Source organism: Hyalella azteca, unplaced genomic scaffold (assembly GCF_000764305.2).
Source record: "Hyalella azteca isolate HAZT.00-mixed unplaced genomic scaffold, Hazt_2.0.2 contig13343, whole genome shotgun sequence".
Lineage (NCBI taxonomy): Eukaryota > Metazoa > Arthropoda > Malacostraca > Amphipoda > Hyalellidae > Hyalella > Hyalella azteca.
This window is the reverse complement of record NW_025943268.1, coordinates 8,827-77,238: the sequence shown is the minus strand read 5'-3', so window position 1 is coordinate 77,238 and position 68,412 is coordinate 8,827. Positions and strand designations below refer to the sequence as shown.

Here is a 68,412-nt window from a genome sequence, read left to right as displayed (position 1 = left end):
TGACAGCAATAATTGTTTGATGTAAAGGCGCTGACAGCAATAATTGTTTGATGTAAAGGCGCTGACAGCAATAATTGTTTGATGTAAAGGCGCTGACTGCAATAATTGTTTGATGTAAAGGCGCTGACAGCAATAATTGTTTGATGTAAAGGCGCGGGATGCTTGAATGGCAAACCATTTTAAGTATTAATTATGAAAATAATTTGATTTATTAAATTTCAATGTAAACAGGAATCTAAAAAACTTAAATTGCCAAAAAATTATTTTATTTTTTCATAAATTTCATTTCAATCGAAATATACACTCAAATAAATAAAAAAAAACTTTGTCCAAATATTGATGCACTTATTACTCGTGTGTGGGTTCATTATATGTACAAAATAACAATAAATTATTATACGTACAAAATATTATAAATTATAAACAATTATATGTACAAAATGAACAATAAATTTATTTTTATTGAGTGCGCTATTTTATAAATTTTAAAGAGATAGATAAACATAAACATAAGGATAGAGATAAAGAGATAGATAAACATAAAGATAAAGATCAGCTATTATGCTGGTAAAGCGTGCCACTCGAGTTGTTGCAGGATGTGTACACACTCAGAGAAATGAGCGAGTCATATAGTTATGTACTTTTGTGCAAATTAAACTAATAGCAATTTGGCCAAATATCAACGCACTTTTTGCGCTTGTTGGTCATTCTGACTCGGTTTCGCACGGTCAAAAGGCGTATCAGTGCTACGTCCGCTGTGTGAGCTAAAAAGTGAGTAACTATGCAGACAATCTGAGCCATTAATTTTTCTGAGTGTAAGAGGATACCTGGGCCTATACTTTAAAAAAAGTTAAGAGATCGTAAGTTCATCAGCCAATCATTGACTGCCTTTCAAGCAAAATCCACCAATCATAGACAAGAAAATAGAGCGTAAATACTTACTTTCAATTAGCGAGTTTTGAAAGTATGGTCTAAGGAAGGAAGATTTGGCTTCCAGTGGGGGAGAGGGGGGGCGGTACCCCCCTCCCACCCCTCCCCAGATGTTTGTCTTCGGCCTCCTGGGGGGAAAACTGCCTCACACTCTGCCTCATGTAGCGTGTTGGTGTTTACATGCACACTCAAAAAATTAATTGGGTTATATTTTACGAAGTGAAACACATATCTCGCTGCACAAGTCTAGAGAAGAAGTATCACTGATACACGTAGGGCCAAACTGAGTCAGGATGACCCATACATGAGCAAAAATTTGCCTCATTATTTGGACAAAGTCAATTTTTTCCTGACCAAGATGGGTCAGGATATGACTCGTACGGGAGCATAACTGCGTCGTTAATAAGACAAAACCTCACTCATTACTCGTAGTGTTCACGGAAGCAGCACCTAAGAACTCTCGTTATAGGGACAAAGTTCCACTTATTTCTCTAAGTGTTTGCGGAAGCGGCCGCTGTCCCGCTGATGTTATCAGTGGCTCAGTGGCGGCAACCTGAAGCGGCCACTGACGCGACAAATGATGATTGTACAGTGAAGTGGGCCAGGGGGAAGTGTAAGTAACTTTATTAACAGTTTAAATTACGTAGATAAATGAAATTATTTGATCAAAATAAAATGTTGAAGTCGATCAATTGAGGCGACCAATTTCATAGCAAGCATGTTAATGAGATCGATTTCGTGTCTCGAGACCAAATAGCGGCAAGCGAATTCTATCCCAAAATGTTTACGTCTTGTGAGCTACATGAATGAAATCAAATAAAAAATATACGTAAAGATTTAACTTCCTGAAATTATCATGATTTTTAATTCTAGTTTTACGATATCGCTGCTATAACGACAGCGAGAAAATGTTGTAAAAAATTTAAACTTTCAGTTGTATTTTTTCACCCTTGTGACTTTTTTCGCGTGTCAAAATCTTTGGCATTTTCTGCATTAAATTTCATTATAAATTGTGTTAATATTATAAAATATGATATATAGTAAATATTCCTGAACAAAATATTAACAATTATTTCAACTAGCGACAAATCGTGCAAACGCAACAATGTAATAAATGTACAATTATGTAATTCTAGGACTAACCTAATAAAATAACACGCAAAAATTTTATTATAACCAACGGTTGGGTCTCCGTCATCTCCATCAAACTTACTATAGTATAAAACTCAATATTTTATTTGTTGATTAAAATAAAAAATTTTTATAAAACGAAAATTTTTTAATAAAAAATGATAACCAAAAGCACACAAAAATGCCACCGGTGCCAATCTTGAACAAAATAAAAAATCTGATTTCCTAATTGCGGAAATTTTTTTCCATAAATTAACATGTTTTTGTGGCATAAAAATCTAAATAAAGCAAAGAAAAATGAACAGTGAATAGATAAAAGTTTTTTCTACGAATTGAACAAGTATTTAAAAGAATTAAACTGAAAATACAATAAAAAGAAAAAAATTGAAGGGAAGCTTCCAAGTATCGATAACAGAAAGAATGTGTGGCCTGGACACTCCTGTGTGGGTCATGTGTCGGCTTGTGTTACAGCGAAAGTGAGTCAATACAAGCCACACGAGATAAACCACTCAACACTCAAAGAAATGAGTGAAACTTTATTCAAATATAGCAACCACCCGGCGCCGACCAACCGACTTCGTCTCACCGCGTCGGCACCCGACGTCTCTGTCCCGCTGTGCCACCGAGGGCTGGATATATATAAGAGTTCTATATATAAGGGTTCTTATAACAGATATTGTCCTTCAACAAGTTCCTTAACAAGCTTCCTTAACAAGATCCTTGTTAAAAAGTAATTTCCTATAGGTGCAATTGGTCCTTCAGCAATTGCCGAAAATTTCCGAAATGGTCCTTCAGCAATTTGTTACCGAAAAATAATATTGTAAACCGTGTATGCAATAAATTGTTTTAAATTTGTCGTGAATAAGTTGTCTTTAAATAAATTGTATCTAAATAAGTTGACTAACTAGTCTCTAAATAAGTTGTCTTTAAATAAATTGTATCTAAATAAGTTGACTAACTAGTCTCTAAATAAGTTATCTTTAAATAAGTAAGATGCTTCACTAAACTTATCATTCTTGAAGTGTTTATTCAGCAAACTGCTATCGACAAATTTTCCGCGACTGTTTTTCTAGCAAGTTATTTTATAAATAATTTTCTTCAGCAAATTATTTCTTGATAAATTTTTATAAGAGCTATGTATAATCTTTATAGAAGTTTTTATTTATCCATCAAGTTGTCTTCCAACTCAGCTCACGTTCAAGTTGGCCGTGTGTTTCGGATCACCGAGACTAGAGCAGCGAGTTGGGGGCTCGACACCCGCAACTGGTTGTAAAATTTCAGTCAAAATCGGAGTTAAGAGCCAATGAATGTCAAGGATGACATTGAAAAGGGAAATGGACATTCATGAATGAGTCCAAATTCGGTTAACGAACTAAGGTTACAAACGCTCCGATGGCAGCATTCAAAATATATGTAATTTAATACAGTATTCAGTTCCGGAAAATAATTTTTTAATCAACTTGAACGTTATAGTATAAGATGAGACTATATTGACGCGCATAGAAAAATCTGCGGTATTCAGAACCAGCATTTAGATTACTGGATTCAGCGGAATCGTGAATATGATTAGTGTTATGTTACTTATCAAACTATGTCTCGTACTTAAATAACTTAATTTCGAAATGATTTAATACGTTGAGAAACTTTTTATTCAGATGAGATGCACAATACGACAGACACTCCTGTTAGCTCCCCGGAAAATAGAAAACTATAAGAAATAGGAGAGTCAAATTTTGTTATAAGAAAATTAGTTTTCATGCATTATGCTAAGTGCTCCGGTATGCAATAAATATATATTCATCATTAGAGAATAGTATATTACATGAATTTCCACATTGTTTGGTCTGCAATTTGTTGGAATTCGAATCGTTATCAGCGCTTATCATTTCACCGTCCATTTCAACCTATTATTTTATTATCCATAATTTTCAGACACATTCTGTTTAGGTAAAGTGTATATTGATCCATATAATTTAATAGCGTCACACAGGGCCTACTCGGAGACTACACAGCGCACAATTAGTCTACACACAGCCTACACACATCCTACATACATACAGCCTAGACGCAACCTAAAAAAAGTCTACAAACAGCCTACACACAGTGTACACACAGCCACAAAGTCCACACAACCCCACAGCCACACAGCCCCACAGCCACACAGCCCCACAGCCACACAGCCACACAGCCACACAGCCACACAGCCCCACAGCCACACAACCACACAGCCACACAGCCCCACAGCCACACAGCCACACAGCCACACAGCCACACAGCCACACAGCCACACACGTCACTCAGCACGGCGCTGTTTACGAGCCTCCCCTGTCGAGCCTGAAGCGCTCCCTACACCCAGAAAAATACATGGATCATTTTATACAAATAGTGACATACTTTCTTACTCACAGCACGAGCACAGAGCGTACGCAGCACTGAGATGCTCTCTCGCCTGCCCAAACCGGGTCAGAATGACCCAAAATGGGACCATATATGCATCCCTATCTTTACAAAATCACACTGATTTTCGTGAGTGTATCCATCACTCAGCGAGCGGCTCTCCAGCGAGCTTGTTTGCAGCCTCGGTACACTCAAGAAACTAATTGCAACATTCCCACATAAATGAGACACTGTGTTTGTTGACTCAGGTCGTTTTCTGTGTGTTGTTTGTTGATCTTTTGATATCTGATGCAGTCGAGTCATCGTGATGCATGATGCCCACCAGCCTGCATGATGCCCTCCAGCCTGCATGATGCCCACCAGCCTGCATGATGCCCTCCAGCCTGCATGATGCCCACCAGCCTGCATGATGCCCGCCAGCCTGCATGATGCCCACCAGCCTGCATGATGCCCACCAGCCTGCATGATGGCCATCAGCCTGCATGATGTGAAGTTCACTTCTTATTACATATTTATATGCTTCACCGGTTGATCAGGTGATTACACCCGTTGATTAGGTAATCACACCCGTTGAACAGGCGATTACACCCGTTATTGATCTGGTGATTACACCTGACAATCGCTTAAGTGCAGAAGTGTCTGCCGAGTTTGACAGCGACCATTTAGTCGAATAAATTTCCCGTCAGTCTCCACTATTCCATTTACATGGGAAATATCTTAAAAAAAATAAAAAAAAACAACCTCTTCTGTCATTTAGACGCGAGCCATCAAGCTCATTATTCCCCTGCACGGGGGAAAAGTTTAGGAAGGACCGAACATGGGGAAATATTTATTGTACCTAGTATTTGGAAATATTTATTGTACCGAGCAAGTTTCGAGTAGATTTGTTCAATAGGTGGATTTGAAAGTATCGATATTAGTTCAGTGCTCAGTCCTGCCTCAAATTGGGCGGGCAGTTGCCAGATGTCGCCAGCCATTCCAATTATAGTTGCCATATGTCGCCAGATCGCCCAGTATAGTTGCCAGATGTCGCCAGACTGCCCTGTGATTGGCCAATAGGAAAGCGGTTGCCCTCGGCAGCGTAATGACGCAGCCCTCGGCAGTTTAAAAGCCATTCGTCAATGTAATGACTTTGCATCTGTTTTGATGGCAGCAAAAAATACCGAACGTGTGAGGCTCATCTCTCAGGAACCAGAACAAAATTTGACGCTTATTTAACTTCGGCTCGCAAACTTCCTCTCAGAAATATGATTGTAACTTTGTCCAAAAAGCTATACACTTTACTGCTTTGTGTACGTCATCCTGATCCTGTTTGGCCCAGCAAAAAGGTATATCAGAGCTTCGTCCACACTCTGCCGCTCTGATGAGTAATAAAGTGTGTTACTATTTGTACAAAATGACGTATACATTTTTATGTGTGTCGTATCGCAGGCGGGTAGGCGTCTTGTGTTGACTTTGGTTTGGTGGTCACCGCGGGACACCCGAGCGCAGGTTCCGGCTGGAGGAATGGACATGATATATTTCTATGTATTAGGCCTATACCTATCGAAATATATATTCCTACATTGATGAAACGTAGGCTGTGCATCTGGTAAATAATTGTAGATTTTTATGGTTTTTGTTTTGGTATTGTTTGGCTGTATCGGGACAAAGCCGTATAAATTAATTAGTTATATTGATGAATTTTGGATTTATAAATTTAGTTTTCTTATAAAAGACAGGCTATAATTGAACATTTTATCAATAGCGAAGGTGCCTAATATACTCGAAATAAAATACACGGGACTCTCAGCTTTCAAAGTTTCTGTGTGTATTAAGGAAATTATTGAAGCGCTTACTTAATTAACAAGTTTGGTTAAGATTCAAAATAAACTATCTTTTCACACTGACGGCAGCAAGGCACATGATTCTCAATATCTTCCAGTTATTACTAGGCACTTAAACTTTAAGAAGCTGGAAACATGTTTTCATTATATTAATATTTTATTGTGTAATACGCCATTATAGAATCCTGTTATCTTGAATTCCGTCGTTCGATCCTCTCGTTCATAATCCTGTTAATAATAATCATGCCCATGTATGCTAATTATATATGAAAGACTCATTCAGGTTTTGAGCCAAGTTTTTATATATGAAAAAAATTAGTGTATTTCAAATTAATTACATAATTGAAAAATGTCAAATCAATTTCAGTTTTTAGAGCAAGTCTTTCCGCCAATCCTTTACTGCTCTCTCACTAAGAACTAATTTTCAGGGGCAGGTTATATCCCGACACTATGAATAATATATTTACAGCACCAATATTTTTTGCCGGACTTCAAATACACGAGCTAACACACATACAAATACATAACCACAATCACACAAATTAGACAATTATGTATAAGATCGATGAACTTATACCGCATTCTGGTCTTTTAACATCGAGTATTGATAGCAGTAAATATTGATATTAATATAATAATATAAAAATAGTGTGAAATATTTTAACATTAAAAGGATGTTGGGAATAATAAATCCTGAAATGTCATTTCAAACTACGCGGAGTCGAAGCTTCTTTGGGAAACATTATTTAGATTTCTTGATGTACATCTGATTTACATTCGGCATCTATGAGAAGAATTGTGCATAAAACAGGAATTAGCATAAGTCACACCGCTTAGCGAAATGAATGGTTCAAGTTGTCCAAATAGTGACACGCTTTCAAAAGCGTTTAAGTAATACGCTCTTTTTCTGGGAAAAAATAGGTCAGAATGACCCACACAAGGGCGAAATGAGCTTCTTCGTTTAGACAAACTTCCACTCATTTCTCTGGGTGAAGGCATTAGGATGAATTAGTCGCGGATAATTACTCGTTATTATATCGTCTCTCTACCTTAAAATTGTTTTTATTTTACTACGAAACAAATTTTAAAATGTTATCTTTTATTTGAAAATGAAATGAAACTTACTTAAAACATACATATTGGACAGGGAAATGATATCTATGCCTCGGTAAAGTGCAGCGCATTTCAAGCCATAAAAAGCAGTTGATGATCTTGTTCATTTCTCGAAGGCAGCTTATTAAGAAACGCCTCGGTCATTCCTACTGATCGCTTCCTTAGGAAATGTTGTGAAAATCTCGTGTTTTTGCGCCTTCAGAAGCTGATAGGTGGGCGGGCTGAGGGGCGGGCCGGTCTGTCAATGTAAGGGCAGGTCCGACACTCCCCTCTGAGGGTAGCCCGCTGTCACACCAGCAGTTGCAGTTGCCCTCACTCGCCGAAAGCTCAAGCGCTCCCGGGAGATTTGCGCGCTAAAGTTATCGTGGATTTCCTTCCGACTTGGGCTTCAGGCTTTTGTGTTATTTCAGTAAAACTTTAATGTTTTTTGCCATGCAATGATGCGTCAGTTTTTTTTTATATTTTAGTGTATATTGTAAGAACAGAATGTGAAGGGAAAAGTTTTCTTAATGTTGCATCCTAAACTGGTGAGGCAACAGAAAAATTAATTTCATATTCGTTGTAGGTGATCGTCTTTAACTCGTGAAAATCTAAAGAAATAATAGAAGAGATTTTCCTTAATAATTCACGTGCGGGTTTCGAGGCGTTAAAAGAACAGTGAACAAATTTTTAAATATTGTGAGTGGTGAAAAAAAGTGATTAAAGTGAGGAGATACTCTTGAGTACGACGCTTTCTGTCTCTCAAAAGTTTCCAAAAGGTATAAATATTTCACACTCATAACGACTAACGACTTTTGTTTAACGCGAATATATATCATGTATAGTGAGATATATTTTTTTACCGAACGCAAACGCCATCACTGAAATTGCAAGCAGTGGTGAAGCCCTCGGTCTCAAGCTCGTAGATTTTCGGGTCATCAGTTTTCGAAGTATTTTTTAAAGAGCGTCTTACCTCAAGAATCAATTAATGGAGGCTCAATGTTTCACTTCATCTTTCCCCTCGTCTTCCTCTCCAGCGATACCAGATTCCTCTGGGTCTCTTCCCTTGCAAGACCTCTGTCCCCGAGGGTCTCAGCCTCAGCAAGACCTCTGTCCCCGAGGGTCTCTGCCTCAGCAAGACCTCTGTCCCCGAGTGTCTCTGCCTCAGCAAGACATCTGTCCCCGAGGGTCTCTGCCTCAGCAAGACCTCTGTCCCCGAGTGTCTCTGCCTCAGCAAGACCTCTGTCCCCGAGGGTCTCTGCCTCAGCAAGACCTCTGTCCCCGAGGGTCTCTGCCTCAGCAAGACCTCTGTCCCCGAGGGTCTCTGCCTCAGCAAGACCACTATCTTCAAGACCCTATGCCTCAGCAAGATCCCTGTAACCAAGGGTCTCTACCTCAGCAAGACAACTGTTTCCTACAGCCTCTGCCTCAGCCAGGCCTCTACCACCAAAGTCCTCAGCATCAGCCAGGCCATTGCTCTTTGGGGTCTTTGTCTAAGCAAGACTATTGCCCCCGAGGACAGTTTATTTCCGAAGACCGCAACACTCAAGGACCTCTGCCTTCTGAAGACCTCAGCATCACGGCAGACTGGGCTAACCGTTCAACTGTTAAACGAAGTGAGCCATGCATGCTTTATGTATGCTATTGTGAGTGCTATAATTTATGCTATTGTGAATGCTATTATGTATATTATATATTATGTTTATGTATGCTATTGTGAATGCTTTATGTATGCTTTTATGTATGCTCCATGTATGATTTTATATATGCTTTATGTATGATTTTTTTAATTTGATGTTTGTGTGCAAAATAAAATATGGTTTCTGTATAAGAACGGATTCGTTACAATCGAATGACTTCTAAGAAAGAAGAGCGCGTTATCAAGAAACGAAATAACTTGGATATAGTAAGAAATTTTTTAACAAGAATTTGACAAAAAAATATTGAATATAAAAGCAAATGTGGGAATTAATTACGCATCTAATTGAAGCTTAAAGGTGCAAGCTAATTAACCTCAGGTGTACGGCGTCTATTGATGCGCCTCTCTTGATTTTCCCACTTGAGTTCGCTCTATTGTCCCCCTAATTGAGGAGTAATAGATTATATATTGCACAATACAACAATAGATTATACTGCACATTACAACAATAAATTATATTGCACAATCCAATAATGCTTATCATTTAGCTCGGATTATCTGAATCTTAGTCAGGTCAGGGTCATTTTACTTTTAGATGACCTAAAAGGCCAGCAAAAAAATCTAGCTAACCGTCTTTTCAACTTTTGATGTTCGGTCAAACAATTTTTATCATCCGCCGGTGATTGCATGATTAGTAGGGCAACGTGGGGCAGCGCGCCCCCCACTTTTTCTAAACTAAATTTTTGATGAAGTTTTAATTGATACGAGGTGGTTCTTTGTTTTGTTTAAAGGTGCAAATAATGAGGAATGTATGATGTGAATTAGACGCCTATAGAGTTATTAAATTTTTAATGAAACACTATTTGTAAAAAGTGTCAAAATGGGCCCATTGCCCCACCCCTGGGGCAATGGGCCCATGGGCTTGGGGCAAGGCGCCCACCCTTGGTCCCTTTACCACAATTGCATATTTTTCGTTTAAAAATGATAAAACAACACTTTACTGTTAAAAATAAGAAAAATTTAATAAAAAAATGACATTCATTCATTTATTAACAACTCAAAAATCACATCCATAGCTTGACAAAAATATACTCTTGGCTTAAAAAATCTATCACTGACGTGAAGAAAAATATTTCATTGACATAACATTATATATCCTTGACTTGAAAAAGATATCTTTGCGATAAAAAATTCGTCCTTGACATGAAAAAATGAGAACACGGACCAATATCTGCCATACTTAGCGAGAAACCCGCTATGGGCCCGTGACCCGCAGTGGGCTCGCTGCCCCATGTTACCCTATATTTTCATCGATGAACCGTTGTTAGCGTCCACATGAAGAAAGGCTTAATGCAATGAAACAAAGTAATGCTTTGAGTTGAAAACATGTCCTACCAGTTGAGTATTTTGACACAAATTGTTGATTTAGAGACAGTTGCGTTGAAAATTCCAAAGAGATATGAGGAAATTAGAGGATACTTTTTTATGTATGCAAATAAATGAAGCAATTGCGCCTTGCGTTGCAATATACAGGGGCTATATATTGTGTGTTGTATGCCTGTCGCCGCAATATACAGGGGCTATTGTGTGTTGTATGCCTGTCGCCGCAATATACAGGGGCTATTGTGTGTTGTATGCCTGTCGCTGCAATATACAGGAGCTATTGTGTGTTGTATGCCTGTCGCCGCAGTATACAGGAGCTATTGTGTGTTGTATGCCTGTCGCCGCAATATACAGGAGCTGGACACAATATACAGGGGACACAATATACAGGGGACGCAATATACTGGGGGACACAATATACAGGGAACACAATATACAGGGGACACAATATGCAGGGGACTCAATACGCTGCCACGTATCGGGATGGGAATGCGGCCTAAATTTTAATTTGTAGCGGTGGAGTCATTAGGCAATGGGCATTGCATAAAAAATTAAAAAAATGAATTAAATTTAAGGAATGAAATCAATATAATATCTGAATTTCATAAGCTTGAAAACCAGCAGGTTAATTCGGCGCTGCTCATGATCGATAATGTCTGCAATTTTAGGATACCGTTAACCCGAATTAAATTCATAATAATGAAACTCACGTATGCTAATTAAATAAATAAAAGTTAAAAAAACAGGCTGTACATTGAACATTGAACAACCAGATGACTCCTTTTTCAAAATATTCAAAGCAATTGTACACCTTTAATTCAAAATGCATTAATACAAATTCAAAATTGAATTTCGATTTTGCTCCAATCTTTCCCTACCAGTTTTACAATCCTTTCCTATTCTTTCACTATGAATAAATTTCCAGGTCCTCGTAATATACCAACACTATAAGTATCCTGAATAATTAAAGGAAGAAGAACAAGGTTAACCTACTAGGTCATTATAATAATACTGTAATTTCATGAAACCATCCATGTTGCGTGAAAATCATTGTACTGTCACGTCACCATTAACCATGACACCGCTACATAAATATGGCAGTTCATTTGTATTCTTACGGAAGATTTTCTATAAAATACTGTGACTGTCATGAATAAGACTCAGGTTGAACTTGAATTAATTAAGTTTGTATCAACCAAGTATCCGAAAACCGTCAAAACCGCTACCTTGAATTCTTGTACAGTGAATCGGTGGCGGTCATGTCTAGCGATGATGTCTGGTCAGACATAAGCCATCATGTCTTATCTGACACGATCGTCCATGACATGCCAGACATAGGCGGTCATATGCAGACATGCTCTATATATGTACGTATATATAGAGCATGTAAAACTATCTCCAGCTTGATAATGAAAATTGTATTTTCGAAACGTTGCAAACTACTATAATGTCATTTGGAAACCTACTTTTCAATCTCCCGACGCCAGCAAGAAATTTGGTTCGACTCATTGAAAAAACGAACAAGAAGATTGTTAATAAAAAGCATGCTCTGGTCTTCAATCAAACTTGCATATGTACGTATGTAGACCGACAAATTTTCTATGAGATGACGCCCCGCCAGACATAATTAAGCGTCATATCTAGCCGACATAGGTGGTCATACGCTGACATATATTTAGACCGACTAATTTTCTATATGTGATCATGCCCCGCCAGACATAAGCGATCATGTCTAGCAGGCATAGAATATCATAGGCAGACATAGACGTAGTCTAATAAGTTTTCTATGAGAAACTCTGCCTCTGTTATGCTTCATTAATCTACTGAGGCTCTCACCGCTGATGAGCGGCTCTCGTTAGGCTGTCACGGCTCTGTCCTATACAATATATTAAACTACTCAATTATTAATGGTACAACTTGAAAATTAGTTGATGAATTTTCAAGGCTGTACTCTCTAAAACATATATTGCTATACATATGAATTTTTAAGGTTAAAATTTGAAAATTAATACGTTTTCACGGCTCTGTCCTTTAGAATATATTATACTCTGAATATTATTTATTAATGAACAACTTGAAAATTATTATATTTTTTGAGTTTATCCGTGGTACCCAATTTTTGCACTTAAATCATTAAAAAATGTCAAAAAGTCGTATATATATTAACATTTCAATCGAAAAGCTGAGTTTAAGCGCATTTTTTCATTTATGGAAAAAAGGCGCTATTGTGCTCGCCATGTCCGTCCGTCCGTCCGTCTGTCTGTCCGTGACTGCGTTTTCGTCGACGAGAAAATGCGCTCTCTGTCACTCACTGCAGTGAGTACTGAGTTATATTTTTTATCTACTGACCCCAGCTAAGAATATCGTTCCACTCACGGGAACAAAACAATAAAGAAAAAGTTTAATACAAAAAATACTATTTGGTCTTCAAGTGAACATTTTTAAAGGAACAACTTTTATCAAATTATACTGGCCCCGTTGCTATGTATATTTTACATCAGTGAATTAGTGAAAACTGAAGTGAGTGAGTGATTCATAAGTTCAGCAAAGGGATTGCTGAATTAAAAAACATATTTTTTCATGTACAAAGAAAGCACTTACCGCTTTGCCATCTTTACTTCAAATACTAACCATGAATATATTGATGACCTGAACGTTGATGGGAAATTTGTAAGTGAGTTTTAATATGTAATTTTAGTTAATAAAAAATTGTTGTAAAGACTACCTAAGACGGTAACTTCGAACTTGGTAGAGAATAAATCTGCCCTAACATAGTGTTGAGCGATAACAAAACAAAGAAATATGGCAAGATAATTTACCATAACTTCCATGCAGATATATTAACTTATCGTATTAAGTTATTATCCACCAAATCTCCTTCATAAGGTTTAGGCTGCAATTAATCATTTATTCCTTCAGAAAACATCAGACAGCAACGATAAAGTGGCCATTTCCCCCAAACATTTATTAATATTTATTAATATGTGTTTAATTAATTTTTAATAATAATATTATTAACAATGTTAATAGTATGTCCATAGTATGTCCATACTATTAACATTGTTACTAGTATGGACACTGTAATTATAGATCGCTGCAAGTGGGCAGTAATATAAGATTGTAATACTACCGCCGGTAGGTCTGTTAGCGATTAAAAAAACTTTTTATTCACTTCTAGTTAAGTTAAACTTTGCCTGATGAAGTTCCTTATCTCTTCAGCGTATACAAGGTACGGAGGGGCCCGCACCTCAGATCGCCCTCCTTCGGGATACAACTCCTGCGACCTCACATCTGACGACCTCCAGGACCTCGAGAGGGGTACGGAACCTATTTCAGCTGGCATGGAGAAGAGCTCAGAAACCAGCATAACATCTTCAGTGTTGGTATCTCCTACTGGACGGACATGTCATAGTTCCGATGGGGGAGTCGACAGTCCGGTTATGACGGCGTTTCAGAATTGCATGTCACCCCAAACCCGCATCACCTCCTCCACTGACCGTGATGCAGGTGATAGAGGTGACAGTGAATTAACGGATGCCCCGAGATATCGAAACGACGCTATGAATATCCAGCCAGCTTCCAATCACTACCCAGCTCATGAATTCGGTGCTGAACGATCAGATTGTGCTATTAAAAAAGCCCGGACTTCAAGGCATTTCCAAGTGGATGGTGCAACACATTTAGATTCATTAAAAGCAGGTATTGCTGGAAAGGTCGACTCGAACATAGACTCCACCACCAGCGTCACCAGCTCATCTTTCATGCGCCGTTCACCAGCAACCACGGTAGATTATTTCAACGGCAACTACGACCACCTACAGACTGACAACCCACACGCTCCTCCATGCCGCAATGTCCCATGCCACGATTCCCCACGTCACACCTCATGCCATGATGCCCCATGCCACGATACCCCATGTAACGAGCCCCATCCTGGATACTCAGTCCCCCAACCGCGCTCCAACGAACCAAAAAACTTTTCTTTGATGTCCATGTCTGAAACTCGTCATCCTACCTCAGACACATCGGACAGAGACACGACTTTGGGACCAAACACTTGCGGAGACCGCATGGACACAAGTCATCCTTCTGCTGGCGGACAACCTGGCGTGCCATCCAAGCCTCTTCATCCAATGCTGGTGAATGCATCCGCGTCTCTGGAACTCAAGTCGCTGTGGGACGACTTCAACGAACTCGGCACCGAGATGATTGTCACCAAGGCTGGCAGGTAAGGACGTTTGTTCTCGAATATTTTCATGATATTTAATATCATCAATTTCAATTTTTCATGGTAATGAATATCCTCAATTTCACTTGTTCGTGATATTTAATATCTTAAATTTTAATTTTTCGTGATATTTAATATCTTTAATTAAAAATTTTCATGATATTTAATAACTTCTTCAATTACCATTTGTCGCCAGAAATACTAAGAAACATGTATAGATGACGTAATTAGTAATAATTTTATGCAGATGCATTCTCCGAAAACGGGAGAACATTTTTCCCGAAATTCCCTGAGCGACATGAATAATATAATTAAATTCAGAGCATCATAAACAGTATCATGTTCATATATGAACAAGAAACTGCTTATTAGTAAGCTTCCAATTACTTCACATAATTGTGAAACAAACAAAACATTATGCGAAGTCATTTCATCCAACACTTCGATTAAATTCGAATTTGTTTGTGCTTGTAATCGCTCTAGAGACTTAGACCGTACAAGCCAATCAACTAACTGCTATTAGTGCAAACTCAAGAGTTCTCGACGAATTTTAACATATGTGATAAATGGATATAATGATCGTTAATTTGATCACCTAGAATTAGCCCTGGAATGTTCAATTTGCTCACTGCACCATCAGCCCTCACACTGTCATTGCACTGTCACCCAAGTCAAAATAATGCAATGCTGAGAACATTTACGTTTGTATATAAATTTATTACCTTATAATAATTTTATTATAAGGTTGTGGCGTCCTTATTCCTTCTTGACGCGACTCAAAGAGCTCGCTCTCAGTTCACTAAGAATCCTTTAGCGCGAAGAAGCAACGAATTTGCTTTCAATCGAAATCTCAATTACTATTTTATAAAATTTACAATAAATACATATCAATATCACTTCAAAATCATTTAAATACACATCATGGAGCACATCACCATTGTAGCGGTCCAGTTTATTATTTAAGATTTTGTACGTAATAAAAATATTTAGATATATAGAATTAGATTTAATTGTATTATTAAGATTTGTTTATATCTGAAAGTAACCACAGCTGAATACGACAATAGCCAACTTCATTCCAGCTTTTAGTATTTTTGATACATTGCACTAGAACCTCTTATTAGAGTAAGTACTTAAGTGTTGCAACAGTCATCCTGTACTAATTACTTTGTTCAATAGCTAATTTGATTATTACTGTTTATGACCGTTTTCTATGTATTTGTATCGATGTAACTTGTAACAATCTGTTATTTATACAGGGTTTTATACTGAGACCAGAAAAAGCGTATTTTATTTACTCAGTCCTTATCGTGAGATGCTTACCATCACATCACGTTTTAATCACGGGAACTTGAAAAGATTAACTGATACTGTGTAGCACATGTAGTAAAATGTGAGGCTCCATGCATGAATATTGAAGTGAATGTGAATGTTGGTCGTGGGAAGAGACGATGTGTGGTCGCGGGGGAGTTTCATTCCCGGGACCGATGGCCTACACGGGACCGAAGGCTTGCACGGGACCGAAGGCTTAGCGGGCCCAAAGACTTGCTTGACACCGAAAGCCTGCATGGGACCGAGGGCTTTCACGGGACCGAAGATTTGCACGGGACCGAAGACTTGCACGGGACCGAAGATTTGCACGGGACCGAAGACTTGCACGGGACCGAAGATTTGCACGGGACCGAAGACTTGCACGGAACCGAAGGCTTGCAAGGGACCGAAGGCTTGCACGGGACCGAAGGCTTGCACGGGACCGAAGGCTTGCAAGGCAAAGTATCGCACAGAAGTGAAGGCTATGGACCTGTTTTGCGAGGCGGGGGCGAAGGGCGGGCGTCATTAGAGCGGCCACTGTAAACAGTTTTGCGAGGCGGGGGCGAAGGGCGGGCGTCATTAGAGCGGCCACTGTAAACACCACAAAACCGCTGTGTATGGTGGTGTGGTGGTGATGACCCGCTCCCTCTCATTACCATATATGCAACTAAATATTTTTATTCGGGACCAAATATATAAATAGGACTAAATTACGATACTTACCTCTACATTACCTCCCCAAAATTTTCTTCTCAGTTTAGAATCCATAGTGGCAATCACACCCCATATTAAGGTTATTTCCCCCACTTTTTGGGTAATTTGTCCCAATTTAGAATCACGGGACCAATTACCTTCACGAAGGTAATTAACCCCCAGGCTTTATTTTACCCGATTTGATTCGATTTTTTTCGCTTTTTTAACTATTTGTGAGCCTGTGCCAATAAGAAAAATGAGTGTATAATTTTGTCCAAATAGTGACTCACTATCAGCATCTAGATCAAATACGCCCTTTTGAAGTGAATGTCTTGTTGACCCAAACTGCGATAAAAAGTGCATCGCAATTCGTTTTTTTGTGGGCCACGTTGACACACAATTCATAAGGCGGTATCAGTGCTACATGCAAGAAATAAGTGTGTCAGTATTAAGACAACTTGACCCACTCATTGCCCCTGCCGTGCCCCCTGCAGGAGGATGTTCCCGACGTTCCAGGTGCGTCTGTACGGCCTGGACGTCGCCAGCGACTACATCTTAATGTTGAACTTCGCGCCCGTGGATGATAAGAGATACAGATATGCCTTCCACAGGTGATGTTGTAGGTAGATGAGGGTAGATGTTGTGAGTAGATGTTGTGAGTACCTAGATGTTGTGAGTAGATGTTGTGAGTAGATGTTGTGAGTAGATGTTGTGAGTAGATGTTGTGCGTAGATGTTGTGCGTAGATGTTGCGTGCAATTGCATATTTTGGACTTTTGCATGAATTTCGAATGAATTACAAAATGAATTATTATTATATATTAATAATAGTTGCCTTTGCCTTATTAAAATATTGTTTACAAAGTCCATTATAATTTTATATCAGACGTAAATAACCTCCATTATATTCATCACTATATGAACATATTAACTGTTTACTATTGTTCCCAAATGTTTAAATAGTTATCCACGACTGAAGATCAATGTTAATAAAATATCAATAATTTCACTCTTCCTTCATCCACGCAGACCTCGTGGATTTTCTTTGCAATAAAAACGGTAATAATTATAAATAAATCCCCTATAAATAACCACGCAGACCGCGTGGATTATCTTTGAAATAAAAATGTTAATAATTATAAATAAATCCCCTATAAATAAATCCCTAAATCCCCCCTAGCTCGTCATGGATCGTGGCTGGCAAGGCTGACCCCAACTCGCCCCCCCGCATCCACATCCACCCAGACTCTCCCGCCAAGGGGGCCCAGTGGATGAAACAACTTACGTCCTTTGATAAACTCAAACTTACTAATAATCAACTTGATGATAACGGACACGTGAGTTCAACTTACCTATCTCTGATAAAATCAAACTTACCAATAATCAACTTGATGATAACGGACACGTGAGTTCAACTTATCTCTTATCGTCTCAAACTTACTAATAATCAACTTGATGATAACGGACATGTGAGTTCAACTTATCTCTTATCGCCTCAAACTTACCAATAATCAACTTGATGATCATCACCGAGCTTTCAAACTTTTTCATCAACTCGAGCTTACCATGCACGAATCACCCTGGCATCTGATGTTGAAATAATGTCAATTAAACGTTGTTTCTACTAAATCAACTCGTTCTCAAAATTGGTTCAACGTCATTTGCCAAAAAGTAAATAATTTGCTGAATTTCAAGAGACAATCAACAAGTTCTGCAGGAAAATCTATTGAAATTTTAATTTACATATATGTACATTTAATTTGCAATACATTTAATGTATATATGCATGTATATATCCACATGCAATGTAATTATGCATTTAATGTATACGTTCAAATGTATCTATTGCATTTGCATTACATTTAATTTGTATTTATATACGTGTAATTTTAATTTGAATATTTACACATTTAATTTGCGTATATATCACATGTCTTAATGTATGTGAACGTGCCTTGATTCATTGTATATAGTGAACATCACACAACAGTTGTGTGAATGTGTCTTGCACGGTGAAAGGATACACAAAAATGTATCTTGCGAGTTCAAGTTATTAAAGTAATACAACTTTAGACTTTTGTATTTGACATTACAATAATATTCTACAAGGACGCCACCATTAGCGAGTGATGGTTAGGGGATGGTTAAATAAAACAAAATTAAGCTTGTTATGGACATGTACAAATATGTATGCCATAAAAGGTGTACACTGCCTATCATTACAGATCATTCTGAACCATTTCCTGTCATCAAAGATCATTCAGAATCATAACCTATCATTACAGATCATCCAGTACAGTTACCTATCATTATAGCTCATTTGAACCATTACCTATCATTACAGATCATCCTGAATTATTACCTATCATTACAGAACATCCTGTAAAGTTATCTATCATTATAGCTCATTCTGAAGCACTACCTATCATTACAGATCATCCTGAACCATAACCTATCATTACAGATCATCCTTAACCATTACCTATCATTACACATCATCCCGAACCATTACACATAATTCTGAACCATTACCTATCATTGCAGATCATCCTGAACCATTACCTATCATTACAGATCATCCTGAACCATTACCTATCATTACAGATCATCCTGAACCATTGCCTATCATTACAGATCATCCTGAACCATTACCTATCATCACAGATCATCCTGAACCATTACCTATCATTACAGATCATTCTAAACTCGATGCACCGCTACCAGCCTCGCTTCCACATCGTCTACGTGAACCCAAAGCAAGAAGACGTCACAAGAACTGAGAACTTCAAGACGTTCGTCTTCCCTGAGACGAAATTCACGGCAGTCACGGCATATCAGAACCATCGGGTGAGTTCACGGCAGTCACGGCACATCAGAACCATCGGGTGAGTTCACAGCAGTCACGGCATATCAGAACCATCGGGTGAGTTCACGGCAGTCACGGCATATCAGAACCATCGGGTGAGTTCACGGCAGTCACGGCATATCAGAACCATCGGGTGAGTTCACGGCAGTCACGGCATGTCAGAACCATCGGGTGAGTTCTCGGCAGTATCATTAAATATCATCTAGAGCATCTAGGTTATAATCATCCAGAAACTATCAAGTATCATCTAGAGCTTCTAGGATATAATCACCTAGAAACTATTATATATTATCTAGAGGTTCTAGGTTATAATCATCTAGAAACCATTAAATATCATCTAGAGCTTCTAGGTCCTAATCATCTAGAAACTATCAAGTATCATCTAGAGCTTCTAGCACCTACAAGCTGCTCTACTTCACCAGCTCTAGCACTCTAGAGCAGCGGCAGCAGCACAGCCATTATATTGCCCATTTGTACGCGCAGTAAAGACGATATATCATTATATATCACTATTAATTAATACCCAACGAGGACGATATATCATAATTAGGGACGCGCGGCACTAGCTCTGAACGCTGGGAGTCTCCATATGTGGCATTCAGAGGACCATAAGGTATTTTAAGTATTCATGTTGTATTATAAATATTCATGAGGTATTTTAAATATTCTTACGGTATTTTAAGCGTTCTTGTAGTATTTTAAGTACTCATGTGGTAATCTAAGTACCTATTTAGCCCTCTAAGTACAGAGCTCTAAGTTAAGATATGGCCCTCCGAGTACCCCTGTAGCACCCTAAGCATCTCTTACTCGCTCTGAGTACTCGCCTGACAGTATACATGTGTAACAAGTATACATGTATCCCTGTGGCACCCCAAGCACCCACGGGGCACCCTAAGCACCCACGGGGCACCTTAAGTATCCACGTGGCACTCTAAGCACTCATCTTGCACTCTAAGTATCCCTGTATTCCTCTGGCACCCTAAGCACTCCCCCCGAGTACTTAATAGGCACTCCAAGTACCCCTGTGGCACCCAAGGTGCCACGTCGCGCGCCACAAGACAAAGCGCCAATTAAGCGCCGCTGTGGACCACACGCGCGCCCATGAGGACGCTCCACTCACAGCAATGAGTGGAACTTTGTCCTAATATTGACCCACTTTAGACCCGTATGTGGGTCATTCTGACCCAGTTTAGCTCTGTTAAAGCACGTATCAGTGCTACGTCCACTGTCACTGCTGCGTGCAGTGGGTAAGAAAGTGTGTCAATATTTAGACAATATAACACATTAATTTATCTGGGTGCGCGTAGGCAACCCTCACCTAATTACCGAATTTCCCCTCATTATTCTGGTCACGGACTAAACATATCCTTTTATTGTATAAAAATAAATAATTTTTTATTATACATTTTTTATAAAATTATTAGTTTTTATTATATTTTAATTATCTTTAATTTTTATTATACTATATTATTTTTATTATATTATATTATTTTTATTATGTTATGTTATTTAGAAGTTGTACTCTGTATTATAGTTCACTCTCGTGGTCTTGAGGTCTTACACTCAGAGAAATGTAATGGATACATTGTCCAAATTGTGGCAAACTTTTTGCACGTAGCACTGATACGGCCTTTTGCGGGCCAAACTGAGTCAGGATTACCCACATATGGGCAAAAAGTACATCGTTATTTGGACAAAGTTCCACTCATTTCTCTAAGAATATAATGTAAATGAACACGAGTAATTGTCGTATATGTAAATTCTTTATTAATGTCTACAAAGACATTAATTAATTAATAATGGAATTTAAAATTAATTAATAATGTGAGTAAATAACCAGGAAAATCTCACAGTAAAAGTTACAAATTTATGTTAGTGGAGCTTCGCACTTATAAAACTAATTTAATATTTATTATTAACTGTTAAGTTTTCTTAAACAGATAACCGATGCAAAAGTGTCTAAGAACAAATATTTGATCAAAAGAACAATGGAAGATGAACGAAAATTTAAAGCGTTCTCATCAGTAGTTGAAAAATAGTTTATTATACAAAAACTTATAAGAAGAACGGGACCAAATTTTATATTTATTAATGTGTCCCGCCATCTTTGAATGAAGCGACATCTTCATTCTTATACCTTCTAAATCAATATAATTTTGGTTCTAGAATTACATTGGCATGTTGCACTTCATGGGAAAAAACAAAAATCTCGGTTCTTATTAAATCTTAAATTATGTTAGTCTAACACATGACCTAACTGATTAATTAATTTTAGCCTCACACATTACCATTAACTGAATAATTAATATAAGCCTCACACATTACCATTAACTGAATAATTAATATAAGCCTCACACATTACCATTAACTGAATAATTAATATAAGCCTCACACATTACCATTAACTGAATAATTAATTTTAGCCTCACACATAACCTAACTGAATGCTTAATTTTAGTCACACATCACCATTTACTGAATAATGATTTTAGTCACACATTGCCTAACTGAATAATTAATTTCTTATTGACTTGCCCTGGCAGATCACGCAACTGAAAATCGCAAGCAATCCCTTCGCTAAAGGCTTCAGAGACTGCGACCCTGAGGAGTGGTGAGTTTCATGATAATAATAATAATAATAATAATAATAATAATAATAATAATAATAATAATAATAATATATTAATAATAATAATAATGATGATAATAATAATAAAAATAATAATAATGCTAACAATAATAATAATAATAAAATAATAACAATAATTAATTGGTTAGCAATTAATGTAGAAATGATGCACTCATCATGAAACATGATCACGTGATCAGTCGGTATCGTAATTATTCGGTTTCACGTTTCGTGTTTCGGCCAGTTTCAGGCTTTAAAATTTATAAACCAGTCAATAATATTCAACTTGACAATGATAATCAAATACGCAGCGTGAACTTATCGATGTTTTGTGCAGCATTAGATTGCACTTAATATCATATAGACCTTTCCTACATTACAGTAAACAATGGAATTAATAATAAAAAAATAATAACCCTAACACTAACTACTCCATATTTGTTTATAATGTTTTCTTAAATCAAGCAATTGAATTGCGATATAAAGGTTATTTTATTAATAAGAAGTAATAATAATAATTTTTCAATGATATATAATAGATACAACTTGTTTTAACTAAAATGAAAGTTTATTTTACATGCATCTGTTGCAGCTCAACAGAAGTCATGAGTCAACTACAGTCTTCAAATCAACACAACAACAGCACAAATAAAAACAACTGCAGCCAACAACAACAACAGCAACAACAGCAGAGGGCGTATACAGCGTCTTACCACACCGCCGTGCTGCCCAAAGAAGGTGTGTGGGTAAAAAGTGGGTCAGAGTGTAAAAAGTGGGTCAGCGTGTAAAAAGTGGGTCAGAGTGTAAAAGTCAGAGTGGGTCAGAGTGTAGAAGTGGGCCAGAGTGGGTCAGAGTGTAGAAGTGGGTCAGAGTGTAGAAAAAGAGAATATTGTGAATATTTTAGAGATTTTCTTACTTGAAATAAAAATTAGCCAAAAAAAGACAATGAAGTGGATTTAGAATATGAATTTAGAATGAATGAATCTTTTTATGTAATGTACTGTTATTGTAATGTTATATTTTCTTATCATATCCCAAAATAAATCTGTAACTGTTCTTAAACGAACGCTAGAAGGTAAGTAGATTATAATGGTTCAAACGCAAGTTATTTAGATAACTTATTTAGACAATTTTTTTTTAATTTGCATAATAATCTAGAGTTGTGTCCGTGCCAATAATTGTGGCTGTCTGAGTGAAGTAATTTTATTGCTAGCCCTTCACTTCAACAATTACTATAAAATTGTCATATCTACATTAATAACTTGTTAATTTACAGGGATTTGACATTTTTTTACATTCAATTTACCATTTTTCACATGGAATTATTTTCCATATTTTACATGGAATATAAATTTTTCCACATGAAATTACTTTAGCATTTTTACATGGAATTTACCTTTTTTATTTATATGGAGTTTACCTTTTAATAATACCTCGATAGTGTATACATTAATGGAATTTAAATGGACCTCAGAAATCACGCAAGCGCGCACGTTTGTTGTAGGCCTGAGTCGCCCACCTCCCATTTCTTCAAATTCAATTTAGTAAATAAATATACAATTTAAAATTTCTTTAAAATTAATCCGAAAACATTCATGAATTTCTCACATCTTTCCCGAACTCCACGGGAATATTCATGCCGAGAACGGCATCACTTATATCACTAAATATATATCACACTCTATATTATATATCACTCCATATATATCACATTATATTATGTATCACTCTATATACATATATACCAGCAACATATCTTGACATACCAGCTATAATTTTAGGTTAGACCGGAACCTATTTTACTTAACTGCAATAAATAGAATATCGTGTTATTAAATTATTTATAATATAACTTGAGGCTTCGCGACGTCTTTCTCGGCGTCTCGGCGATGTCTTTCTCGGCGTCTCGGCGACGTCTTTCTTGACGTCTCGGCGACGTCTTTCTTGGCGTCTCGGCGACGTCTTTCTTGACGTCTCGGCGACGTCTTTCTTGACGTCTCGGCGACGTCTTTCTTGACGTCTCGGCGACGTCTTTCTTGACGTCTCGGCGACGTCTCCCTCGCGAGGGCAACACCTGGCGACCGTTCGCCTCATTGACGCCTAACGAGCGAGTCGTTACGTGGGGGAGGGGGGGGAATACGGAAGGGGGGAGGGGAGAGGGGAGAGGAGTTAAGTCTATGTGTGTTTGGGAAAGAAATGTGTGAGAGTATGAGGGATATACACATTATACAGGCCTGAATGTTTATTTGTGTTTTGAGCTCCTACTTGTGGGTGTTTGCGGTGTGTGTGTTTTGCTAAGATGTTGCCTAGAAATTGTGTTTCGTGTGTATGTTTGTGTGTTAGTGGCAGTGATGCATGAATGTGTTGATGTGCTGTATGTGTATCAGCATACATGCATATGTATGATGAATGAAGAAGTAGCTCCGTTGTTATTCATCATACATGGCGTGTGTGAGTGTGGAACTTTATGAGCATGAGTATGTGTGAGTAATAATAACAAACACAATTCATAATCATTTTAAATTGGAGGCTGTACAGAATTTTTTTCCGAGACAAATGTATGCTACAAAAAGGTCCGGTAGTTGTTCACTTAATAAATATTAAGATTATCTTTTTTGATGACATATATCAGACTTAGAACTATCAACTATCTACAGACTATCAGAATAACATCAGTTTCATTTAAAATGGAAGTTAACATTACATTGAACATTGATTTATTAGAGAAAATTGATCAGATTAATAATTAGAAACAGTAAATAAAATAAGAAACAAACACTATAATAAGAAACAAAATATATAATGACAACCAAACAATATAACAAGAAGCAAACATAATAATAAGAAACGAACAAACACTATAATAACAAACAAGCACTATAATAAGAAACAAACAATATAATAACAAACAAACAATTTAATAACAAACAAATAATATAATAACGAACAAACAGTATAATAACAAATAAACAATATAATAACAAACCAACAATATAATAACAAACAAATAATATAATAACAAACAAAGAATATAATAACAAACCAACAATATAACAACAAACAAATAATATAATAACAAACAGAGAATATAATAACAAACAAACAATATGATAACAACCAACAATATAATAACAAACAAACAATATAATAACAAACAAAGAATATAATAACAAACCAACAATGTAATAACAAACAAACAATATAATAACAAACCAACAATATAATAACAAACAAACAATATAATAACAAACCAACAATATAATAACAAACAAACAAATATAATAATAAACAAACAATATAATAACAAACAAACAATTTAATAACAAACAAACAATATAATAACTAACCAACTATTTAATAACAAACCAACAATATAATAACAAACAAACAATATAATAACCAAACCAACAATATAATAACTAACCAACAATATAATAACAAACCAACAATATAATAACAAACAAACAATATAATAATAAACATACAATATAATAACAAACAAACAATATTATATAAAAAATCTGTAAAGTAACACGTAAAGTTGCCAGCAGCACAACGACGCTGCCGTCTGTCACGTGCAGCTAATACAGTGTGTGAAATGTGTCTGTGTATTCTGTGTCTCCTTGTTTGCTGTGTGTATCTGTGTGATGTAATTAACCACCAAGGGTTCTGTGTGGCTGTGTGTTGCATAGTGTGTGTTTTAGAAGACGTCCGCACACAGTGTTTGCCACAGCGTGCAGTGGTCTGCCGCAGCATGCGGTGGTCTGCCACAGCGTGCTGTGGTCTGCCACATCGTGCTGTGGTCTGCCACATCGTGCGGTGGTCTGCCACATCGTGCTGTGGTCTGCCACAGCGTGCGGTGGTCTGCCGCAGCATGCGGTGGTCTGCCGCAGCATGCGGTGGTCTGCCACAGCGTGCTGTGGTCTGCCACAGCATGCGGTGGTCTGCCACAGCGTGCGGTGGTCTGCCACAGCGTGCGGTGGTCTGCCACAGCGTGCGGTGGTCTGCCACAGCGTGCGATGGTCTGCCACAGCGTGCGGTGGTCTGCCACAGCGTGCGGTGGTCTGCCACAGCGTGCGGTGGTCTGCCACAGCGTGCTGTGGTCTGCCACAGCGTGCGGTGGTCTGCCATATATCTCGCTTGACATGTTTACTGCGCGACGCTTCCTGTAGCGCCGCTGCTGCTACGCGGACAAGATACACCCAGAAAAATAATTGAGACTTTGAGCATATATAGAGGCACTTTTTGCCCCTTTTTTAAGTCATCTTGACCTATTATAGACTACAAGAAGGTGGAATGTAGCTACGTCTGCTCTTTAATTGAGCTGCAGGTAACAATGTACGTCACTATTATGACCATTTTACCCATCAATTTTCTAGAGCGCAGGTGCGCATGAGAATTATGGTCACCGTAGAGGCGGCCATGCAAATACCGTTGTGTGGCCACCCGAAAACCGCCCAATATTCTCAATATATTCTGCATTGGCAAAGACCCTGGTAGAAGGATATTTATTTCTTGATTTAATCCTAGTTATATATAATGAAAATACATAATTATATTTAATTACAAAGTTGTTTAAATTCTGTAAAATTTCATGGAAAATAGAGGGAACTCGCTGATGAGATTCGCATGCAGTTCCCAGTTTTTTGGATGATTATTGAAAATATTTTATGTGTGAGTTTGTTCTAATTACAAAATCCATTTGATGCGAACGAAGAGTTACGGATATCGGAAAATAACGATGTTTATCTGTACAATAACATAATATAATAATTTTGGAAAATAACGGACAATTTATTTACATAAAATATTTGTGTTAATCTCTTGGTTGCAATTCGAATTTTGGAAAAATGAATTAACGTCATATTTTACTCGAGTATTATGTCCACGAGGTTTCAGACACACAAGCGAGATACAGTTCTGATATGTTATATGATCTAATTATCGCCATGACATGACTTTGGTCGTGAGTCATATTTTACAACACTTCTCTTTAAGTTCACTTCTTGTTGTCTGTCTGTCTGCTACAAATCTTGTAATCGATATTTAACACACTTCTACCTGTCTAATCTATCTGAAATTTAGCACACTTGCATAAAGTTGGAAACAGTGCATGAATCAATTGACAGAATAAATAATTTTAAAAATAATTTTTTTTTTCAAAATTAAAAAAAATTGAAATAATAATTTTGTCTGCAACAAATCTTACAATCGATATTCAACACACTTCTACCTGTCTAATCTATCTGAAATTTTGCATACTTGCGCAAAGTTGGAGACAATGCATGAATCAAGTGACAGAATAAATAATGTTGAAAATTTAATGTTGAAAATTTAAATGATTAAAAAATTAATTTTTTATATTCAAATTAAAATTAGAAATTAATTGTACATGTTTGCATTGGAGACACTGGATTTTTTAGAAATGTTGTCTTTAAAAAGTAATTTTTAAAGAATCATCATCTGTGCTTGTAATGTAATATTCAATTTGAAAATTGTAAGTTTTCATAATAATAGAAATAGCAGCAAAGTCTGGAAAATATCACGGCTCAGGAGCTCATCCCTCCATTAAATGACGTTGAAAGAACGTTTAATCGACGTTACTCAACGTTAGAATCATGGGGCCATATACATACAAAACTCGCTAAGTGAACGTAAGTACTTACGCTCTATTTTCTTGTCTATGATTGGTGGATTTTGCTTGAAAGGCCGTCAATGATTGGCTGATGAACTTACGATCTCTTAACTTTTTTGAAAGTATAGGCCCTGGTTGTTGAGTGCGCTCAGAAAAATGAGGATATTTTCTCGAAATTACGATATAGTTTTTTTCCCCATTTTGTGAGTCACTTTCACCAAGTTTAGCCTGGAAAAATATTAGTGCTATGAGCAGAAAGTGTCTCACTTCGGGGACAATATGACATTTATTTTTTTAAGTGCATGCTACGTATATCCCCAACAGAGGATTGTGACTCGGAAGCGTCCTTGTTCTCGCGTATGGCCGTGGGTAGCGCGCCCCTGGAAGGGTTCTTCCCTCCTGTAGGAGGGGTTCCTTACCTACAGACCCCCAGCTCCCCCGCGACCCTGGGGCACAACTACTCTTCAGACCCCTGCCAGTATGGGCCGGTCTATGGGTCTTACGGTGGACCTGCAGCCCCTCTAAAATCCAGACCTTTTTCACCGTATCATCGGTCTTCTCCGTGCTACAGGTGAGCTCAAATATTTTACTTCTAACCAAAGAACAAGTCAACATTCTGGTGCAATATTCAACTATTCAACTGCAACAGACTACACTTAAAAATCACTATGTCATATTGTCCAAATGGTGACGCACTTTCTACGCGTAACTTTTATGATACGTCAAGAATACCCAAATAAAAGCAAAATAATTTTCGCTATAGAGTATAATTATTTCCAAATATATTTTAAATATAAAGTTTTTTCCAAATATGTTTGAAAAAAAAAAATTCTTATGAGCGGATCTTCCTGCATCACCAACAACCCTCCAGATTTAACAGGTTCTGCTCGTCAATTCCAGCTTCTACATGTAGGAAATATTCTATATAATGTTGCAACAGGTTCAGAAGGCTATATCTTTTGTATAGCATGTTTTACATTTCACTATCATGAGTTCTGCAGTTACAACAGGTTCAGAACTTAACATGTGAGTCTCCAGGTCCTACAGGTGCAATATGAAAGCAAGGTGTGTCAATTTGGCGCATGCGAATGTTTCTTTCCCACAGTGGAAACAAATGAAAAAATATTTAATTTCTACATCATCGGCCGTTCTACGAAAAGTAGTTTAGACTCGCATGGTGGCATAAGTACGTCGGTAAATATTCGTTCTTTGTGATATCTAATTTGCCAGTTATAGTTTAAATTTCTTTTAAATTGCCAGTAGTATTGGCCTTGATTCCACACCTAAAAATGCTTCAAAAAGTAGCCAATTGTTAATAAATCGATGTTTCAGAGCACATATGTTTTTGTCATGTATGTCGCACCAGAAAATTATTTAAAACATTCATTTGCAATGTCAGCTCGAGTGTTGGAGCGCTGCACGGCAACGTCAGTTCCGAAACGCTATTAATATTTTAGAGTACGAATATTTTAATTTATAAATTATGCTTCCTAAAAAAACTAGCATTTTTCCATTTATTTATAATTTCAGCTCAAGTATCGAAGCGCTGACGGCGGCAACGACAGTACCATGACGCCTTTAATATTTTAGAGCACGAATATTATAATTTTAAAATGTGTATTTCCTAAAAAACAAGCAAGATATTATAATTTATAGATTATACTTCATAAAACGCAAGCAATTTATTATATATTTATAATTTCAGCTCGAGCATCGGAGCGCTGCACGGCAGTTCGGTGGCACCAGCGCCCTACCTCTGCACGAGCACGGCGCCCCCCAACACCGTACCGCCGCTCTATGCACGACAACAACAGCATCAACAACAACAAATTTATCAATCTTATCCCAATAGATGAAGATAGTATCATCGTGACTCTTCTATTCTTAATAAGTTGAATTGATGTAGTTGTGACACTTCCTTTTCAAATCGATGAAAATGGTGTCATTGTGGAATTTATTTCATAACACGTATCAGTTTCGTACGTTTGTTCTAGCTTTCTCTTACAAAATCGCAGTTTGAAAAGCCTTCTGCAGTGTGTTTTGTAAAAAAGTCTCTTTTGTATGGAAAGATGCATTGTATGAAAAATTTAAATACATCTTTTGTATTTTAAAGAAAACTTTTGTAGAAAAATCTACGAGTTTTCCTCATAATATTTCAGTGGTGAGCACAACGCTGTGAGTTTTGGGGCGAGGAAAACCTTATTGCATCGTCATAGTCATGCCATCGATCTAACTTGTGCTTGAATTGTTAACTGTTTTCGTTGATTAAAGTTTAGCTCTTTGACCCATTCATCGGAGCAGGACGACATCTTTTTTGTTAATGTATTATCAATTTATTGAGAAAAATGCCAAGACTGTTTGGCGAATTATCTTAGAATTATATTTTTTGTATTGCGTTGGCCATTGTTTGGGCGAACCTGAAATTTATAAATGAGCATTAACAGCGGAGGCCGAGGACCGACTATGGTACGGTTACTTGTGATATGTTGTAGTTTGTTATACAAATTATTACAGCTTATAAGAGAGTCTAAATATGAACCACAGAACTTCTAATTGTTTTCATTTTATTCCTTCACAAATTCTAGGAAATTAATGATCCAGTTCCAGAAATAAACGGTGGAGAGTGAAACAGGTTTAAAGCATATTTAAAATAATCTTAATCCACGTGAAAGCTATAAACATTCGGAAACGACGCAAAACTCCTAAGGACCTCATATAACTTTAAAAGTAGATATAAGAATATATTATAGACAGCTAATATAGTATTATATTTTAAAAAATTTAACCATCAAAATTAGTGCTTCTATAACTTGTTAATTCGATCAGGTTTTATTTTTTCTGCTACACAAAAGTATCAGAGTTGAAAATTAAATTAAATAATTTAGATCTATTGATTTCATTAGAAACCTTCTGACGTTGGTGGCTCATGTCTTCCCTTGTGTAAACTTATATATTATTGTACAAATAAAGTTAAATGTAAGAGGCACAGACTTCATCTACAAGGTATTAATATTTCCAGTGGTTTGTGCATCGAAAGAATCTTATGCAAATTAAGGAAAATAAAAAGGATGACCTTGAAATTCAGGTCATCGTCTATACGGCAAGTGAGGGCAGCCAAGTGAGGGCAGCCAAGTGAGGGCAGCCAAGTGAGGGCAGCCAAGTGAGGGCAGCCAAGTGAGGGCAGCCAAGTGAGGGNCTACCCTCAGTCCTCTCCCTACCCTCAGTCCTCTCCCTACCCTCAATCCTCTCCCTACCCTCAGTCCTCTCCCTACCCTCAGTCCTCTCCCTACCCTCAATCCTTTCCCTACCGTCAGTCCTCTCCCTACCCTCAGTCCTCTCCCTACCCTCAGTCCTCTCCCTACCCTCAATCCTCTCCCTACCCTCAGTCCTCTCCCTACCCTCAGTCCTCTCCCTACCCTCAATCCTTTCCCTACCGTCAGTCCTCTCCCTACCCTCAGTCCTCTCCCTACCCTCAGTCCTCTCCCTACCCTCAATCCTCTCCCTACCCTCAGTCCTCTCCCTACCCTCAGTCCTCTCCCTACCCTCAATCCTTTCCCTACCGTCAGTCCTCTCCCTACCCTCAGTCCTCTCCCTACCCTCAGTCCTCTCCCTACCCTCAATCCTCTCCCTACCCTCAGTCCTCTCCCTACCCTTAGTCCTCTCCCTACCCTCAGTCCTCTCCCTACCCTCAGTCCTCTCCCTACCCTCAGTCCTCTTCCTACCCTCAGTCCTCACCCTACCCTCAATCCTCTCCCTACCCTCAGTCCTCTCCCTACCCCACTCCCCTCCCTACCCTCAGTCCTCTCCTACCCTCAATCCTCTCCCTACCCTCAGTCCTCTCCCTACCTTCAGTCCTCTCCCTACCCCACTCCCCTCCCTACCCCCACTCTCCCCAATGTTTGGACAGCACAAAGGTCTGTTTTTCGTCACAAGGACACGATAGAAACACCACACGAACAACATGCATCCAGCCGCGACAATTGGTGCCGTTACCGAGCTCACTTCAAAGGATGCTGTGACATTCACGTGCTTTTTAACACTCACATTGCTTTATAAGTCGTTCAATTGCACTGCCTTTGATCCTTTGCGGCTGAAATGACCTTCCCGGCAATGTTGAATCAAGCCACAAAGTGAGCATCATAACCTGCATTGTTTCCCAGCACTTCTGTTGATAGAAGATCCCTTCGTTTTTAATCTTGTGTACAGAGACGAGTATCGGGACATGAGGTATGAGAATAAAGGTGCTGAAGTGGACGATCCAAATAGGCAAAGGTATGGCCATGGCTTTATTATAGACAAATTTTAAAACAAAGTGAACTAAGGCCTGCTAACTTAAACGAATCTTTCATCAACCAGAAAAAGCCGCAAATGGCTGTACATCGCAAGGGTAATAATTACGTTCTTTTCTGCAAACATATTTATTTTCGGACAACCTTTAAAAATATTAAGTTTAATGGAGATTATAATATCATACCTTCGTATAACGAGATAAGCCAGACGAGCCCACATAATTCAACAAATAGGTAGCGTTTCTATACGAAGTCTCGTAAACTGAAAGTATTGATTAGATTTCTTATCCCAATCACCAAAACCGTTTAAGTTTTGATGTCGTGAAGTTATTCATGCCGTTAATGCCACGGTTCACACATATGCTAGATCTTTTTCCAGCATAATTTTGTACTTAGAGTACCAAGACTTTAGTGCTGACTTCGAGGGACAAAAGAAGATGTAGGCTGGAACTGCATCAACCCCACTTTGCAAGCGGTATTTGTCTTTCTTGTTGATGTGATTAGCTGCGAAGCTGTTGGCAGTGCTTACGAGTCTGATGAGCACTGCATTCAATAAGATAACAATTTAAGGAATTAATCCTGTATAAATAAAATGCTTCAGAATTACTTGTAAGATGAGGTTGTATGATGAGTCTCTGCAGTTCACGGTATTGACGAGTAAATGGAAGTCGGGATCCTCATCTTGGAGAAGACGTTGTTCCTGTAGGTGGCTGTTGCGGCATGGATAGTTCAAGGCTTGACGACAGCACGAGAATGGTACGGAATCTTGATACTTGATCATATATTAATATTCCAAAGCCACCCAATTATTTGACTGCCATTCGGTAAGGTCTTTAAATCCACAACATTGCAAGGAAACTTAAGTAGCGTGAATAAACTGGGCAGCTGAGCTATCATTCGGCATTGCTTTCATAGCTGCTCGGAAATCAACGCAGAATGTAGAATAGAATAAATGGATGGTCCATGCGCTAAGTGCGAGGTTCGCTGCAATAAGGATGAACGACGTTGCAACCAACACAATGGCGAAAATTTTCCCGATTCGTTGCTACTGCAGCCATGCTTTTTAAGTCGAAGTTCCTAAATATCGCGAAAATGCGATCGAGCAGAAGTGAAGAAAAACAGATAGCCCGGAAAACGCCACAAACATGCTAAAAGTGATGTTTTTCTCGATTAGCCGCAATTGGATCATCCAATTCCGTGTATTTTATTAGTAGAAAACCATTTTAAATAGATCAATAAATCTTATGATCCATACGTTGCTGCAAATAATGATAGCAATGCTAAGCATAGCCAGTAAAGAGCATATCGTCCGTAGTAGAGTTCTAGCTGTCAGATTTAGCGTTAACATTTTTTCCAATTATTTCAATCAATTTCAAGTGGAACGAATTCAATATTTGGGCGTTTTAATACGTAAATGTTAAGACTGATGTGCTTATGAAGTAATTTCGTGTGTGTAACTATTCTACCAAAAAAATTATTGCGACCTATTATCTGCCTGGAAGGCTGCAAGTGATGTAGGTAATAAAAATTAAAATATAAGTTGGGCTGTCAAGGCTATCAGTGCTTAGATACGAATGCACACTCTTCATTTCATCCTGAAATTTTTAATCTACCTCTAAGTATAAACACAGGTAATCTTATGATCGTAGTATTTTTCTGCTAAACAAATGAAGTTCAAATCTTCGTTTCAACTTTGTTTTCTGTTGCGATATTTTATCTTCCGTAGATAAGGCGGCAGAGGTTTGGCGAAAGTAGATCTTTATAAGCCCTTCGGCTTCGGTTGCGTCTGTGATGTGGTGAAATGCCGGTCACGTGAGTCGTGACTAGCCACTGAGTACACTGTCGCTTGGGCTGAGTATGACTATATGAGTATCGTCTTGTACTGATGTGGGACTGGGAGAATATTATGGATTTATGGTTGCAACTTCAACGCATCAATTCGAAAAAAAATCTTAATCGACAATTAGAATGCGTGCCACCATGCAGTAGTGATATAACGGAGTCTGATATTGTTGATGTGGACTTGATGCCTTTACAGTTTACAAATAACACTTTACAGTAGCCTAGTGAGTAGTCAGTAGTACCTAGTGAATGTGTAATACTAGGTAGCCACCGTAGCCTGTAGGCTGCTAAGCGGTTGCTTAATACGCATAACATCATATGTTGCTGACTGCTGAGGCAGCCGAGCTGCTTATTTTATTATATATTTTTTTCTTCCTCCTAATTGTTGACATAAGGAATAATTTTTGCTTGACATTTTTCAAGTTTTCCAGAGCAACAGAGTTATTTAATATCAATGATTCGAAATTTTCTAAAAATTGTTATTTTGCCAGCCTAGCCTAGGACCTAGGTAGTAGGAACAATTCAATCAAAATTATACCTATTTTCTACATTACCTAAATCTGATAAAACATGAAATTCTTAGCTATTTATTTCTAGAATCTTATACCAAACTTAGTTCCTAGTTAACTAGTATGAGTAGAGACTCATAGTGGCAAAGCAGAGAATTTTTTAGACTCCTCCTCAAGTTCATTTTTGAGTCCTATAAGTAGACCAGTAAAGTATCTTGGATACCACGTTCAAGTCTTGAGTAAATGAGGAAATTAAAAATGAACTGATTCTAAAAAATCTCTGGTTTGTCACTATGGATACCAGAATTATCATACATAAGAAATCTGTTAAAATCTTGAGTAAATGAGGAAATTAAAAATGAACTGATTCTAAAAAATCAGTGGTTTGCCACTATGAGTAGAGTAGTACTTAGCTTAGTTAGCTACTGTCAATCTATTCTGGAAATTGAAAACACCCAACTTGTGACCCAAGAGCCCCCCTGGGCCCTGGCCATAAATCTGAGGAATTTTCCTACTTTTGAATAAAATCTCGCAGCTCCAAACAGAACCAAACTGACCAATTTCTGAATTTCAATACATTTGGAATCATACTGCCTGTGCACTGTGCCTCAGTTAGAATTTTCCTAATTACGACAGGAATCTCATTACTTCACAATGAAGTTTACAAAGTGACAAAAATTTCAAATGGGGTATGGTAAACACACCATATTCCAACAAATTAAGGAGTAAGGACGTACCAAAAAATGAATGGCTATAAAAAGATCGCCATATGCGCAATTCGAGTTCTGATTGCTTTACATCACTCTCAAAACAGCAGACTATGCATCAGCAAAGATGAGACATCACAAAGACACAAACTGTTGCCATATTTATTTAAAAGCCTTTAGAATTCAAATCTACAAAATCCCTGAATTCTGACACTGTGTATGACTAAATTTGGCATATTGTGAGACTAATTCCGACAGCGCTGCAAACTCTTAGTACCAATTCATAATTCCGACATCCTGTGTTGGAATTCCGATGCCCTGTGTAAGCTGTATTGAAATACGACACAGCCCGGAATGGGCTTAATTACAAAATTTTAATCTTAATTAATCTTTTAATTAAGAGCTATTGGGCTTTTAATTGAGAAAATTTTAATTTATGAACACAGCTTGCTGAGCTTGGAATGAGCTGTGTGTGTCCAATTCCAAGCTGTGTCAGAATTAGTTTTTATGTGTCTAAAACCGTCTCATAACTTAATCATCTATTTATTTATTTACCACTTAGAATTGGCAAATACAAGTATACTTAAACTTGAAGGATTCCTAATATAATCACAGACTTATTCAAAAGACTCAAACCATAATATTCTTTCTACACAAACAGTTTATCACTATTTGGTAGAGAAAGGTCAACTATCAACTATTACACATGTTTCGATGTTCTCACTGGTTGACTTGGACTTTCGCTCTGAGGATCTTAACATTTTCCTGCCAGACCTAGTGTTTTGCAGGAATCTGGTGCGCAATAGTATGATGTCACTATTTTGGTTAAAATTCAACCATTTACGCATGTGTGGAACTAAGACAAAGCTTAATATAAAGGAAAAAGTTGAGAAGTGTCGGAATTTCCCGCGATGTCGGAATATGGTGCTTTTACCCTGATTTGGATATTTTTGAGCTAGGTGACCCTTAAAAGGACTCTCATGAGTTGACCTTTATTTCGGCTAGCATGACACACTTGTTATTGTTAGGACTTAGGAGTACATACTCACTACATAGTACATAGTAGGAGAATAGGGAAACACAGATGGGTAGAGGTGTAGAGCGGATTATGCGGATATTATAACAAATGCTAGAGCCTAGAGTAGGCATGGAATATATCTACATAGCGAGCTGTTTCTGAATTTTTTGAGCTTGGGTTTTATGGCTTTGCCAGCCGTGATTCCATTTCTTCGAACCGTGATTCCATTTCTTTGAGCGCTGTGAATTCTATATGTCGGCCATGAAAAGCCATTAATGAGCTGTGAATGTATTTACAAAGTCCTTGCATGTGTTACCTCAAATCTCTAATCTTACCCTAAGACAGCCAAACAGCAAAATTAACATTTGGCTTCACTTAAGACTTTAGTGGCTACTGAACATAGGGTAAACGCACCATATTCCAACACTGTGGGTAATTCCAATACCCCTCTACTTCTTCCTTTATATTAAGCTTGGTCTTAATTCCACACATGCGTAGATGGTTGAAATAGTGACATCGTGCTATTGCAAGCCAGATTTCTGCAAAACACTAGGTCTAGCGAAAAATGTTAAGATCTGCAGAGCTAAAGTCCAAGTCAACTAGTGAGAACATCGAAACATGCATGAAAGTTGATAGTTGACCTTGCTTTACTAAATAGTGATGAACTGTTTGTGTAGAAAGAATATTATGGTTTGAGACTTTTAAATAAGTCTGTGAATATATTTCGAATCCTTTAAGTATATTTGTATTTGCTGATTTAAGTGGTAAATAAATTAATAGATGATTGATATAAGAGACAGTTTTAGACACATAAAAACTAATTCTGACACAGGGTGTCAGAATTACGACACACAGAGTGTCGTTTACTGTCGTATTCCAACACAGCTTACACAGGGTGTCAGAATTACGATTTTGAAGCGCTGGATTGGATTGCCAGACTATAATTGAATAACTTTATTTTTCAGATAATTCTGATGTAAATACAAGCTGTCATTGAAGCTCACATGTGTAAGATTTACCTATATAATTAACCTTATGATTCATCTCATTAGACGTTTTTTGTTGAAGTAGAGGATTGAAATCAATATGGATTTTGCAGTTAGCAGTCATCGCAGGATTGCCTCCAATGTTGTCCTTGTTGTGCTGTTCTTGGAGCGTCTTGCTTACTATGCTCTGGTCTCTACATTCTACCTATTTCTCAACCGGGTAATTATTGTATATAGAGATTATAGGCCAGCCACCTTGCAGGAAGTGGCTTAGTATTTTATTTAATTTGTATAAGATGAAAAGAATTAATCAGATTTCAATATAATACTCTACTTCAATAAGATTTATTTTCATGAAATATTAATGAGTGTAGTCAGAAGCTGCTCTGTAATATTATTTCAAATTAGGTAGTGATTTTTAGATTGAATGTACTTATGCAGTAACTGTTGAAAATAAATTCCTATTTTGCTATTAAACTTCAGGGGCCTTGGGGTGTGGATGAGGGATGGGACTCTCTGGAGGCCCTCAATGCAGTCTTCATCCTACTTGGAGTCTCCTGCATCTCTGCACTCATGGGCGGGTCTGTCTCCAATTGATACATTTCTTATTGCTATATATCAATTGAAAAATTAACCTTTAAAGGGTGTTCTGTTGACGTTAATGTGTTTTCAAGCCATGGTTTAAATTTTGGTGCATCAAACACTGATATTTAGGTCCTGTGAGGATTTTTAGTATAATTCTAAAATCCATTCATTGCATCTGTGGTGATAGTTTTGAATTAGTTCTAATTATTTTTTCCATTGCTAGCAGTTGAACTGTTGTTGTTTTAATTTTTTTGCACAATAAAAAATGCTGTAATTCGTAGGAATAATATAGGTTCAACTGGTTTGGAGATCAAGAAATAATTTGAGTTCATCTTTTAGAAGTATCAATGCAATGAATCAGCATCTGATTTTAATCTCTTAAGTCATATTTAAATAGAAATTATTTATCATAGTATTAATAGATGTAGGTATATATTATATGTTTAATTATAGATGTGGTGTTAATTCTTCTAACGTAGCTCAGTGAAATTCCATTAATGATTCCATAGCTATGATCTAATCACATCACAGAATGAAGCTTTCCAAATAAACGGTTTTGAGGTCTACGTTTATCTAAATTGTCAATGCATTGCAGATATGCCTCGGATGCTTGGATTGGAAGATTCTGGGCTATAGTGTCAGGAATGGTACTCTACATTCTTGGCTACATTCTTCTCATTCTGATCACCGTCGACAAACTGCCTCGATACATCTGCACCTTCAATGCAACAGGTTAGACCTCACTGCTGGCAATCACATCTACTGCACAATGTAAATAGGTATTTGTTAAAGGATGGCAAGAATTTCTTTTAAATTTCAGTGCAAATTCTTGCTTATTTGATCATATGGTTGTTTTTGTGATAACTACCTTGAGTTCTGTTAAACCAAACAGTTGGAATGGTGGTTTTATATGTGATCCAATTGTGTGATGAAAATGTGTGTCCTGACTTGGTAACCATTAACTCGCTGATCAATAGCAATAGAATTATTAAAAATGTACTCCTATTATGTTGCAGCTCCGGGACTTGATGAAGAAGAGTTGTCAGGAGATAGTGTACACGCACCATGCAAGGCTGCTGTGTATGTGGCTGTGGTGGTGCTGGGCGTGGGTGTCGGCATGGTCAAGGCAAACATTGGGCCTTTTGGGGCTGAGCAGGTGAGCTGATTAATGTTCTCAATATCATGCAATGATTGGTTCTCAGGGTCATGATACTGATTAATGCTCAGCTCTTAATATAATGCTACAAGCCAATACTTGGTTCTCAATATCGTGCTATTGGTAATGATTGGCTCTCATAGCCATGCTAATAATCGTTCTACAAGATATTTATTTGTGTGCATTAGCTTCAGGTTTGCTGTAATATCACAATCTTCACCAATTGTCATCCCAAATAAATTGTCATTTATCAACCATGTCATCGCAAATCAAATCCCTTTTCACGTCTGTTAAAATAAGTTTCTCTTGCTACCAATAGATGGGCCCCAGCAACCAGCTGCTGGCACGCAACTTCTTCAACTGGTATTACTGGTGCACCAACCTGGGCAGCGCTGTTGGCATCGGCGCGCTGGCCTACATAGAGCAGGACAGCCCAGGCTACTGCACCAATGGCTTCTTCTGTGGCTACCTCATGGCTACTGGTCAATATTTACTACACTATACCTTCACATTCAATAGAATTAGAAAATAGTGCAGGCCTTAGATTGTCTAAATAGTGATACTTTCTTCACACAGCGTTGGCAAAGAGAAGACGTAGCATTGATATGCCATTTTGCCAGGCAAAACTGACCACAAAGGGCAAAAACTGCATCGCTTTTTGGACGAAGTTTCACTAATATATCTGAGTGCACTTTTGAAGAAATTATTTTATTCTTACAATGGGACAGTTCAAACTACCGCACAAAAAGCTTCTAATTTTTTTCACAGATATTCATGAATATTTCGTATTCCTTTGCCTGCGCTAGCAATTGCCTAACATTTATTTCCACTAGGAAGTCTACTGCCTAGAAAGTCCAGACCTCTGCTCCTGTAACGTCTTTTGTTTCTTCTTACAATGTTAGATATTTATCTCAGTATTCTGTACTACAATATTTATCTCTGTATTCTGTACTACAATATTTATCTCAGTATTCTGTACTACAATATTTATCTCTGTATTCTGTACTACAATATTTATCTATGTATTCTGTACTAGAATATTCATCTCTGTATTCTGTACTACAATATTTATCTCTGTATTCTGTTCTAGAATATTTATCTCTGTATTCTGTTCTAGAATATTTATCTCTGTATTCTGTTCTAGAATATTTATCTCTGTATTCTGTTCTAGAATATTTATCTCTGTATTCTGTTCTAGAATATTTATCTCTGTATTCTGTTCTAGAATATTTTTCTCTGTATTCTGTTCTAGAATATTTATCTCTGTATTCTGTTTTAGAATATTTATCTCGGTATTCCGTACTAGAATTAGGCTCAGTCAACGTCGGTGATGATTCCATGATTTATCATTATTTGTTCTCCTAGGTGTTCTTTTACAAAACATCGTTACCACAGGATGCCTGACTGTGGCGCTGTGCATCCTGCTGTGCCTCACTGTACCTCACATTGCCACAGGATGCCTGACTGTGGCGCTGTTGATCCTGCTGTGCCTCACTGTACCTCACATTACCACAGGATGCCTGACTGTACCTCACATTACCACAGGATGCCTGACTGTGGCGCTGTTGATCCTGCTGTGCCTCATGCCGCTGTTCGAGCGCCACCCTGCCACGGGCAGCAGTCCGCTCTTCAACATCGTACGCATCACGTGGGAGGCGACGCGACTCAAGATACGCGACCTGACCACGCCTGCTGCACAAAGGCAGCCGTCAGTGATGATGAATAATATTATCTTATCATTTAGGGTATATGAGAATGTGTCACTCTCAGTGTATAAGAATATATTACTAACAATTTTTGACGTTATCAAGATACACGACCTGACCATGCCTGCTGTGCACAGGTAGCCGTCTGTGTTTATGGATGAGATTATACATCATACAGAATATATTGAGAATATATCGCTCTGAATATTTATAAGCATGTTTCATTCATAATAAATAAGAATGTATCACTGAGAGTGATGACACCGAAAAAAAAAAAAATAGTGGGGCCCATTGTCCTCATGCGACGCACGTTAGCATGTGTCACTGATAGGATAACCCACAAAAGGGTAATAAATGCATCGCTATTTGGACAAGGCCTCCCTCAATTATCTGAGTGCAACGTTGAATTGCTTTGTTTAGAGAAATTCTAGAGCCATGCTGTGGATGTGAACGCCATTCGTGCCATCTTATTTTAACAACGGCTGAAATTTTTAGAAAACTTCCAGTGTAGTTGTTCCTGTACTAACAAATATGTGAATCGCAGTTAAATAACACCAGTCACTCCTTTGAACACCAGTCAAGTATTAAGTGAACTGCCAGTGATGTTGAATTGCTAGTTTTTTATGTTAGCAAATAATCTAAATTGTCTATCTCTGCCATTGATTTTACACCAGCCGCAAGCGTCATATAGTGTTTTCTTGTATTGTCATGCTAATTTATAGACTGGCGACAGTGTGTTTTATGTTTTTATTAAGTTTATTTTCATTTCAAGTTATTCAGATATTGCTACTCCAAAATTTCGTAAGATGAGCAAAATATACATGCATGTTGTTCACTAAACTGGGTGAATATGGAAAGTTTTTCTCTGATCACAAACGTTGAAATTTCTACGCGTTTGTTGTTGGATATACAGAGAAATTTTTGCTCGGATTACCAATATTTCAAATCTCCATGCCACTGTTGGTTCAGCCCAAATCACTAATTTGTGTAAAACATAACTGTAATGTACAAAGTTGCATGCTCTTTTTTTCTCGGATTACAAACATTTCAAATGTCCAGGCCGCCGCTGGTGCAGCCCAAGTTCCTGGACCTGGCGAAGGTGCGCTACGGGGGGCGTTTCCACGAGACCGCCGTGGACGACGTCAGGGCCGTGGGCGCCATGCTGAGGCTCTTTGCCGCCCTCTTGCCCTACTGGCTTGTCTACTTCCAGGTCTTGCATCTACTTGTTAATTTATCTATTTCTTTGGTTCTTATCTATTCGTTGGATTCAGGATTGAATAGCATTCGGTTTTGTCCAGGCTATTACTTACATAATAGGTATTTAATATTTGGCGCATCAATTACTTTTAGCGCTAATAAATTGTCCTCTAACTGTGAGAGGATGTAAGTTAAAATAGATCCAATACACTTTACTTTTTTCCGCAAATTCAATGTTTAAATATCTAATGTTTTTCTCTCGGTAATTCATAAATTTTGTATATTTAATTTTACTTATCAGGTTTGTAGAATGCACGCATAGATTTTTGTACGAAACTCTACTGTATTTATGCCAAATGCTATCGATATGAGTGATTGAAATTGGTTGTTTATCTTCAGCCATCAACAATTAAAGAAAATTATAGAAATATTATGTACTGCATTTAACCTCTGCCTCTTGATCAGAAGTTTCAGCACCCAATCGTTGATCAACAATATTCCAACAGATGCAAACGAGTTTCCAGGCTCAGGGATTACACATGCGCTTCATGATTGACATCCAAACTAACAAAACAAACTCGACCGCCGGGCCATCGCTGCGAGAATTGTTCATGAGCGTCGCCGCGGGCCACACCTTCAGTGTGAGTGTCTGGTACAGTGTGAGAGGTACAGTGTGAGGCATGCTGTACGAGGCGTACCTGTGTGAGAGGTACAGTGTTAGGCATGCCGTACGAGGCGTACCTGTGTGAGAGGTACAGTGTTAGGCATGCCGTGCGAGGCGTACCTGTGTGAGAGGTACAGTATCTGTATGAAGCATACTGTGCGAGGCGTGCAGCGTGAAGCATGCTGTGCGAGTTTACTGTGCAGCGTGAGGCGTTGTGTGTGAGGGCCCAGTATAGAGTGAGTACTGCACAGTGTGACTGGCCTGTACAGTGAGCTTAAACTAGGCATTTCTGGTTACAGAATCTGAATTGCTTAACCAATGAAGTTGAATTACCTGATCAATGTCGTCACTTGTGTTTGTGTGACCAGGTGCCGGCGGCGTGGCTGACGCTCTTCAACCAGTTCTTCCTGATCCTCGCCCTGCCGCTGCTCACCAACGTCGTGTACCCGTACTGCGACAGGCGAGGCGTCCGCCTCTCCATGCTCTGCAGGATTGGTCAGAAAACAGCCACTTCAATTATTCAAGATATTACCATATATTTCCGGATAGATAAATACCACGATATTAAGATGTATTTACATATATATTGAGGATTTATAGCCATCATGTGACCAAATGACGGTGGAATTTTTTAAGACTAAAATATGATTGCGAAAGTATTCTATAATATATACATTTGTATGTAGAACTCGTGTATATTTGTATGTATACACGTATACATTGAGGATTTATGGCTATGTTATGAGCAAGTGACAGCGGAATTTATTAAGACTAAAACATAATTCGGAAAGTATGATATAATGACATACTTTTGTATGTAGAACTCGTGCCGCGACTTCAATTATTCAAGATATTAACATATATAAACGTATATATTATAGCCATCATATGACCAAATGACGGTGGAATTTATTAGACTAAAATGTAATCTAAAACATACAATGACATGCATTTGTATGCAGAACTCGTGCCGCTATACTTATTTATATTTACCTCTCAGGAGCCGGTATGTTGGTGAGCAGCTTTGCGGTCTTCACTGCCGGGGGTCTGGAGACTTTTCGCACGATGCTGTGGAAGACTGAGTGAGTGTTGCTGCGATTGCTACATGCTTTATTTGTTTCTTTTTCTTATTTCGAGCGAGTGCTTTCGTCAATATGGACATATTTTAAAAATAGGAAAACCAGAGTGGATTTGATTCCTGTGAACTCTTCACGGGGTGCACAAGTACAAATGTACCTATTTTTTCACTAGGTGGGATTGTACTTTCGCAATATTATGTAAACGAGAATTAAATGATTGTATTTCTTTTCTTAATTAGTGAGTTAGTTTGACTCATTTTCTTTAGTTAGGCAAAGGTCAGTTGAATGACCCATATCTAACTGATGACATAACCTCCTACCTTCAATCTTCATTGTTGTATGGATGATTATATCTATACCCGCGTACGCAGGGGCTAATAAGTGCGTTTTGTATGCAGCAATTCGACGCACATCGTGCAGACGGTGGGCAACGTTACCTTCAACGGCGTCGACATCTCCATCTTCTGGCAGGTGCCGCAGTACGTCCTCGTCGCGGCGGCTGAGGCCCTTGCCAGCGTTGCTGGTACGTCGCTTCGGCATAATATTATATTTATGTAATAATATCATTGTAATTTATATTATTGATTCATTGTTGTTGTTGGAATCGCTGTGGCTGCGACTCAGAGTGCCAAGAGATATTTAGAGTGGGAGGTTAACAGAGAAGTGGATTACAAGTCTGGCTAATTTGTGAATGTAAACTAACGAATAAGTTTTTGGTTTTGCTCCTCAAAAGCTTCTATAATGCACTTACCGTGGATTTTAACTAATTCAAGGTTTATTCGCCTTCTAACCTATTACCGTAATGTTTTGCAATGGGAAAATGAACGGCATATTTTCAAGACGATCTATTCTTGCTCCTCTGAATAAATGAATACCGGTACTTATTTTTCTGCACGCAGGTCTGGAGTACGCGTACAGCGAGGCGCCACGAGCGTTCCAGTCGCTGATCATGGGTCTGTTTTACGCCATGGAGGGCGTGGGGTCCTTCCTTGGCATCGCTTTGCTGCAGATCCTCGCGCCCTTTTGGCTCAACAACATGACCGACTATGCCAACATCAACGATAACCATTTGGATTTTTATCTCTATTTCCTAGGCATCATTCAGTTCACGACGCTCATCGTGTTTGTCGTCACGAATTACGTGTCCCGCTATAGTCTGGAGCTCGTGCCCCTGCACAGCGACCAGGGAATAGGAGGGCCTCGAGACGGTCGTGGGCTGAGAGGCAGGACCCGGTACCGAGGGCTCCTAGAGGAGGAGGATGAAGAAGAAACATTTGAAGGACCACTGAGAAGGAATCAAGACCCCGGTGTTGCGGCCCCTGACGAAGAGCTTCTCGATGTCACGCGCCCTGAGGCTGGTGGTGGGTTACTGCCAGCGGATGAGAGCGATGACAGCGTCGACGTGAAAGAGTCTTCCAGCGCCGTCACGCCTGCTACTGTGCCGAGCGTCGGGGTCAGATTCGCCTGAGCATTCAACGTATAGAAGTTCATTTTAATTCACTAGAATCCGGACACGGAACTTGTCTCGTTCATGTAGAAAATTTGCAAGCAAAAGCAGGTCGTGCGTATGATTTGCTTATTAGCAGTTATTTAGGTGTATAAAATTAATTTTTTAGTAAATATAGCGTTTTGCACTTATCTTGTGCTTGCTGATCGATTTTGTTTCACGTTAAATGATGACATTGGTGGTATGCAGGGTATTGAACACTCATGCTGTATAATTATTGGGTTGATGTTTGTTTGTTTCGTTTGAATTAAAGACACGTTTATTTTAGCCATTTAATACAGACCTGCGGTGTTGAGTCGATGTGATACCACAAACGCTGTGTGTTTTTTGTAATAATGTCAAGCAAATCTTGTAGAATCTCTCTCCCACGCCGTGATATTAGAGTTAGTCTCTGCGCTGTACCTTCTTAGTAATCTGTCCTATGGCCTGTTTAGATGTGCTGCACGGTATCTCTTTTTATCTTAGAATGGTCGGATTAAGATATGCAACATAAAATATCAAACATTAAGTTGTCCAACATTAAGATATTGGAATGCGTGTGCACAATTGTTCAGCTAGCAACATGGTAGTAAATTTTAATTTTTTCTGAGTTTCAATTATTTATTCTTACCTATTTTTGAGTCGACCTTTTCATCCGCAAGAAAGTTATACATTCTGTCTCTGTTTTTATTGATTATTGATGCCACTGGTACAGTTTGGCAGTATTCCGATCTCTAATCTCTTCTGTATTTTCTAGGAACGGAATACGCTGAAAATGGTGGTTCTGGGGTTGCCAATTGACGTTTGTGTTCTATGTTTATTGGTCGAAAATGGCCTCGTATAGGCTAATTAGTAGACCTCGTATTAGCCGAAGTTGATCGCGGTTGCGCTGTTGCAACTGATCCTCTCCTAGTACTCTACTTAAGGAGGGAGCGGAAGCTAAGTGGGAATCTCAGTTACATGTTCGATCAGATTGAGTTATATCATGAACTGTTCTTTATTTATTGTAGTGTATACCGAGGAGAAACCACTCTTGAAACTATTCCTAAGTATTTTTGGGATATTTGGATTATTGTTGCTTCATGACAGTACATGCTTTTAGTGTATTCTGTGTATTATGACAGTGTGTTCTGATGCTTTCGTGATGTCGGTGTATCTTTGTCAGTGTATCTGCTACACGCATTTGGGGGGCATTGTCGTTGACTGCTCGCTGCGCATGCAAGCAGTGTCTTATTCTAATTCTGAATTAATTTAAGCTGCTGTACTTGAAATGCAAGCAAGCATTACACATTAATCGCTTCAGTGATTTTTTGTCTACTTCTTGACTATAGGAAGACCGTATGTCTACTTCTTGACTTCTATTAGACCGTATGTAATGTCCCTAACATACTATTCCTGATGTTGGGTCGGCGACACTTTATTATAGAAGCGTCTATTGTTCATCCTTTATTGTAGATTTCGCCGATGTGAAGTTGTGTTCATTTTAATCTTGAAGTTAATGTCTTCGTTGTTTCCAAAGTTCTATTCTCAATTGTGCCATCGTCGCTTCTCTCATTGCAAGTTTCATTTCAGCTTCAGTTCCACTAAAGTTTCAACTGCTCTGAAATATTCTCTCTAAACATTTAAATTGCTTCAGTTTCTCTTCAGGGAGTAATGCCACTTATCATTTTAATTATTTCTTTCATAACTTTTTCCATGGGGTCAACAGTGAAATGTTTCATCATTATTTTGTATTAATTAATGCATAAAGATAAGGCTAGAATTTTACTGCTGCCTCCATCTAGTAATACCATTATTATTTTAAGAAAATCGTACTACTTAAGTTTCATGTATTGTAATTGAGTCTATAAGGTGATTATCATGTAAATAACTACGCGCTCGTAACTACCTATGTTTCTACTTGAAGGGGCGTGCTGTACATGGTAATTGTCTGCTTCCTTTATTCATTTTAATTAAATATGAGCTTTGCTACCATAAGGCTCGTATCGTCTTCTCTTACAGAACTGAATAAAATAACGTAAAAGGGATAAAAGATACAGAACTAGATAAAATAACGTAAAATTAAAGGTATAAAAGTTGACGGTCAATCAATAGTTAACAATAAGATAAAGAAATGCAGTGCAGAATTGCTATCAAAGAAATCATCGGTCACCAGAGATGAATCAGTCACTCATTCGGTATGAATCTGGCGCGTGTGATGAGGCCTTGAGAAATGTCTATTTTTGTAATGAAATTTATGGTCTTGCAGTTAGCTTATATTTATAGCATAAAAATAATATTTGTCATGTATGCGTAGGAAGCTACATCGGTAAAGAATACAATGCTTGTTGAAGTCTCGCATACAAGCCGCTATCATTAGATGCTGTGTATCATTTTCCTGGTGATTAACGAAAAATGATTACTGCAATACATACAGAAGAATTACTCTATTGTGTAGAAAACTCGTTAGTTGATGCATGAAAATAAAAACTTGAATAATTTTTACGTAGTGCTCATGTTCTGTTCATCGAACTTGAGCAAATGTTCAAGTAGCTAATTAGAATGCATTGCGCGTTTTTTAAGTTAGGCAAGTGAGGAATTTTGGTGTCGACGTGAGGGTTGCAAATAGTTCGTTTGGCTTTGATAATCAAGGCTTTTCGATGCCTTTGCGTTTGTACTATTTCAGTCTGGAAAATCAAACCGTGCATGAAAAATCCAACCGCTTCGAAAGGCGATGTTCCTCGAAGCGCACTTAGTTTATTTTTAATTCTTAGATTCAATTTTCTGTGTTCATCTGTTTGTAGGTCATTTAACAAGAAGTTTACTTTATCTTGAAAGCTGATTAGCAAAATTTACTTATTAAGTAGTGTCAACTTTATCATTATTATTGAGAGAAAACGTTTCCGTTGCGCGGTCGTCGTCTGCTACTGACCGTTAGTTGTCAAGGCCAGCTCGTCCAGGGATACCGGCGCGCTATTCACCACGTCATAATTTTGTCTATCGAAATACATTGCGTGATATGAGTTTAAATACTACTATAACGATCATTCACGACTCGCATGCTAAGAAGCTTACGAAACACTATTGTAACAATCACTTACCACCACTATCTTGTAAAGCTCACAAATTAACTACTAATAAGTAATATAGCGTTCACTGTCGCTCCTGTCCAAGTATAGGCGAGAGTCGAAGTTGTCTGAGAGACCCTCTGACTCAGAAACAATTTTTTTTATATAATCACAACATGATGGCGCCAGATGAGATGTCCGAGAGGCCAGCTGAGAGCATAAAACAACTACCTAGTAGGTACCTAACACTGCCCCATAAAAAACTATTCGTTGCGGGAGGCTCAAAGCAGGGATTCATTGGCGAAGCTGCGATTAGAAAACATCTCCCAAATACCCAAATTACAATGCTTTTAGAATATTATAGAAACTGACGATATTGGTCTTTAGAAAATAGTTTAGATTTTACATGAGCCAGGACCGAGTGCGTATTTGGAAACTTGAATTAGATGGAGAACTTGGGTGTGAAGACTGGAACAACAAACTGTGGGAACTTGTGAGCATACGGCGCACATCTTAGAATAGAATAGAAATGTCGGCACTGAAGAAATAGGCCCATGGCCTGTTACCGATTCTTGAATTTTTCGTGACTTGATTCACAAGGGATCCGGCCTTTGGAACCCGATCTTTCCACAACTGACGACTGATTGAGATAGCTGCTTCAAATTTGACCGACGCAAAAAGCCACCTGTGTCATCAAGGCCAAATTTTATCGAAGAAAAAGGCCACCTGTGTCATCACGACCAAATTTGACCGAAGAAAATGGCCACCTGTGTCATCACGACCAAATTTGACTGAAGAAAAAGGCCACCCGCGTCATCACGACCAAATTTGATAGACGAAAAAGGCCACCTGCGTCATCACGACCAAATTTGACCGACGAAAAAGACCACCTGTGTCATCAAGACCAAATTTGACCGAAGAAAAAGGCCACCTGTGTCATCAAGACCAAATTTGACCGAAGAAAAAGGCCACCTGCGTCATCACGACCGAATTTGACCGACGAAAAAGGCCACCTGCGTCATCAATACCAAATTTGACCGACGAAAAAGACCACCTGTGTCATCAAGACCAAATTTGACCGAAGAAAAAGGCCTCCTGTGTCATCACCACCAAATTTGACCGATAACAGGACACCTGTGTCATCACGACCAAATCGCAGTCTATATAAAGAGCCGTGTCATGCTTGGCTGGGTCAGACGCTGCTTGTGCACGTGAATGTCTGACGCGTGCCTCTCTCATCACTGCAGCCCTCGATTACGAACGCCAAATAAAACGAAGCTCAAAATGAAATTGCTGTTGGTGGTGAGTAGTGATACATATTTTTGAACGATTTTATGTTACCGTAAATTTTTAGTGTATCATTTCTATTATTAGAAAGGCAATGCATTCAACATTAGCTTCGAGCATTAGTAAATAATGAGTTTGCCATGTTTTCAGAATAATATCGTATTAAAGATTGATTGTCATTAATTGCCATTTTTTCGGATTAAAACATTATACTAAGTATATGTCATTTCCGTCCAAAATTTTTGAAAAGTATTTAGTATTTTCTGTAGCGAAGTGAAGATATGAACGTTCCGTTGTCGGCTCCATAGTCTCGTGGAGGTTAGAGAAATTTTATGTTAAAACATGAATATGATGATGTTGAAACCAATGTTTACTTGTAGAGTCTGCTGGTGGCTTCCACCACGGTGGTGAGCGCTCTGCCTCACAGGGGATTTGGTGGTGGACACCACGGTGGTGGCTTCGGCGGTGTACACGGCGGTGGATTTGGTGGTGGCTTCGGCGGTGTACACGGCGGTGGATTTGGTGGTGGCTTCGGCGGTGTACACGGCGGTGGATTTGGTAGCGGGCAACACGTTGGTGGCTTCGGCGGTGGATTTGGTGGCGGACACGGCGGTGGTGGTGGCTACGATGGTGGATTTGGTGGCGGACACGGTGGTGGTGGTGGCTTCGATGGTGGATTTGGTGGCGGACACGGTGGTGGTGGTGGCTTCGATGGTGGATTTGGTGGCGGGCAACACGTTGGTGGCTTCGGCGGTGTACACGGTGGTGGATTTGATGGTGGACATGGAGGATTCGGTTAATATCATTAGTCGAACTAAATCTGTAGTTAATTATACTCAAGGCTCTCATATTTAGATAACGATAAAAAACAAGAATTGTTTATAAATATACAATGAATGTTCTTCGTCGTTTTTGGAGGCATTAAATCTGAGGCGGCCAAGCGCTGAGGGTAACGGGCTCGTCAAAACCTCGTAACAATATTCAATTTCTGGCAACAATTGATGTAACTTGTATTTTATTCCAGATGTAGAGTGACTGATTTGCATCGTCACTCTGATTAAAAATTTCATGCTGCTCGCGCCGCGACTGAAGAGGACTTTTTACTTACGCAACGTATACAGAATTAATTGAATATTTTTATGCTTCATCTACAGATATTCTAATATCCTCATTGCCAGGCATAGTGACTTTTTGCCGTTTAGATTTAATTACTATTGAGAATACGACTAATATATCTGTTGTTTATAAAACTATGTTTACTTCTCCGCCATAGTAAAGAATAACATTGCATCATGTCCTTAATTACGCATATACTCGTTGCCAGGGATATCTTGAAAGGCAAATTGACTAGGGTGGCGCAGAAGTATAGAAGGTCTCTGATTATACAGTAGAACAAAATTGCAATTTAACTGTAGAGCCTGCGTCGCACGTCGAAAATTATACCGCATAAAACGAATGTATATATAAAATATTTGATTAGAAGAATACGGGTTGAATGATACAATTATTTTTCTTTTGAAATAACAGTCGTAATAATTGAATTATTTGACACAATCTTTAATAGAATCCCAAAAGTTTCGTGAAAAGTCTAGTTTGGTCGTTTTCATTTTCATCGAGGTTTTCGAATCATTTTTCTCACAACGATTCATGTTGAATGAATTGGCGAAGCATTCGTCAGCAATGAATGAAATATGATAGATAAATCATACATACAAAAATATTGCGTAACAAATATCCATCAGTCGTTTTACTTTCAGATTTTGTTTTCGACGTGTCACTGCACATGAGCTCTACCGTTAGTGCGTGCACTGACTAGACTACAAGACAATTATTCAAACAGATTATGTCATTAACCATCCTAAACGTTTCGTGATAACGTTTGAGGGTACGGTACTGTCACAGCAAAGCACTAAATTAATTTTTATGTAGCTAGCATTGCAGCAAATTTAATGTCTTAGTAATTAAGGCATTATGTAATCACACATTATGCTATGAACGATGGATCTCTGAGACCTATAGTGGCTTACGGGTGGCAAATGTTGCAAATCTTATTCTGATTATCCTGCATTTGGCGGCAAACATTTTAGCCAAGAATAGCTCACTAAAATTCGTTTATGACCACGAAGGTGTTCACGTTCTACCATGAATACAATCACTTACCAATACTGGCACGATTATCACTGTTTGGAATCATTGCAGTCTCAACATCGATATTTCTCCTCTCAGGAGGCAGAAAATGCATACATGACCAGGCGGACTCTACACCGCATCTGTAATTAGTAGTGAAATGTCATGAATGGATCGCCTGTTTTTTTCGAATCTGTTATATTTCCTACAAAGATAAAATCTGCCCTTTCCAAATGTAGAAAGTTCTCTTTGACGCAGGAACATCAAGAGTGCGAAGAACCCTAAAAAATATGAGCGGGATTATTGAAACGATCTATGGAAGTGAAAGTTTGAGTGAAAGGAGAAACGCACGTAATACAGCCTGTACATTATACATTGATGTCTGTATATTGTACATTGATGCCAGTACATTTTACAACTGAGGGCACCCGCAACACTTCATCGTCTGTTTCGTAGACGTTACGTCATCTCGCTAAAGCTCTGGGTGGCTGAGTGGTTACGATCGTCAAGATTAGGATACAAGTTGAGGGGTTTCGAAACCTGCAACTGGTCAGGAAAATACTGGTCGAAACCGGAAAGGTAGCAGAGTGATTGCGAGAATCGGAGACACGGCAACATGTACCAAGCATCGCAGACTCCTCGGTATTATTATGTTATTTTAAAGCAATTCATTACTAGAAGAAGTAGTTGCCATCTGATTCTTGGTAGGAAAAGGTTTTGATTGACGTAAAGAAGAGTGAGAAACAATTTTTTCAAAAATATTTAAACACCCCCTTCGCTGCCACCAGTGACGAGAAGTGGGACAACTAGATATTATAACAAAAAATCTACAAATATTTCTTAATCCAATCTAATGAGAATATTAATCCGATATTAATAGATAAATATCAAGAAGTATAATCATTTTGCCATTGATAAATTCTTCGATTACAGCAAAAATTGATATCAACTCTATTGATCATCCGTAGACACAATTCTAGAACTCCATCATAGTTTTATGATAGCAATTTATTGAATTGACGCCAGTGCAACAATGCCTACGAATGTCCACCCTGCCAGCATAACGATGTCCACCAATGTCTACCCTTCCCAGCAATGGCAGGGTGGCCCAGTGGTTACAGTTCAGGGCCCATACTTTCAAAAAAAGTTAAGAGATCGTAAGTTCATCAACCAATCATTGACGGCCTTTCAAGCAAAGTCCACCAATCATAGACAAGAAAATAGTGCGTAAGTACTTACGTTCACTTAGCGAATTTTGAAAGTATGGCCCCAGAGTACCAAGATTGGCGCAGAGAGGCGCGGGTTCGATCCCAGCTCTGTTATAACGATGTACACCAATGTCCACCCTGCCAGCATAACGATGCCCATCACTGGCCGTCGGTTGATATCCTCATATGCTCACAAAAAGCCATTTCTTCTGATATAAATTTTTCCGGCATTCACATCAACTTTTCATGTCTACACAAATATTCTGAAACAACCATTAAGCAGAGTAAAGTTCTATTCATTTCGGCATTAATTAATTTGTGTAAAACGTTTTTTTTTCATTGCTGCACCCGCAATCTTTTCTCTAACTGAAGGTTTCTAAATTCGAGTTAAGAACCTCTGTTAAAACAGTATAAATGGAAGATAGTTTGGGAAAGAATTCTGACGACCTTCTAAGTCGCCGGTCGAAAGGACGTATAAACCCTTAGAGGCAGCGTACTAATTGGTAAAAATGTTCGTAATGAACTTGTGTTAAATATTTTCAGTCTACCGGTTTGGGGGAGGTTAGACAAACTCCTATACAAATCATCACATCGTAGATCTTCTCAAACTTAAGCAAAATTCAATAACCAATACAATTCCAGAGTCACAAAAATTATATTGTTCAAGTATGGCAACTAAGGATGCGTAAAAAGTGAGGATGACAAACAGGTTCTGGCACCCAAACCTGACGACCTCACCGATGATCATTACAGAAGTTTGGCCTCCGCGACGAGGACACGTGGCGACATTGCGAACGATCGAGGCACACTTTTTAGCGCATTTTCTCATACGTTTTTAGCGCATTTTCTCTTTATAGATAAAATGCACTATTGTTCTCGCCATGTCCGTCTGTCCGTCCGTGACTTCACGTTTTCGTCAACGAGAGAATGCGCTTTCTAGCTATCACTCACTGCAGTGAGTATTGAGTTATATTTTTTTTTAAATTACAACGTTACGACTGCACATAAAAGGGAATATTTTGATTAAATTTTATCTTATGATTATTATTGAAATGATAAATATTATTAACATATCTGTCTACAGGTTTCATTACTATATTTATTTTATGTACACACCGATTACTAAATGGAAGGTCGACATATCCTTGAATGTCAAGTGCTTTATTGTTTAAATACAGGTGCAATATTTTGAAACAAATTGGCAATTCACATTTTCAATGCCATTTAATACCAACTGAAAACTATTTATAAGCGAATGTTTGTTTAGAGATAGATTAAATGATGTTGAATGCTCGGTTATTTGCTTCCGCCTATCATGAATGAATCTTTTAAAAGTTTGATGGAATAACTATACATGAAAGACATGAAAACCACAGCAAATCAAAATTTTTATGTTCCAAATTAAAAACCTTTCTAGAACGAAATGTAAATTCACTGTATCAAAGTTTCAATGACTGATTTGAATTTTACGCACATATATTAAACTCAGGAGTGCAGGGTGCTAACTTTGAAAAGTTTATTTTAGAATACACTAAAAAATTGCATGTCTGAATAAAATAACACTGTATTTGTCCTTGTTGAAAAGATTGGAAATTTACCGAGAGTTCCGTTGATTTAGAAGTTTAAGTTCTCTTCCGCTTTGGCTCTATAGGTATCAACACGAGGCCATGCAGATAACTGTAGCTCGAGACTCGTTACTTGATGTCGTCAAGAATAGAAGTGTCGGCATTGAAGAAGTAGGCCCATGGCCTGTTACCGATTCTTGAACTTTTCGTGAAAAATGTGGAACGCTTCACGATTTTGCGTGTCATCCTTGCGCAGGGGCCATGCTAATCTTCTCTGTATCGTTCCAATTTTAGTATATGTACCGCCGAAGCAGGTACATATACTTAAGAATATAATGAGAAAACTTATTCAAAATAACTTGGGAGGTACATTTTTAGCTTTAAAGGATGAAATTTTTGGCATTATTGGACGTTTGGGTGTGAATTTGATATTCTTGACTTCATTTTCTCCAATTGCAAAATCTTTTTCAACAAACCCGTTCCACCGAAAATTCGAGTATTTCAATGCAATTGAATTTTCTACTTAAAAAAGACGATTGATTTAGAAGCTTGCTATTACTCTAAGCTCATTCTTCATATAATAATATTATTATTCGTCTCTTGATTTAATTCTTAATCTTTACCCGCATTAACTTTAGACTACTATCAAGTACCTACATTATGACTATTGTCGAATCCTGTTATATTTAGTTCATTATGCGATCTATGTTTGCATGTTTTGAGTTACTTACATGTGAAGATTTTCCATTCGAATTAAATGTACGCAAATAAAATGCCAGTCCAAAACGACAAAGAGATTACGCAATAAGCCTTTTTCATAAATTTCTCAACAACTTTTTAAATGCTTGATTCTGAAAACGCGTCCAACCCTGCAACCGACGCTTAATATCGTACTACTCGTAATTGGCATGGCTCTGCTCTTCGTTACCAAAAAGGTAATCCCAGTTAACGTTACCTCTGATGCCTCACTTCCGCAACGTAGTCAGAAATTCCTGGAATTTTTTCAAGGCTACATATGCTAAACTCCGAGTTTTATCCCGCAGCTTGGTTTTCCTCGGAGTGTATGTATATACGCATGCCAACAAACAGGTTATTAGCTACGTGCTCAAGATGCGTTATTTAAGCAAATGCCCTGACGAAGCTGCCACCACTTGTGCTGCTACCGCCACATCAACAAGCAGGATCGCTCCTCAAGTTCTAACTCTCTCAGGCATCTAGTGTACCTTACACACACCACTACACGATGAAGCTGCTACTAGTGGTGAGTTGTGATGCTCCACTACTGCACAATGTTATTCTATATTCTAATGACATACTATCTACTTATGAAAAATATCGGATTACTCTCTGAAATAATAAACTTTTGAGGCCTTGAGAATGAAATAACGATCGTTGAATACTTGTTGCTTACATTTAGAAGCACTTTAACTCGCAAAAACACTAATAACTTAATATGAACAATCTTACTGCGCATGCCACTTGTCTGCTTTAGTTTATTAAAGTTGTGAAGATAATAACTTAATATGTTATCATATATCATATCATTTTATCTAATTTAAGCTTCACTTATTCAACAATTTCTTCCACGAATGAGAAGTTTTATCGCTATGAATATTTTGTTGCAGATTTTGCTGGTGGCTTCTGTTGCGTTTGTGAGCGCTCAGCCCCAGTTTGGTGGCAGAAGAAGAGGTGGATTTGGTGGTGGACGTGGAGGTGGATTCGGTGGTGGACACGGCGGATTCGGTGGTGGACACGGCGGATTTTCGGTGGTGGACACGGTGGATTAGGTGGAGGTCACGGTGGATTCGGTGGTGGACACGGTGGGGGACACGGTGGATTTGGTGGTGGACACGGTGGTGGATTTGGAGGACACCATGGAGGACATCATGGACGTGATACCGTAATTGGATTGGGCCCTCTAGGTCACGTCCACCTCAACGAAGCTGGCGCACAAATTCATCTTGGACGATAAAAAAACCGAAAAGTGTTTTATATTTATTGTGATCAGTGCCATATTAAACCTAATTATGACAAAAGTATAATTGCAACCAGTGACAGTAGGTAAATTCAATCAAATAATGCTAGTTCGTTTTACTGGACCATGACTTCTGTTCGGCAGACATTACTCACAATTCTACTTCGCGGATCGATTAATTCACGGATGCCATTTCCTCCGGATGCTACTAATTAAATTTTCGTATTGAACATTTTTTAGTATATTGTGGGTTTCGGTGACGACTTTTTCTGCTACACAAATGGTAATTACATCACGACTGACGTTCATAGTGGCTAAATGGCATTAAAGGGCTTAATCTCGACAAATTTCGATTTATCGAAGATCCTTCCAGGTGACGCATTCATAAATCTTGTTGGGAACATGTCTTGCTTGGTGAGCAGCATTAAAAATATTAATTATTTTCACAGATTAGGTTTAAAAAGCCATAAGTACTTGGCTCGAAAAAAGGACAAACTAAAGCAGTTAAATTAATCAGAAGCAAGTCTGAGATCTCATGATACATGTTTACTACGAAATGGAATTAAAATCTTGATCATTTTTGTGAGAAGCACTTTTCAAATATTTTAGAGGCTAACGAGCGTTATTGTTTTAATTGTAATGGGAGCTTTTTACATTCAAACCCAAAAAAACTTTCTGAATGTCGACGAGAAAACTGCATTTTGTATTATTAAAAAATTTGTGAAAGGCCCCAAATGTGTTAAATGCGATCAAGTGAGCTGTGTTCAAGAGAACAGTGTGTTCATATTATTGTTGTAGTATGTCATGGCATTGTGTTCATTGCTTATTAACTGCTAAAAAACATAAATGTTTACTAAATAACTACGTAGGAACGAAGAGTGAATGCAAAAATTCGCTGCATTCATTAAAATGTCTTCGAAAATATGCGAGCATAACCTTTGAAAGTGCTGGATTTTCAATGGAAGCCTGTAACAGAAGTATAGGTATACCGTAACTTACTAATAATTTCAGTTTGGGGAAGTTCACTCTTGTAGCCTTGCACGTTCAAGGACATTTTTTTCTCTTTTTTTATAATCTTTTATTTGTCCTTACTCAGAACAAGCTATTCATGTTGGGAGAACATAGCCGGGAACAATACTTTTATTGCCTCCAACTGATTTATTTGCGTTACTTGCGACTGATGATATACTGAAGGAATTGTTTTGTTAATAAATTATTCTCGTTTTTGACTTGTTAAGCCGGGAATGGTGGCTTTGAAAACGTAGCATGTCATTTCTTATTTGTACAATTCATTTGTAATATTTTTCTTTACAATCGAAATAGGATAATTAAAACATTTGAAACTTAATCATTTAAAGGCAATAAACTTCGTTTAAATATGATCGTTTATTTTAATTCTGTGAACAGAACGATCAACGAACTAATATTTGAACAGAAGAAAGGGAAAATTCTGTGTAATTGAAATATTCTTCAATATACTTATGAAAAAAATACCCAGAAGCACAAGTGACTTACGAAAAAGTGGAATAGACAAACCCCAAGATGGCTGAATTTCTTGTATATAAACTGAAATATATGTAGTGGACGCTGCACCTTTCATGACATCGTAGATTATATAGTTCGAATGATCTCTCTATTTGTGCACAATTATAACGATCATACGCCACACTCTGAGTGTTGATTGTCACACGCAACACTCTGAGTATTGATTGTCACACGCCACACTCTGGGTGTTGATTGTCACACGCCACATTCTGAGTGGTGATTGTCACATTTGATTGTCACACGCCACACTCTGAGTATTGATTGTCACACGCCACACTCTGAGTGTTGAGGCATCGTGCAACTGAGACTGGGCGTTAGAGTTTGCCAGCGCTCATAAAATTGCCACCTGGTAATAATAGTAATATATAATAAAAAATAATATTAATATACTAAAAATGGTTTGTACTTGAGTTTACAGAACAAAAATGGAATTCAAGTTATAATAAATGTTAAACAATTCAAGAGACTGTGGCTACTGATTACGGATGGCAGTTGCGCTTCTAAGAAATGCATAATAGAATTCGAAAGAGATCCCAGCAGTTAAAAGTTGACTTGGAGTTACTTTAAAACTCTTTGAATGTTTTTTTGTTGTAATACGAGGATAATGCAAACAATTATCGGAGAAAAAAGTACATTCTTTTCAAGTTTACCGTGATCAGATGGATTTTTTAGAGGAAATTTCGAGAGAACAGAAAGATTAAAAAAAGATTAAAGAAACAGAAAGATTTAAGTTCAGAGTACCAAGATTGGCGCAGAGAGGCGCGGGTTCGACCCCAGCTCTGTGCGCCAGTTTCTGGTCAGAATCGGCAAGGACCGCAAAATGCTGTGCCGATTGCGGTCCTTCGAGACCGCAAAATGCTGTGAATGTTCTGCGATGTTAGGAATCGGCGACAGGCCTACGGCCTAATAAACGCTGAAACCGCTATTATTATTATTATTATTATTATTATTATTATTATTATTATTATTATTATTATTATTATTATTATTATTATTATTTGGGGGCTAGGACCCCCCCCTCCGCCGCCTCAAACTTTGCCCCGAGGTGTGAGCTCAACTTGGACACCTCAGGAATGTGGTGCAGCAACATATATAACCTGAATAAGTTGGAACGATGAAAACAAGTTAAATAAACTAATTGCTTTCGCGAGGCAGAATATGCAAATATATTTAGCCAATTTTGATGTACTTTTCGCGGATCTAACAAAAGTAAAGATACAAGTGTACTTAGGTGCCGTACTAAGTTCGATGGAAGGAAAAACTTAGCAATGGAGGACTTAGGAATACGAGTGAAATACGAGTATGCTGTTTAATGAATAATGAGTCAATGTGTTCAAATCGTTAAGCTCTATTGATTGTTCGTATATTAAAATTATGTAAGTGGGTACAGCGAAACTGTTTGTTATGAAAAGTTTCGATTCAGTTCAGTTTAGAGCAGTTGAACGGTAAAAATTCATTGAAAAGACCTGCACCCACAAACACCCATGCAGAAACGCCTCTCCTGCAAAATCGAACGAATTAAACTGCGAACATCAGCTATGCAAGTTATCCATTCAAAGTTCTTATACGTCAGCTCATTTTAGAGGATGAGATTAAAAAAATATCTGAAATATGTTTTTCTTACATGTACACAGTATGTATTATATTTTTGTAATCCCGTTTTGCGAGCGGGCAGTGGAAGGTAGAACTGAAATTGTTTTTTATATTGATGTCATTAATTCATAGTGATACCTGGCTTGTAATTACGACTTGTACAAGAAACGCTTCATGTGACTAAAGAAAACTGATCACATATTATCATCTCAGACATCCACCTCAATAAAAAGTTTGTGAAAGACCTCTGGTAAGTTAGCCGTGATGCTCAAAGACCTGTTTCTGTTCTTGGCTTCAGATGAATAATTTTATAGCTGCGTCCGTTTCTTTTAAAAGGATTCTCTGTTCAGATAGCGAGCATTAGTCAGTCAATAATAAAATGCAGAATTACCTTTTATCACTTCACACTCTTATTTTCGTTTATCCCATCGCACATTTCTGAATTATTTCTGATGTATTAATCAATCATTTTTTAAAGAAAACTTTTGAAGAAAATTAATAACTTATTTCTTCACAAAAAATTAATTGTATATGACAAACAAAATCATTAGGAATACATTCCTCAACATTAGGTCCAGCTAAAGTTTTATAGGTATAGAATAAGAAATTGAAAGGGTAACATATAAAGAAGAAGAGGCACAATAAACGAATAAACAGGAAGAGGGAGTGAACGTACAACTAAGTCTAACTAAACGACATTTTTTAAATGCAAATACGAACAGAAATAATTCAGTTATTCCATTTAAATAAATATTCATTCATTCGACCTTTCAACTAAATATGTGCACGTTAAAAATATATCATGTGTGCTCGTTTCTCCTGCACTGACAATGAAGTTTCTGATGTTCACATTAAATAGATTCAATGTAATAATTTGTGTGGTAGATTGTGGTGCTGGCGCTAAAGTTAAAAATTTTATGTTTTCTTTATTCCCCATTAACCAAAAAAATTACTTTATAATATAAAGATTCACGAAATTATATTTTTTCGACGCAGTAAGATTTTCACAAGCATTTTTAAATAACTGAATCGCACTAAAAAAATACCTATTCTGTCGCGGTGTGGCAAAATGGTCTTGATTGGAGTTACGAGTTGCGGGTTTGAGACTGCAGCAAGATGCGAAATTCTGCTATATCAGCGAAAATAATCAGCAGGTAGCCAGATGGGTCCTAATTTTCAACGAAGAAAACACCATACAAAATATATATTTAGTAATTTTGTATGAGTAGAATTAATTATTTAGTTGTTGTTAATTGATCTACTTTCCATGTTATTAAATTTGAATAAATTTTGCAATGTTCTTTTGTTTCTTTTGAAATTTCCATGAGAGTATTCAAGAGTCTGGAAATACTTACTTTATTCGAGTACACATGATTTTTAATATGTAAGTGGACGTAAACCAGACTTATAATCCCTATCCTTCACCGCGTCAGTTGGCTTAGAGCGTCGGTAGAGATTGGGTGTGCGCCCCGCGGATCTCTAATGATATTTTGGTTTTTGTAATGAATCACAGCTGGTGTTTATAATAGTGCTCTAGTTTCACATCCTTATTGCAAAGACAGCTCAATCATTCCCGTCTCATTATTATTGGACACGATTTCCTTTTTGTAGGTCGCTGATTTAGGCCATTTTTAAAGTGCCTCTAATTCTGTATTATTTACAAGTCTCTGTTATTTTTTTTATTGCAACATTTTTATTTTTATGAAGAACTCTAATTCGGTGATTCACTTACTAATTGTTACTTTTCTTACTAGTTAATTTGCAAAAAATATATTCCTAAGAAAAAAATTACGGATGCTGCTTCTTCCAGACTTTCATTATAGTGTTCAATTGTATCTAAGGAAAAATTCACATTAATTATAAGTCACAGTGAATTCATAATTCAATTGTATATATAATAGACCCGCCATGTCTTCGGGTTTCCGCCTAATTACTGGGGTCTCTGCGGCTCTGATGTCTCTGCTCAGTCCTGATAATCTCGGCCCCGTATCTAACGTCAGCAGATGCGGTGCAGCGTGTATCAGCGACCCTCGATGCGGTGGATTCGTTTTTGATGCCAACCAGGTGAGGGAAAATGAATACGTTAATAGATTTTTAAAAGAAACTTAAAAGAAACTACCTTATATATGGCTCAATATTAGGAATTTACCTTACGAAAAACTGCTTCGTGCGTTTGTTGCGGTCAAAATTTCAAGTCGTTTTTTATTCAACACTTTTCAAAATGTTGGAACATGGAATAAAAAATGAACGGCTATTAGCTCTGATAATAACCAGACCAGTTTTCTAAAAGAAGTAAACGGTCGATTCGCATTTATTGATTTCAACTGAACGGGATTCCTTGATACTTGAATAAGAAATTATATCTAGTACAACTTCTAAACAACACTTGACTTTTTTGCAGTCATTGATGTCAAGTTGAATTCAAATTTTCTCCAAGATAATGATGCTAAAATCACCATTAATTTCATAATACCGGTATTTTATTATTATAATTCTTCATTTCTTTTCCCGTAAATAATCTTTATCTATTTGGGACGTAAAGTTACCGATAACCGCGCTGACGGCACTGCACGACATGTAGTCAAAACCATCATCCTTGGGACTACCCAAGGTAATCCCAAGGGGGTTTACCTTGGGTAATCCCAAGGGGAATTATCCTTGGGATTACCTTGGGTCAAATTTACCTGCTGCTATCGTATTTAGGCTAAATGTCAATGACCAATTGTTTACCCCGTAGCCTGACCTATTCACCCCATCTCCTGAATGGTTGTTCATCCCATCATCAAGCTTGTTGTTAACCCAATTATCTATTATTCAACCCATCAGCTAACGTGGCGTTCACCCCATCATCCGACCTGTTATTTCGCCGTGTCAGTTCGTGGTGGAAGCGTATGAAAGTCGCGCGGTGTCGGCCTTCGTCTCCGATGCTTACATGATCACCGCCTACGACGGCAAAACTTTGGTTGAGATCAACGCTCCATTGCACATGTCCTGGCAGTAAGTTAAATTATTTATTCAGAAACGTTAAATTTCTGAGATGTGTTGTGTTGTTATTTTATTTTACATGATAATCCTTTCACAATGGTGTTTCGTGTTTCTTGGACGAGACCAAATAACTAATACGGAAACGCTTAAATTTTCGATTATCTAATTAAATTTGAGAAGAGAAAATCCTCCTGGCAAACTTAGCAGTGTATTATTCTAATTAAGCAATATCTAATTCTGGGATTTAAACTATAATATATGTAAATTTATGACGAACATTTTTTCAAATGTGAATTTTGCTAAGAACTTATAATGTGAATGTTACAGTTTAGGTGTGAAACGTTCTAAAAGGGCAATCATTTCTGGGCATTATTCAGCCGATGAGGAATTTTCTTTGCTTTCAGACAAGCATTCGACGAGTGTGCAGACAAGGGCACGACACTCGTCACTTATCCACGTACTCTAAAGGTATTCAGCTAGAATAATTTGAAAATCATCCCTTCTTAGCTTAATAAATAGAAACAATTTCATGTTCTTGTGTTATGTTCTCTAATCTCGATCATGAATTTCATGAATGTGATCTGAAAACATCGTTCGTAAAAGCAAAAATTTGAATGCAAGATAACTGACTATTGACCAACGAGATCAAGTGACACAATTTTGTGGTAAATTCATGTAATCCACCTTAATTCAGGAACGAGTTGCTCTGACCATCAGACGTCACCGATGGTTCTACGTAGACCTCCAGCGTCAGGACGATGGTAGTTACTCGTCAGTCAACACAAACATGGTCCTACCAAGCGACCATGACTTCCAGTGGCTGCGAGGTAACCCCAATAATGGGACTCAGAAGTGCATCGGGATGGGAGGTATCCCGATGGTAGTGTACGACTATCCTTGTAACTTGGTGGATGAATGGGACTTTAGTCTCTTCTGCCTCGCTGAATGATCCGGAAGTTTTCTCGGGATCTTGCATTATATTTGCCAACAAATTTTGCTTCCATTAATAAATTTATTATTAAAGCATTATTGTTTTCTTGTCCGTACCATCGTAAATGACACACTAGTCGGCCCTGTTTCTAAGTTGCCATTCACTTTTAAGATAAATATTTCTTATGAACAAAAATGAATAAGCATTTATCGTATAATTTAAACTATCTCAGTATCATTTAGCATGATTGCAGAGAAAATTTGATAATTATTATAAAGTTCTTATGACGTCAGACATGAAAAGTACTGCTTTGTGGAACTTGACTCTGGGACTCAATTAGCAAGACGATCAGTCCCGAGGAAAAAGCGACATTCAATAAACGCAAAGTTGTACATTATTTAAGCCCGGCAGCCCAAGGAATTGATTGCCAGCTTAGCTGGGGAGTATACACTATATTGTAGTTGCTACGTAAATAATGATATTGCAAGGATAGCATCCATATTACGCGTTCTGTGAGCGTTCCAAGGATGAAAAGGATTCAGATTATGCGCCCTTTTTACTAATAATAAATATCCATACTACGCGCTCTTTATGCGGCTCACCAATTATAAGTATACAGAATATGTGCGTGGTAAACACTTCAGGACGGTGAGAAGAAGCTGGTGATTGCAGACTACTTCTCCCGACACCATTACGAATAGGCCGCGTTTAGCCTGTTGCCGACTTTCGACGTTCGGGACTCGTATCCAGCTGTAAAATCCGGTTTTATGACAAGACCTAATTAAAACTAAATTTGTATCATAAATATACTGGTTTTTACCAGTTAGTGACGTTGAGAAATGCAAATTTTTTCTAATGTTGTATACCGTTGCATATTCCAAGCACAGTTCATAACCCTTTCATATACGTATCTTTAACGATTTGTGGTTCATCGAGGTGATCATCCATTTCATCATTGGTTTTATACTATTTTTTCGCACCATAATCATTATATCCTATTAACATAGTAAAGACGGTGTAAATATTTCCATGCCAATCAATGAACGCAAGTTTCCGCAACTCTTAATTTTGCAGATTGGTTTGAACGATGTCCAGGCTAAAGGCAATACGGCGTAAGATGATCGTGAACTTTGCAGTAGCGTTTCAATTGCGGTAGTTGTATTTAACAAAGAATATTTTCTAGATATATCATTTTCTTTGACGATTACGCCAATAGTATAAGCAACCTGCAACAAAATACTCGGGAGATAGAAGTGGCAGATTGTATCAATATCAACAAACTCGTCGGCATAACGGGAAATTCATGACCATAATACATTGCTCTGAGGATATATTTCGATACGCATCAAATTTACTTTTTATTTTACAGATCAATTATTAAAAAATAAGTAGAACGAAGGTAAATGCTTTGAAGCGCTGGGGCTGGAAGGGTTGGGTATGATGGAATAGCGATTAAGGTGGAAGAGTAGTGGGCTGCAGAGGGAGGGGCAGTGGGCTGCAGAGGGCGAATGGGCTGCAGATGGAGGGGCAGTGGGCTGCGGATGGAGGGGCAGTGGGCTGCAGATGGAGGGGCAGTGGGCTGCAGATGGAGGGGTAGTGGGCTGCCGAGGGCGGGGCAGTGGGCTGCAGAGGTCTACAGAGGGCTAGGGTTTAAGCAGCTCTGTCTGCTTAGCGGCCAGCAGTTCGTCCACAGTTCGTATGCGCTCGTCCAGTAGCTCCTTTACCTGAGGGCAGGACGCATGCTAAGGAATTGGGTTCTGTGCACTTTTGTGAACACATAGTGCCATACTATCAAAACTCGCTCAAATACACACTTGCTGCACCTTGAAAAGATACCTACACAATATATGCCAAGTAGGTATGTTTGATCTCAAAACCTGCTAAGTACATGTGTACAAGATGGCGGAGTACATGTGTACATGTGTATATGTGTGGCGGAGCAGCTAAATATAGTCTACACTACGTGAAAACGTAGGTACGAAATATATGCCATGAAGGTCTTCAAACCAAACCTTGAAAACGCACGTACTAAACATATGCCAACTACGTCATCTTGCCCCACCTTGAGCGTGACTTTGAAGATGAGGTCACTTGAGACCTGCCCCTCCTTGCTCTTAACCTTCCTGACGCAGGCATTGTGTTGTTGCCGTAGCTCGTCCTTGCAGCGCTGTCCCAGCACCTTAGCCTTCTGCAGCAGTCCTTCCCGGTGCTCACGCGTCACTCTGTAATTGGCAACTTATACATTCTGCACCACACGCTATACTGAACCACATGCTAAACTGTATTATGCACCACACGCTATACTGAACCACATGCTAAACTGTGTTGTGCACCACACGCTACACTGCAGCAGCATTTGCCGTTGCTCTCACGTCACTCTGTAATGTGCACCACACACATAACTGTAGCATTTGCCGTTGCTCTCACGTCACTCTGTAATGTGCACCACACACAATATTGGACAGTACGTTACACACTACACGTGTGTACCATACATTTCACTGTGCCACAAGCTACATTGCAACAGCGCCTCCAAATGCACCCGCATGACCCTGTAATGAACTACAAGCTACACTGAATGCTACACTTTCCTAAGCTAAGGCCCCCACTGGGCACCCACTTTGGGAGGGGCACGGCGATGCGGGTGCCCTCTTGCTGGGGGCTGAGATTCATGCCAGAGGCGAGGATGACGTCAACAACACCCTTGGTCGCCTGGGGGAAGGCAGAGCAGTCGAGCACTACCAGGTGAGGACCTTTGCGGTGCACCTGTAACACATGGTAGTGAGAGCCAGTGGGGAATACATGAATTTAATTGGTGCACAGGTACATATTGAATAATAAAATAGAGGTAGCATGTAATAATACTTTTTAATGGAAATGGTAAAAGTTTTGTTTTCTGAGTTCTGACAGTTTGCCACTAATAACAGAATTTTTTGCAATTTTTAAACCAATATTTATTTGAACTTGGCTTATCAGTTATTTTTAGCTTGGCTTATCAGTAATCAGGCCCTCACCTGAGCAATCTCGCTTAGGGGAAAGGTGTCGCCTTCCAACTCCACTGGCAGCGCCTCCAAACTGCCTCAACACACCAAGCATTATTGCAGTAATATAATATTGGCGCATTCCTGCAGTATATTAGTATATTCCTGCAGTATCCTGCAATAGTGCTGACAGACCATCTCAATAAAAATGTTTCATTGCAATAATTAGTTTTAGATGTGGCAGACTGCTTACTAACAGCATGACCATAACAATTGCTCTATTGTACCAAACTCAAGTGTGAGGTTTTATAAAGATGCAAAAAGTTTAAAGCAAACCTTTCATAGCTCTTCAATTTTTGTTGGTAACATAAAAGGAATAACTCGCAAATTAATTACCAATACAACTCCCAACAAGATTGCAATCACAACATACAAATATGACCACTAGTACTCAAAACCTGCCAACATATTTGCAGAACTCACAACTTACCAACATTAGTTCTGACAGCAACAGCAGAAATAAGTTGCTGCCGGAAGTCTTCAACAAGACTGTCCATTTCCTGAAGCAGCTGCTTTTCATTCACCACTGAGGACATTTCTTCTGCTGTCAAATGGATCACTGACTTGCCCTTGCCTGCACTTCAATCCAGCCTTGTAGCTTTCATGAGGATTATTTTCAAGTGCAAATCAAGATGCACATGAATAATGATAAAAAAATCTATTGTTTGATCATACCAGAAGCAATAAATTTGCTTTTAAACAATGCAGGCAAAGAGACAATATTTAAGGATCATTAATGAATATCATGGTAACAATGAGGCTTGATCACAGCCTAGCACAACCTTATGAAGACAAAAAATCACATGTATAGCAAATCAATTACAAAAACATGTCCTAAAACATGAAATAAATTTTTAGAACAAAGACGCTAAAGAATTTGCAATTACTTGGAGGCTTGGAACCTTGTTATACCTATACCAAGTTATGTTAAATTTAGGATTTTCACAAGTAAATATTGGTACCCAAGCCAGTTTTATCCTGATAATAGTGAAGAAAAAGCTGAAAATGTCAGGTTTATTCTAGATAAACCACCAACAATAATCAAATTAGCTCAAAGTATAAAAACAGTTCTTACCTTTGCCCCCACCCTTGCTCTTGGACATCCAGCGAAGACTGAGGCACTGCATGAGGGGAGGAGCATGCCATGCAGTGCCAGTATTTTCTTTGGAGACCAAGCCTGGTACACTTAGTGGCAAGAAGATACTTGTTCCTAAAAACATTGGCCTTACATGCCTCAAGAGATGAGATTTCAACTCAGCCCGTTTTTCAGAGCATGAGTTCAACAAGCTACAATCTACAGAATGCGTGCGCAATGATTTGTATGGAGCAATTTCATATCTATAATAATTAATTGAGAGGCAGTTGCGTCTCACTAAACCCAAATGTTGACTGGGTAGTTGAAATTTTGAGGATAAATTTAAAATAAAGGAGGCTGCCATGAAGTATGTCTTATGGAATTTAGATATCAACAAATATACTCTGGAATAGAAAAGGATCAGGGAATTATATAATTTTATATATTGACTCTGTGAGAAGTTTAGCATTACTTTTTTCTATAATACAAATCCCAAAGAATGTTTCAAATTAACCATTTTTCAATGAAATTTGAATTCTCAGACAAAATCACTTTGTCAAACTATATTTCTTTGTACAATATACACATATATATATTTGATGTTTACATTGAAAATTTTTCCAGAGAAATGGTAACGAACATCTATAAATGACATTCAAAATTGCATTACCTAAATACTAAATGCACAATGCACATAACAGCTAACTGCAGCACTGGACTACCATACACTAGAAGTGGCAATTGTGGTCTGTGCCACTGTGCCAGTCTCTGAGCCCTGTGGCACAGTGACACTGTGCCATGCACTGCCATTTATGCTCAAGAAACTAATGTGATGAACCAATGATTCCCATATAATATAATTGGCAACTTACAGACACTGTACTTGTAGTCAGTGTAGTGTTTAAAAAAGATTGCTGAATGTGCTTTGTCAGTGTCACAAGATTCACATCACTCATATGGGCCTTCTATCTGCAATTTCTGCATACAGCAACATTTTAGTATGGTGAACTAGGTGAAGTAAATAAATATAAATTTTAGGACTTGGGTGAA

At 38.1% G+C, this 68,412-nt stretch overlaps 6 protein-coding genes and 1 non-coding gene across 7 annotated transcripts; 5 read left to right on the top strand and 2 right to left on the bottom strand.

The window, feature by feature from the left end:
* The first annotated feature begins 7,715 nt into the window (after nt 1-7,715).
* On the top strand, nt 7,716-30,294 carry LOC108667249. The gene is made up of 9 exons (XM_018154252.2): nt 7,716-8,992; nt 13,618-14,626; nt 17,125-17,241; nt 17,810-17,966; nt 19,324-19,476; nt 22,039-22,106; nt 22,717-22,862; nt 28,084-28,330; nt 29,465-30,294. Exons 1-9 carry the CDS (start codon nt 8,365-8,367, stop codon nt 29,613-29,615), a joined length of 2,676 nt encoding a protein of 891 aa, XP_018009741.2. The 5' UTR covers nt 7,716-8,364; the 3' UTR covers nt 29,616-30,294.
* On the top strand, nt 30,223-32,604 carry LOC125178863 (soluble scavenger receptor cysteine-rich domain-containing protein SSC5D-like). Its single transcript, XM_047883619.1, has 4 exons — nt 30,223-30,230; nt 30,984-31,673; nt 31,966-32,031; nt 32,553-32,604. The coding sequence occupies exons 1-4, from the start codon at nt 30,223-30,225 to the stop codon at nt 32,602-32,604; spliced, it is 816 nt and encodes a 271-aa protein (XP_047739575.1).
* A 4,483-nt stretch (nt 32,605-37,087) lies between these two features.
* LOC108667253 (solute carrier family 15 member 4) lies at nt 37,088-47,341 on the top strand. Its single transcript, XM_018154255.2, has 12 exons — nt 37,088-37,330; nt 37,594-37,691; nt 38,291-38,427; nt 38,712-38,851; nt 39,171-39,333; nt 40,397-40,559; nt 41,617-41,767; nt 42,261-42,395; nt 42,787-42,913; nt 43,419-43,500; nt 43,896-44,020; nt 44,397-47,341. Exons 1-12 carry the CDS (start codon nt 37,211-37,213, stop codon nt 44,963-44,965), a joined length of 2,010 nt encoding a protein of 669 aa, XP_018009744.1. The 5' UTR covers nt 37,088-37,210; the 3' UTR covers nt 44,966-47,341.
* A 1,886-nt stretch (nt 47,342-49,227) lies between these two features.
* Nucleotides 49,228-57,574, top strand: LOC108667248 (acanthoscurrin-1-like). The gene is made up of 3 exons (XM_018154251.2): nt 49,228-49,332; nt 49,698-49,989; nt 55,843-57,574. The coding sequence occupies exons 1-3, from the start codon at nt 49,246-49,248 to the stop codon at nt 56,187-56,189; spliced, it is 726 nt and encodes a 241-aa protein (XP_018009740.2). The 5' UTR covers nt 49,228-49,245; the 3' UTR covers nt 56,190-57,574.
* LOC125178864 lies at nt 54,429-54,535 on the bottom strand. The gene has a single exon (XR_007157050.1). It is a non-coding gene; the product is annotated as a U6 spliceosomal RNA (small nuclear RNA).
* A 4,626-nt stretch (nt 57,575-62,200) lies between the features above and the next one.
* LOC108667252 lies at nt 62,201-63,332 on the top strand. Its single transcript, XM_018154254.2, has 3 exons — nt 62,201-62,327; nt 62,720-62,783; nt 63,010-63,332. The coding sequence occupies exons 1-3, from the start codon at nt 62,263-62,265 to the stop codon at nt 63,262-63,264; spliced, it is 384 nt and encodes a 127-aa protein (XP_018009743.1). The 5' UTR covers nt 62,201-62,262; the 3' UTR covers nt 63,265-63,332.
* A 1,429-nt stretch (nt 63,333-64,761) lies between these two features.
* On the bottom strand, nt 64,762-67,766 carry LOC108667250 (ribosome-recycling factor, mitochondrial). The gene is made up of 6 exons (XM_018154253.2): nt 67,363-67,766; nt 66,718-66,861; nt 66,261-66,325; nt 65,867-66,012; nt 65,309-65,468; nt 64,762-64,970 (listed from the first exon to the last, which is right to left on the bottom strand). Exons 1-6 carry the CDS (start codon nt 67,724-67,726, stop codon nt 64,890-64,892), a joined length of 960 nt encoding a protein of 319 aa, XP_018009742.1. The 5' UTR covers nt 67,727-67,766; the 3' UTR covers nt 64,762-64,889.
* Between the last annotated feature and the right edge of the window lie 646 nt (nt 67,767-68,412).

Excerpts from the sequence above, each read along its gene's own strand:
- LOC108667249 (XM_018154252.2), top strand. The coding sequence starts at position 8,365 with ATGGAGGCTCAATGTTTCACTTCATCTTTCCCCTCGTCTTCCTCTCCA. Across the intron at positions 22,863-28,083 it reads CGCCGTGCTGCCCAAAGAAG|AGGATTGTGACTCGGAAGCG; the intron begins GTGTGTGGGTAA and ends TATCCCCAACAG. Across the intron at positions 28,331-29,464 it reads CGGTCTTCTCCGTGCTACAG|CTCGAGCATCGGAGCGCTGC; the intron begins GTGAGCTCAAAT and ends TTATAATTTCAG.
- LOC125178863 (XM_047883619.1), top strand. Across the intron at positions 31,674-31,965 it reads AATGTTTGGACAGCACAAAG|AGACGAGTATCGGGACATGA; the intron begins GTCTGTTTTTCG and ends TCTTGTGTACAG. Across the intron at positions 32,032-32,552 it reads GACGATCCAAATAGGCAAAG|CTGCGAAGCTGTTGGCAGTG; the intron begins GTATGGCCATGG and ends TGATGTGATTAG.
- LOC108667253 (XM_018154255.2), top strand. The coding sequence starts at position 37,211 with ATGGATTTTGCAGTTAGCAGTCATCGCAGGATTGCCTCCAATGTTGTC. Across the intron at positions 39,334-40,396 it reads TGGCTACCTCATGGCTACTG|GATGCCTGACTGTGGCGCTG; the intron begins GTCAATATTTAC and ends ACATTACCACAG. Across the intron at positions 43,501-43,895 it reads ACGATGCTGTGGAAGACTGA|CAATTCGACGCACATCGTGC; the intron begins GTGAGTGTTGCT and ends TTTTGTATGCAG.
- LOC108667248 (XM_018154251.2), top strand. The coding sequence starts at position 49,246 with ATGTCTGACGCGTGCCTCTCTCATCACTGCAGCCCTCGATTACGAACG. Across the intron at positions 49,333-49,697 it reads AAATGAAATTGCTGTTGGTG|AGTCTGCTGGTGGCTTCCAC; the intron begins GTGAGTAGTGAT and ends GTTTACTTGTAG. Across the intron at positions 49,990-55,842 it reads TGGTGGTGGTGGCTTCGATG|ATTTTGCTGGTGGCTTCTGT; the intron begins GTGGATTTGGTG and ends ATTTTGTTGCAG.
- LOC108667252 (XM_018154254.2), top strand. The coding sequence starts at position 62,263 with ATGATCACCGCCTACGACGGCAAAACTTTGGTTGAGATCAACGCTCCA. Across the intron at positions 62,328-62,719 it reads CCATTGCACATGTCCTGGCA|ACAAGCATTCGACGAGTGTG; the intron begins GTAAGTTAAATT and ends CTTTGCTTTCAG. Across the intron at positions 62,784-63,009 it reads CTTATCCACGTACTCTAAAG|GAACGAGTTGCTCTGACCAT; the intron begins GTATTCAGCTAG and ends ACCTTAATTCAG.
- LOC108667250 (XM_018154253.2), bottom strand. The coding sequence starts at position 67,726 with ATGGCAGCCTCCTTTATTTTAAATTTATCCTCAAAATTTCAACTACCC. Across the intron at positions 66,326-66,717 it reads TGCTGTCAGAACTAATGTTG|GCAGTTTGGAGGCGCTGCCA; the intron begins GTAAGTTGTGAG and ends TGGTGTGTTGAG. Across the intron at positions 64,971-65,308 it reads TCTTCAAAGTCACGCTCAAG|GTAAAGGAGCTACTGGACGA; the intron begins GTGGGGCAAGAT and ends TCCTGCCCTCAG.